This window comes from Pinus tabuliformis, chromosome 5_1, assembly GCF_031772625.1.
Source record: "Pinus tabuliformis cultivar Carrire ecotype Pingquan chromosome 5_1, CPIR1, whole genome shotgun sequence".
Classification (NCBI taxonomy): domain Eukaryota; kingdom Viridiplantae; phylum Streptophyta; class Pinopsida; order Pinales; family Pinaceae; genus Pinus; species Pinus tabuliformis.
The window spans coordinates 299,650,015-299,722,103 of record NC_142305.1 but is presented as its reverse complement, the minus strand read 5'-3'; the positions used below and the strand labels follow the sequence as shown (position 1 = coordinate 299,722,103).

Genomic DNA, 72,089 nt, shown 5'->3' with positions numbered 1-72,089 from the left:
GTTAATTGTTATGACGTATCCTATTTAAAATCTTTACAAAATCTATTATGGAATGTAAAAATACCAAGTTATATCATCTTAATTTTGGACTTGATCAGTATGAATACTTGGTAAATCTAAATTTAAAATAGATCTAGACAGATTTTGATTTTAGGAAATTGAGGCATATGATAAATTAAATGATTTTATATCTATTATGCATTGATGTCTATTAACATTTAGCAAGTATTTAATCTATATAGTTACCTTAATTATTTATAAACATAATATTATACTAAAATTTTAAAATAATTAATGATATTAAAACAACATTTTAAAAATAACTATTATAAATTCACTTTAAATATCTTAAATGCAAAAGATTAAATTTGTTAATATTTAAAATTTGTTAATATAATATAAAAATATCACCAATATATAAAATTTTCAAATATCCATAAAATAATAAATTAAATTAAATTATAAAAAAATTACATATTAAAAAATTTCAACATTCTTTGGTGTTTGATGGTAGAAAATCTACTTCTAAAGATTCATAGATAATATATAATTAAATTATCTACCACATACATATACATACATACAAGTTATCTAACTTCTTAATAACTTTCCCATGAAAATGTAACTCCAAAAGCAAAAAAAACAATTACGCCAACTCTTCCGCTTAACCTAAGAATATGCAAGTCTGCCATCTATATAAATTAACCTAACACTAAATCGTAGGCTCTTTTTTTTTTTAATTGATAAATAGAAGAAGTCTAATATTTTAATTTTCCTTTAAAAAAATTAATTCAAACATAGAATAGGCTGGTGTCGTACATCTGTGACAGTTACGTCGGTTTTGTGTTCACAAAGTTTTGTAATGTGTGGTCGGACTTGCTCAGGCTTTTGGCTATATAACAAGGAATTTCCCTAGTCAAATCAATGAATACTAGAGTGTTTAAAACATTATCTTTTATATTTTGTACGTAATCAACTTATCATTAAAATTTCCCGGACTTCTATGTTCATCCATTCATGTAATGAAACATTTCATGGGCCAATTCTTTAAAAGGGAAGTATTTCTGGCTTATGTGTATTCTGATTTATGAGTTCGACTTTTATAAAAGCATTATTGAAGAGTTCTTTATGTGATCCCATAATTTATATCAAATTTTTATGGTGAATATATATATATATATATAAAAATGAAAGAAACATTATATATCTGGTAACACTTTTGATTTTAGTTAAATCATTTTGGTTTATGGGATTATTATTATTTGACTTGATCTCTAAGATTGGTTTGGAAAATGGAACTACAATAATTTTATTTTTTCAAAATTTTCAAATTTTAAATTTCAGCGACACAAATTTTACATTGATCTGAATCTTAGGTAAAAAGTTATGTCTTTTAGAAGTTTAGCCCATTAAAAAAGGCCAGGTCATCTAGAGGAATCTTTGTGGCACCGATGTGGCCATGCCTGGCCCACATAGTGTCGCGCCACCACCACATGGGCCCACTTGGAATACATCATAGGAGGTTGGATCTGTCAGCACTCGTCCTTCCATGAAACATATATTAACAAATCTCCCAATACTTAAATGCTTGGTATATTGGGACCCCACCTTTCTCTGGAGCTTCTAATGTGTTGAAGCCACCAAAACTATAAAACGTATAAACTTTACTTGACAGGGTTTTGGCACAAAACCGAAGTTCTACCATGGCATGCCAACGTGGACCAACCAGGACTTGCCACGTGGTGTCCTATGCCACGACATTACTGCCACACTGAACTCTGTGAAGTCATACGAACCCCCGGCCTTGGCCTTTTTTTTTTTCAAAAACACAACACTTTAATGCTTAGTTCCCTAGAATCTCGAAGGGGCACACCACTACTATTTCACTTTCTAAGTCACACACCATGTCATATGTTGTAACCAATAAAAACATGCCATGCGTGCAACTACTGACACATGCTTGCCATGTCACATGTCATGTGTCACCTGCCAAACATTCACTTGGCCTATCCAAAGTGTTGAATCCACCTACTACATGTCACAGCCTGGGGCTACCACATCATCATTTGAGCCACATTAGTGTCATTATGTCCTCCCGTGGACTTTCCACGATGTACTGATATCATGATAATCACTCGAAATTAACACTATTCACAAGTGCTAATTTAATTAATCAATCTTAGCACTCAATATTAATAAAGTGTTTTTCCTGAGGAAATTCCTTTGCTTCTCATTTTAATACTTTTTCCCAACTTGTCAACACATTGGTCATAGCACACACTTTTAGCCTCCCTGGAATTGGGATTCTTAGTACTACATTTCAATGAGATCTTGTTCCTCAATGTCACTCCACTCCATGTCATATTTCCCAGGCTAACTTCCCCTAGTACCTTGCTTTCCCCAGATCACCTCCCCAGGATTTCATATCTTAATACAACATCACCTTGGGCTAGTATCTCGTTGGGTCTCCGTCCCTGACACCCTACACCCCGGTACTACATTCTCGTTATGGTAGGTTTTAAGTGGTGTTTAAACACTGGCTACAACACTAATTAACGTGTTAGTTACAAGTATTACCAATTAATTCAATGTGAACCTTTCACAGGATGTTACATAGAACATGTTATCTTAAGGACTCATTCTACCCATATATATGTTGCATCGACCTACTCCACCGGTCCAGTGACCAATAGAAGATCCGCAACTTGAGGATTTTACTATAAAAAAAAGGCGACTGCTCCAAATTCCAAAATCTCTGATTTTTATGGCCCAAACCCCTAAGTCCTAAGCCTCCACACTTTGTGCAATATCCAATAATAGGTATAAGGGCCCCTAATCTAAAATACACTAGTTTCTGAGACAATAAAGAGGCATGGCTCCAAACATTGAATTTCAGATGGTTTATATAACCACACTAATAGAATAATTGTCAATCAATTAAGCCTCAAAGGACCACTATACACTAGTTAATCTCATTTAGAGAACTATGATCATAAATTAATTGAGAAAACACATGCTCGCATAACCATACAAGAGGAATTTCAATTCATCTATTATATATAGAAATCCTCTAAACAAACTAATATATTATATTCATAAGCCATATAATTGTCAAATAAGAGAACATCAACATAGTTTCTTGTATCAATCATGAGCATAGTATTAAACAACACAATCTAGAAATTCATTAACATTCAAAGACATATAAGATCCCATACTAGAAATAGGAAACATTGTTCATAATTCAAACATAGATATAATGTACTTACTTGTATATCTCAAATTGATTCGAAACTGAAAGCGGGACTTCCACTCTCCACCCATTCATAGGTCAGCCATAATACAACTCTTTTGCAACTAACCACCCCCAAGTCAGATCCAATGTGTGAGGGGATACTCACTCAAGAAATTCACACCAAAGTCTTGACTAAATAGTCAAGAGACAGAGTCCACTGTCTAGGTGGTTTATTAATATCCTCTAGAAGTAAGGACCACAATGACCCACTCTTCCTTTGATTTCATTCATAGGGATTCCCCCAAGGTCCAAATCAAGTATTGTTGAGTCTAGGAGTTGGAACCCACTATCCATGTGGTTTATTTGCTATGTTCTAGTAGTAAGCACCACCATGACCCAAAATGCCTTATTGAGGTGGATTATCATCTATGCAGCAAGCACAATAGTGATTTAGTCATTCACTAAGCCTCCCACTAACCACAGAGACTAAGAAAACACATTCTAGTGGTTTGAATCATTGTACAAAGGGACTTTACCCAAAGCCACAGGAATCTAAATCATGTAGAAGGATTTGCAACACAACTACATCATCTTTTTTATCTTCTACAACCATTTTCCAACCACTCCATGCACTCCAAAATTAGTAACAAGTACCCTCAATGCTCCAGAGAGAGAGAGAGAGCAAACAAAAAATAGATAGGAAATTAAAGAGAGAAAAAGAGTTTTGCATTGTGTGTGTGCTTTTCTTCTTCAATTGTGCCCCTCTTCTCAACATCTCCCTTCAAAACTAAGCCTTATTTCTTGATCTGTCTCCCAATCCTCAAAGGAGGATGGATACTGTACTCTACACTCACCACCCCAATCATATCTCATGAATTTTCTGCCTACAGCTACTCCCCAGTCACATCTCCTCAAATCCTATGAAGAGGTAGCTCAAACAACCTATAATTTATAGTTCAACATTAAATTTAAGATAAAGTCTGTCTTTCAAGACACACACTCATAGTTCCCTCAGACATTGGATCCATAAGTCATCTCCTCTTTCGATCAACCATCATAAAAATGGGATCCATAAGTCATCTCCTCTTTCAATCAACCATCATAAAAATTAATTTTGTTTTTACAACATATTGCCTCAATGAGTTATGGCTCCCGCATTAACATTACACAATCATATTTACAAATATGAAAGTAAAATGAAAATCATTACACGATCATATTTACAAATATGAAAGTAAAATGAAAATCTTGTTAGATATTTAATCATATCATATTAGATATATTAAGAAACTTAATTTTTAATATTAACATATGTTCAAATAATAAATATATAATATAAATTTGATCACGAAAAATCGTACTTAAAATTAAACACGAGGAATCACTTATTTGATTCCATCATGTTGAGATATAGTGGGATGTTTAATTTTTAATATTAGTATATTAATTTTTTTTTATTAAATATAAAAATTAATGTGTTGAGAGTGTTTTTTTTCCATTTAAATAAATAATATATAATTCTCTTTTATTATATTTAGAGTCAATATTTAAAAAATCAATTAATTTAAATATAAAAATATTTTATTTTAATTTATTTTGTAAATAAATTTAAAATCCATAACAAACCAAAAATATGTTAAATAAACTTCATGACTATATATTGATATGTGAATAATGTGAAATCCAAATTCAAGTTTCAATATATTATATTAATAAATATTATAATTATTACTTTTTGACGAGTGAATTACAAGTGGAATTATTATGATTATGATAATTGTGTAATTAGTGTGGATAGGTTAATAAAAGTGATCTAATTAAAAATCTGGTAATTTTTTACCTAACATATTTACATTTTTTTAAGTGAATTACTTTCGAATTTAAACAATGAAATTAAATAAAATTTAAATGTGAAAATATTATAATAATAATAATATCTATTTTTAAGGTCACAACCAGACACCAAATTGGTGTACGTGACCCCCTTGTTTGTGGGACAAGGGACCCACTTCCGCGCAGCGATTTGACTGCTAAGTCTATGAAGGCATACATACTCTACCCCCTATGGTTTTGAATTTGTGACCTCTTAAGAGGAAACACATGCTCTTAATCATTAGGCCCAATATTATAATAATAATTTTTTAAATTCAAATATTTAAAGGCTAAATGAGTGATTTAGTAATAGAATTCTTGAATATCTAATTTATTATATCTTAAATTAATGATCTTTTTAAGCATAACTAAAATAATATTTAAATATACATAAGGAATGTAGCAATATATCAGAGAGAAAAAAAAAGGCCTTTAAAGATATAATATGGGTTTGATATAGACCTTGAGAACCAAAATTGTAGATGGTTTTCTCTATACATTTCAAAATTATACATAGCTTTATATGTTCTCCAAAATTTTCCAAACAAAAAATAAAATTTACAGTTTGTTAAATATATGGGCCATGTCATAGAGTGTCTTGCTATAGCATCTTATTTGTCTTATTATACCATTTCATTGTCTACTACCTATTGAGGTCTAGGAGATTAAGATTCTCCATGTCACCGAGTTCCCCTAGAGGGGAGTGTACATGTCTCATTTAGGGACAAGGATAATTAATTCCTCAATATGAGCTTTGATATATCCTAATTCATCTTCAATTCTACTTCTAGTCCATTAGCTACTCCATAGTCATCGTGAGGGAATACTTTTAACTAACTATGGCAAAGTTGGAGCCTTGGGATGGTGGTGTTCACATTATATTCTTCACCCTACATCAATGCAAAAAAACTCCAATAATTGAGCACTGAGAGTGGTATCTTCAATGATGAACTTAGGATTTTTATGGCATGTCATAGGAGGCTATCAAATAGAGAAGAGCCCAAGACTTGGCATAGGGGAAAAGGACTCTCAAATATTTCAAAATGGTGTTGTGAGGACTAGGAAGTTTCTATAGGTTAGCACAAAAAGATGGTGGAAGATATGAACTGAGGGAAGCCTATTTTTGTCTTCATCCAACAAACCCATGATGCCAACTACAAGGAGAATAAAGATGAGATAAACAAAAATTACTACTAATACTACCTTTTGGGAACAAAGCTTTGAAATATTCATCCATGAAATTGTTAGGGGGATGAGACCTCTAGATTCCATGACGTCATATAACACCATAATTATTTGTCTCTCATATAGGGGAGTGAACCTTTCCACTTTTAGGAAATTCTTTCACACAAGAATTATACAACAATCCTAAGTGAACGATAAATGAACCATCATGACCAAATGGTTTTTGATCATGTAAATAGGATAGAAAATGTGGAAATGAGAGGGGAAAAATATTTTCCACCAATTCTACTTGGAGGATAAATAGGAATTTTCCCACCTTGATCTGATATTCCTGTAATACCAGCATTATCCAAGATATTTTCTTCAGTTGATGATAGTAGAATTGCGTGAAAGAGCATGTAAAAATGCCATGTATTCAAATACCTAAATAAAAGGAAACATATTTGATAGCATAAAGAAAATGCAGACAAAAGTTTGATAACGGATTTTGTTGAATGTGGACTCTGTCTCTGGGACCTACTTCAGTAGTGGAGAGGTCGCTTCATTCATCTCATCAAAAATAAAGGCAAGTACATGGAAAATAAATCATTATGCCTCCAATATTGGGAGTGACCTAAAATTTAACTACTTAAAACACAAAAATCATAGCACCAGTAGGTCCGTCTCATTCTCCTTAGACTTTTGACTGTAAACATGACCTACTTCTTAAAGGTGCATTGTTTTTTGGAACTTCATGCCCAAAAATTAATGAAGAATGTGAGTTTATATGATGACCTTTGTGATCTGCTACACAAATGAAAAAATAGACTACACTATTGTTATCCTTGTGAGATTCAGAGAAAAATAAGTATAAACTTGACTATATTTTTTCCCTTGCAACTATGGCCCTTTAGGGAATATTTTCGATTCCTTCTAGATTCTACATAAGAATATTTTGAGAATATTATAGGGAATATTCCCTGGGAATATACCTTTAGTAATTGTGCCCATAATGTTTCGCTTCAAGGTTCCAGCATGCAAAGTCCCCTTTGTCACAATTTCATCTGCTCTTCGGCTCACGACTCTGTCATTCCACTCCTTCACACCAAATGCAATAAGGTTTAAATTAATTGGATTGGCAGAATTTACAAAACCTCCACCTTGTGGTTCGTTGGCAAGCATTGAAATTGGTATGTTAGTGGCCCAATTTCGAATCCCATAGGATCCTCATTATGGAATTTTGTTTGAAACAAACTTTAAAAATACAACGCTTTGTTATGTTGCTATTTTTTTCGATTCATATATATAGTTTGATTAAACTATATATAAATAAAAAATTATAAACCATATAACAAAAAAATCATATGTAACTAGATATTTTTCATGTGTCTCAAGGCCACTTGGCTTCTTTGGAGGTTCCATGTGGCACCATGTGATTGGGCCACGTGGTATGCTCTCATTGGTCTAAAACTGCCTAGTCAACCTACCACCTATATGCCTAATCAATGATTGTTTGCCACATTTTGGGTTTGTCATGTTGCCACATCAGTTTCACAGGCACTGCCACATCATGCCACATGGGGCTCTTTGGATGGTGCCACATGGTGTGCCCTGGTGGTGTCACGTGGTGTGCTCTGGGGTGCCATTTAGCACTTTTTAATTGGCCCATTTGGTAGTCTAAAAATGTAAAAAATACATGACATGTGGCATGCCCTTAGGTTACCATGTCCCCTGCTAATGTCATGTTGATGTCAGCAACATGTCATCATTGACTTTGACTTTTTCCCATTTTTACCAAAAATTATGACTCGCCATAATTTTCGCATACAAACTTTGATTTAGGCATTATTTTCATCCTTGGAAAGATTGTGGAAAACTCTTCAATCTCGTCCTAGTGTCATTGTGATCTAAGAAATTACAGTTTTGGTCCATTAAGGATCCTCCTAGATCATTCCTCCCCACTGAAATATTTTTGGTCCTCCAAAAGTATAAACAATACTGCAATCTTGATTTACATAAAAAATGTCTCTAACATACCATATTTTCCCTTCCTTTACCTTCGTACTTCGAAACTAGCAAAGATGAACCCAACACCTATATCCATATGAAAATTTGTAGCTACCAATACACATCCAACGTGCAAGAACATCCTTTCCAAGAGTTTATAACAAACTCATCGTTAAGTTTTACAACAAAACCCATACCCATTGCTATCCAACTAAAGGTCAAAATATCACTATATTGCATATACAAGTGATGTTATACATTCATCACTTTTGAAAACATTCTTTCAACATGTGATTTACAACGGTGGCCATTCTCAAATACTTAAAAAGGCTACCCATCTCTTACCTTATTAGGTTAATGAGATTTCTTCCTATAGATGGATTCCTTGTTGAGCTGCTTCATTGATTGGTTCCTTCACAGGTGCCTTCATATGCTCCTCATCCTTCTTTGTTCATAGATTTGGATGGAGCTTCTAACATGTGCCTCTCTGATTTCCACCATTATTGCAATGGTTGCAATGTTTTATCTTCCCCTAGACTCTCTTGACCTTCTTTTGTGTCTTCTTCTTGGGTGACATAATTTCCCCAAATGACTGCCTTTGGTGCGATTATAGCGAGGCAATATTGACTTATCTCATCCAATGAAATGCTCACATTCATTTAGAAATGACCTACAATAATGATTGCTAGAATGGTGTGATGTATCCTCATCTTATATTGATTTAGACTCCCTTGCTTCTACGACTTTGGAGTGTCTTTCAAATGCACCAAACTAATCATCATAATGAGAACATGAAACTTAACAATCACTGACACTACTTACCTTAGTTGTCAATTCCAAAGTGGGTGAGGATGGCATTGTTAAGCCTCCATTACACTTCAAATTTTTCAAGGCCTCTTTTGTGGCTTGTAATTGAAGTTACAATCGTTGCTTCTCCTCTTCTATATTTTGTAGCAGTCTCCTCAATTCAGTATTTTATGCTTGAATTCTCTGGTGATGTTGATTTGAATAATGAGAATAAGATGAAGAAGAAGAACATTCACTTGAATATGGAGATGGAGGTTAAGGAGGGTCTCCTCCATTTCCCTAATTTATCAAAGCATGGTCCTTTTCTTTCTCTTTGTTCTTCCTTTCTTGCTTTAAAAATATCTTCTCATAATCTTCAAATAATTTATCTACCATGTCCGCCATCCTGTAGAAATCTTAATGGGAAGCTTTTCCATTCTTGATTTTCCTTCTTTGTGTTGCATGTCTAATCACTAGGTTAAAAGAGTTAAGTTTTCCTTCACCTTTTCGAGCTTGGCCCTAGTTGTCATTCACACTCACAATTCCCATGAACAAGAAGATCATTATACCAAAATTAATTTGATATTCCTTTGATACAATCAGTATCCAAGATATTTTTTGTAGTTGATGTTAGAATAATTGCATGAAAGAGCATGTAAGAAAACAATTTAAGAAAATACCTAAAGAATAGGAAACATAAAGGATACCATCGAGACAATGCACACAAAAAATTGATAACGGAGTTCATCCAGTATGGACTACATATCCAAACCCTCCTTCTATAGTGGGGAGGTTTATTCATTCATCTCATAAAAAATAAAGGAAAGTACATATAAAATACATCAATATACCTTCAATCCTTGGAGTGACTTGGAATTTGATTGCTCAAAACACAACAATCACAACACCAATAAGTTTGTCGCATCCTCATGAGAATTTTGACTCTAAACATGGCCTACCTCTAAAAGGTGCATTACTATCTAAAACTTTGTGCCCAACAATTAATAAAGAATGTGGGTTTATGCCATGACCCCTGAGATCTACTACTCAAATTAAAAAATAGGCTGCACTATTGTGCTCCTTGTGAAATTTTGAGCAAAATGAATATAAACTTGACTATATTATGTCGCATGCAAATCTGGCCCCTCAGAGAATATTTTAGATTCCTTGTAGATTCTGCTTCAAATTTTTTTGAGAATATTCTAGGGCATATTGCCTAATAATATACCCTTTTTTTTCCAAAGAAAAAAACTAACTTTTTATAATCATAATAAAAAGTTACATATACATGCCGCAACTTCCTTTTGCTGTATGATAGAGCATCATAATACCTGCTGGAAGGCTATTCTACCTTCCTTTAATTGAGTGTTATGGGTCATTCTGAGCGTAAGTAGAGCCTCCTCTAGAGAGGAAAACAGCTCCCTTCCTCAGCGTTATCAAAAAGAGTCAACAGTTTAATGTTTATGGTAACAAAAACATTTACTGGCATCTTTCCCCGGGTTTCCTCTATCGAGGAAAACAACCCAAGACGAAAAAGAATGCACAACACTATCATAAAAGACTAGAACAGATTTCAATAAGCAGACTTTCCAGCTATAAACAAAAAGAACCTAGAATGACCAGCTCTACTATGTGCATAAGCATGCAAACTACACATAAGGAGGCTGGTCCGAGAGGTGAGTGCCTCCATTGTTTTCCTCCACTATTCTCCAGCTGCCCATATCTTGTTGTAGACCTTCTTTAGAAAGCTTGTCTGCAACGTCGTTGCGTTCCCTGTAGATGTGATGAATAGAGAAGGCATTAAAAGATAGTTTTAAATGCTGAATATCTTCTAATAAAGGATACAATATGTAATTTTGACATCTGCTTTGATCATTTGCCCATTTGATAACATTTGATGAATCCCCAAAAATCTGAACTGTGAAGATGTTCCTGTGAATCAGCCAACATAGGAGAAGCTTAAGAGCATATAATTCTGCATAGTTATTCGAGCCACTGCCTAATCCTACAGAAGCTTTTAGAGAATGTCTTTCGGTTATATGGATGATTAGACCTGCTCCAACTTTGTTATTTTGAGAGGCTCCATCAAAGTAAGCCCATGGCACTCCTTCCTTGATTTGTTCTTCTCTAATCTGCCTGGGCATCCTTTCTTCCTCTGAATCTGGTATATTTGAGTAAATTGAATTACTCTGAATGGCAATTGATTCCACCGAAGTTTCCTTGTCCTGAAAGATGACTCTGTTTCTTGCAATCCAAATGCCCCAACAAATAATAGGAGGCAGATTTCTTAATTTCCAAGTTTGATTTGAGTGCCACCATTTGTGCCAAGCTGCAGATATATTATCCCCTTCCCAGGCTATCGGTAAATGAATTACCTTCTCAACCTCCCTCCATACTTTGTTAACTACAGGACAACCAATAAAAAGGTGTGTTATGGTTTCAGAGTCATTTTTGCACATAGCGCATCTTCCTGGCCCTGATTTAAATCTGGATTGCAGAATGTCCCATGTAGGGACTTTCCCTTTTAAGATACACCAGAAGAACAGTTTTGCTTTGGCAGGGCACTTTAACTTCCATATTGACTTTGCCCACCATTCGGGATCACCCCAGCCTTTTTTTGTCATGAGGAACTTGTATCCAAATTTTGGAGAGTAGATTCCAGAATCAGCGTGAGCCCATACCAGCTGGTCTGGTTTGTCTTTAAACCTTACATTTGATCTGGAGAGTTCTTGAATGTAAACCTTCCAATTATTCCACCAATGGGGATGAAGGTCCAATTCCTCTCCTGATTTCCAAGCTTGTCCCCATATGGTTGAGTGACCGATTTTTTCTGCCTGATTTAGGAAAAGGATTCCTTTGGACTTGAGATGCCTAATCATATACCCTTAGGAACCACAGGCACTGGGTTTTGCTTCAAGGTTCTGGCATTCAGGGTTCCCTCTATCACAATTCCATGGACTCTCTCACTGATGACTCCATCATTCCGCTCCTTCATGTCAAATACAATATAATGGTTTAAATTAATTAGGCTAGTGAAATTTACAAAACCCCCACCCTATGGTTCATTGGAAAGCATTGAAATTGGTATGTTAGTGGCCCGGGTTCAAATCCCCATTATGGCATTTTGTTTCAAACAAAATGTAAAAAAGTACAATGGTTTTTTTTCCAATTCATATACATATTTTGGTTAAACTACATATAAATAAAAAATTGTAAACCATATAACAACAAAAACCATAAGTAAATGGAGATATGGCGTGCATCTCAAGGCCACTTGTCCTCTTTGGAGGTATCACGTGGCATCATGTGATTGGACCACATGGCATGCTCTCATTGGTCGAAAATTTCCTAGTCAACCTACCACTTGTGTGCTCAATCAGTAATACTCTCCCATGTATCAGGTCTGTCATGCAGCCACATCACTTTCACAATCACTGCGACATCATGACACATGGTGCTCTTTAGATGTTTCCATGTGGCATTCCTAGTTGTCCTACATGGTGCACCTAGGGGGCCACATAGCACATTTTAATTGGCCCATTTGGAAGTCTAAAAATGCTAAAAACAGGTGACATGTGACACACCTTGTAACAACCCTCGTGAAAATTCCATGTAAAAGTATATAAGGCCATGGTGATGGGACACATATTCCAAGTTGAATGGTGGGCAGGACATCCTAGTGGATGTTCATTTGGTTTTTTATGGTTAAGGAAATTGGAAAAGGCAATGGTTAAGGCATTAAAGAGGAAAAAGGTATTTTGGCACATTTATTTATGAAAATAATGGAAATTAGGGGAAAAAGGAGGTGAAAGGTCACAGGTTGCATGTGAGGAGGAAAATGAAGGAAAATAATGGAAATCAGGAGAAATGGAGGTGAAAGGTCACAGGCTTCATGTGAGGAGGAAAATGAAGGAAAACAATGGAAAATGAAGAAAATAGAGGCCTCATACATAAAAAGGTTTCTAAGGATTAGTTGGCAAGCTTCTTCCTTTCAGTGTGAACCTTTTGCCAGTTCAGTTTTGGAGCTCTCTCATTATTCTTTCTCCCTCTCTCTCATACCCTTGGATACTTAGAGTTCTTGGAGCACTCTTGGTGGGTGTGGCATACTTGGATTCTTGGAGCAAGAAGGCAAATGAAGAGCAAGAAAGTGCAAGAAGGCATCAACATCAGAAGCTACATAGGTACTGAGTTGCATATATGATTTCTTCACTAGTTTTGGGCATGCATGACATATGCATGTGCTTTCTTGGTTGTGATCTGTCATTGGTGTGGAGGATTTCCTGGATCAACAGTGGATTGCCTAGCCTTGCCATTTTCTAGATAGCCATGGTGGTTGTGGTTTTACTTTCATTGTTTTGTTTTGGTTGGTTCTCATGTTTCCTTAGCTTCGGTTCAGTTATTAGTCTTGGAAGCCCTGGTTGAACAAAAGCTCTAGAAGCCTTATAATAGCTTGGGTTGTGTTACTAGTCCTGGAAGCCATGGTTGGAAAAATTCTCTGGAAGCCCTTGGTGGGTTGAGTTAGTAGTCCTAGAAACCTTGGTTGGAAAAACGCTCTGGAAGACTTGTATAAGTTGTGGGTTGAGTTACTAGTTCTAGAAACCTTAGTTGGAAAAATGCTCTCGAAGCCATGGAAGGCTTGGATGGAGACAAATATGATGATGGTTTTTTGGTGATGTACGTCTGTGAGGTGGAATCATTGTTTGATTGGTTGAGGTGAATGGCCTCTAGAATCCCTGGATGAGTTTTGATTAATGTGTTCTATGAGATCCCACATTCATGCTTGCAATATGGCATTGGGGTGAATGGCTGAAGAGATATTTGTCTCAGCTAGTCTACGATCATGTGGAACATGGTAGTCCCATCTCTGGTTGGTTCATTGCATTCATTAATGAGAAATCCATTCCCTTGATTTTCATGTATAAAGGTATTGATGTATTTATAGATTTGATGGATAATATGTTTATTGTATTTTTGTTCCTATTATGTTGGTTATATGCACATTTTATGATAGCAACTATGTATGGCTCTCACAGTTTTTTACTTTTATGTGAATGGATAATGTGTCGATGAATTAATGGAGGGTAATGCAACAAATGGCTCATAGCAATTATCAGATAAGTATGAGACCCCTACACTTAATAATGTTATTTACAACTATCGATTACATATCAATGATATGTTTGACGAAATGCCTGTCATGGCTAATGGGGTTCTGGTTATGATCTTGTTCAGTATATTTCTTTTTTGATTCCATTTCCTTAAAGTCACCAAGGAGGTTGAATCTTATCCATAGTGGCCTCTCGTCGCATGTTTACCCCGTCTAGTTGATTGCTTGGGTAGATATGGGAGGAGGGTGTTATAGAGTGGTATCAGAGCATGGTTCAAACACTTGGACTGGATGGGCTCTATCATAGGTGAAATGAAGAACAAAGGTTTAAATTTTAGACCTTTCTTTCATATATTTTATAACTTTTCTTCTATGGCATATTAAAAGTTGAAAAATTGTCCATATTGAAGGTAAATCCCATTGATAATGTGGTCAAAATTTTAGATATTGGTTCACAATACTTTAGGAATTATGATCTAAGGAAGATGACCTTTTTGAATGCACCTTTAAATAGGTCGTGTTGGAATTTCTACAATAACTTATATTTTGTAGGCTTTCATATGATGCAAAATTTTCCACATTGAGGGGACATACCACTGACTATGTGGTAGAAATTTCAGATATTGGGTTGCAGTATTTTAGATGATATAAGTAGAGGGACTTGAGCCTTATGAATGCTCCTAAAATCAGGCCTCAAACAAGTCACACTGATATTTTTTTAATAATTTTCTTCTAGGCACTCTCAGGAGCTGAAATTTTTTCCACAATGAGGGGAAATCCCATTGATATTGTGATAAAAATTTAGACATTTATTCGCTATATTTTAGGAGATATGACTAGTGGAAGTCGAGATTTCTGGATACTCCTAGAATTGTGCACCAAATAGGATTGTGTTGGTATTTTTGTTATAACTTTTCATCTATGAAATCTCAGAAGTTGAAACTTGAACCATAGTGAGGGAAAATACCACTGATCATATGGTTCAGTTTCCATAACTTGTACTACTACAATTTAGGATATATGCATTGAATCATTCGCTATATTAGTTTGCATGCAAAGTGTTTGATGAAATGCTTAAATGGTTCAATGATTAATTGCATAAAAACTGTTTGAAATGCCCCAATGAGTATGTTGTTTGTGGTTGGGGATAGTATTGATATGTAATAGTATTTTTGTAGTTGATATATTCTGACTTGTATGAAAATAGTTTGTTATATTAGTTTGCATGTAAAGTGTTTGAAGAAATGCTTACATGCAAATGTAATAGTATAATAGTTGTTTGAAGAAAATGTAAAAGTATGGTAATTGTTTGAAGAAAATGTTATTTTTTTGGATGGGATAGTATTGTAGTATGATAATATGGATGTAGCTGATCTATGCCTATTTGCATGCAAATAATTTGAAGAGTTGCATGTAAGGAATTTGAAAGGTTGCATGCAAGGAATTTGAAAAGTTGCATGTAAGGAAATGGAAAAGTGGCATGTTTTTAGTTATTATGTTACAAGTGGAATAAGTGCAATGTTTTGACTTAATCTCATACAAAATGTATGAGAAATAAAAATCAATTTATTTTCAAGTGTGGTTAAATTTAATAGAGCTTTGGAGATCCCATTTCCATAATTGGACATTGGAGATCGGGCCATTATAGTAGCTTCCTCCTTCTACCTTAGTGTGGACCATGGATAGTAAGGGGGTATGTTTATAGGTTGTTTGAATGCTTGATTAAGTGCGTGATATGTGTTTGTGCTTATAAAATTGTATGAAGGAATGCTCTTGTTTTAATATGGTTGTACTAACACAATATGTGTTGAGACAACTGATATGCACTTGCATGCAAGTGGGTGCTAGTTTTAGTATTATGACTATGATTGTGAGTTGATTGCTAACTGTGACATGGTGGTTAGTATTGGTGAAGGATGATTTAAAATTAATAGACACGATGTCTTGATTTTTGGAACATGTGATTGACATGTGTGAGCAGTTGCAGGGAAACGTGTTTGGTATTATCTTGACAAGGTAATAGTTGATTTGTTTATATAACTAACATCTTGGTGAATGTGATAGCACATAATAAGACTCAATTGTAGTAAGGTGAAAAGGTAAAATAAAGGAATTGGGTGAGAATTCCTTTGGCTATGTTTGGAAACCACAATGCCAAATGAATGAGTTCTTTGCATGAATAAAAAAAGTTTTCTTAACCTTAATTTTGACTAACATTATGTGGATGTGTTATATTTATGAATATTCATTTGATAGGTTGTTGTATTAAGGTTGATATTTGAGATAAGAGGCTGAGTTCTAATATTGTAAAGGCATGAATAAAATCATGAGTTAATGTTGCACGATGTAGGGAATAAAATGACAAAAGAGATTGTCATAGATCTTGAAGAAAGCTCGAGTTGAGCTTTCACTCATGAATCCTTGGAAATATTGGGAAATCATGGGAGTTGAGTCATGGTGTTTTTCGGAATTCTTGTACTTACAGTGTTTTATGATTTGTTTATGCTTGATTTGTGGTTTTGATTATGTATGGTTCATGGGCATGACACTTTGTTTTTGGTGTTGTATTGTTGTTGGTTTTCTATGATCTTCTTATTGTTTGTTTCTTGACTTGCCTTTTATTGTTTTGAGTCTTAGGAATTGGTTAGGAAAGAGGAAAGTTAATGGAGCTCAGGGAGATCTTAATGGTACCCAAAAGGTAATGCAAGACCCAGATGAATCTCAGTGCATGAGTAAGCGCAGCGGAAGGTAAGACTATTACAATTGGATTAGGTTGGTTTGGTCCATTGGTGTAAATGGACAGTGGCAGTATAGTCATGAGAAAGGTAAATTAAATGGATCTGAGGCATCAGATGCCTTGGCTGTGTTGGGAATTATTGTTCTCAATATCATGCATGTTGTGAATGAATAAAGGAAGTTCTCTTAACCTTGACCTTGATATCCGGTAATTATATTATGATCATGATTATGTTGTTGTTTATATATGTATACATGTTTGTATGTATGTCATATTTGACAGGGTGATCATGAATCATGATTATTTTATGTTGATGTTTATATGTACATATGTATCTATTTATCTATGTATGAAATTGACTGACGAGATCATTATTGTTTTATGGTGTATGTATGTGTACATGTATCTATGTCATTGTCTGATAGAGTCATTAGGAATCATTCTTGTGGAGGAATGATTTATTATACAGGTGAATGGCATGAAGAGGTTCTTGGTCTCATGAGGAATCAAGTGGAAGAGTAGTCATGACAAATATATGAGGTCAATGTCATGTGAATATGAATTTATATGCTTGTATTATGCCTATGTTTATGTTATGACAAGTAATGTTGAAGGATACACCAATGGAATGAAAGCAACGTGGTCTGCGGCATGCTAAGATAAGCATGGATAAGACACAGGAAGCAAGGTTTCTTGGTAAGGACAATGTGGTTTTGGATGTGTGGTACTACTATTGTGCATATACTATATATGTTGTACATGTTTCATATATGATGTGTGCACATGCGGTGTTGTGTATATATAGTGTGTGTACATGTTGTTTATGCAGTGTTATGTATAGGATGGTACAAATAATGTTGTATGAATGTTACATATTCAATACTGGGTATAGATGGTGCTATGTACATGTTGGATATGTGGTATTGTGTACATATTGTACTGTGTGCATGATGGATATGCAGTGTTGTGTGCATATGGTGCTATACACATGTTGGATATGCAGTGTTATGTAGAGATGATGCTATGTATGCATTGGATATGCAGTGTTATGTACAAGTGGTGTTATGTGCATGTGGTACATTGGTACTATATAAATATGGTGTGGTGTGCATGATTGTATAAGTGGTGCCATGTGTGTGTGGTGTTGTGTACATGTTGTACAAGTGGCGTTGTGTGCATGTTGCTATGTACATGTTGTGCATGTGGAGCTATGTACATGTGGTGCCGCGTACATGTCATGCATGTGGTACTATGTACATGTGGTATTGTGTACACGTTGTACAGTGGTGTAGTATACATGCGGTGTTGTGTACACATTTTGCAGGTGGTGCCATGTACATGTGATGTTGTGCACACATTGTGTGGGTGGTGCAGTGTACAGGTGGTACTGTGTACATGTTGTACATATGGTACTGGTGCACGTGTGGTACTGTGTGCATGTCATACATGCTATTTTGAGGGCAGGTGGTACTATGCATGTGCATTGTGTAGGTGCATGTATTGTGTTATGCAATGGGTGTAGGAGTATGAGTTGTGTCGTACATCGGGTATATATGTATGAGTTTTGTTGTATATTGGGTGTATGTGTATGCATTTGTGGCATCACACATTGTGTGCAAATGCATGTCTTGTGATTTTTATTGTGTATGTATACGTACGTACACTAGGTGTAGGCATATGTGTTGTATGTCATGTATAGGTGAAAGTGTTGCATGGTGTTGTATGGCATGTATGGTTGTATGTGTGTGATGCACACTATGTGTATGTGCACCTGGTGGAGGAGAAGGCATAGGTTGTTTGCTGGGTGTCGCAACCGATCCGGTCTGTATATAGAAATAACAAAGGAAGAAGTAAGGATCGATGAAGGATAAGTCTTAGTATATTATTTTAGTTTTATTATGCATGTGAATTATGATTCTCGTTTATGATGGTTATGTGTGATTTAGGATTTTGATGTTTATGTTTTGAGCTAACCAGATGCGATATTTTTTTACATGTTTTGGTCAAATATGTTAGTTTGACTTGTTGTGATAGGAAGCGAACATGATTGGAAATGTACCTTATTTACATGCTACCAATGAGGCATGATGTGAGTTATTTCAATTTATTTTGAATCTAATGGAAGTTATGTGCTTGGTACAGGAAGCACTAAAATGCCTGGTTGGGTGGCTAAAATCAATTGCAAGAATTGGCATCAACAACGAAAGAATTTGGAACATGTAGTAGCATGCTGGTAAAGTATTCAGGAGCAGGGCCATTATGGGACACTCATACCCAATAGTGTCCATTGATTTCCATGAGAATGTTATGATCGGTATGATGGTTTTAAGGCAGGGATATGCGTTGGTTTTTGTATCTTCCGATGTGAGTAAGCCTTGCCAAGGGATGGAATGCCCAAGATGGGGGTGCCATCGGAACTTGGAAGGTAAGTGACTGCATGGAAGGGGTGACCGGATTCTCGAGGGACTGTGTAGTATAGAAGGGAAGGTCATAGATGGATTTGTTTTTATCATTAGAATTTCTAGATGGAATCATATGCACATTGGGACTGCACCCTGGAATAATGAGCTCGTAACTGTTCGTTGAGAGAAAAAGTGGTGCAAGATTACAGCGCTGGACATTGGATGTAGATTTGACTTTGTAGTGGATTCTGGACTTCCTCGGAAGGAGGTGAATCTTGGTATTACTTTGAGGGTGGAGATGTGAGCCTATGGATTCCCTTGTTGATTGATACGGGCATGTATCTTTATTTGTTGGTTAAGAAAATGTGTATATGTGTATATCATTGTAAATACCGTAATGAGTTGTGTTATAAAGCTCCAATATGCGGTATGATTTTTAGTTGTTCATGTTGTCATGATGTTTTACTTTTAAGTGGGGCATTCATTGTAAATATTGCAACGAGTTGTGTTATAAATATCCATGGGCAGTATGTTTTGTTTTCAGCACTCATGTTTGTTATAAGTGTCATTGAACATTGAGGACTATGTTCCCCCAAGGGGGAGGGTTTTGTAATAGCCCTAGTGAAAATTCCATGTAAAATATATATAAGGCCACAGTGATGGGACGCGTATGCCAAGCTGAATGGTGAGCTGGACATCCTAGTGGGTGTTAATTTGGTTTTTTATGGTTAAGGAAATTGGCAAATGCAATGGCTAAGGCATTAAAGAGGCAAAAAGGTATTTTGGCACTTTTATTTATGAAAATTATGGAAATTAGGAGCAAAAGGAGGTGAAAGGTCAGAGGTTGCATGTGAGGAGGAAATAGAAGGAAAATAATGGAAATTAGGAGAAAAGGAGGTGAAAGCTCACAGGTTGCATGTGAGGAGGAAAATGAAGAAAATAGAGGCCTCATACATAAAAAGGCTTCTACGTATTAGTTGGAAAGCTTCTTCCTTTCAGTGTGAACCTTTTGTCAGTTCGATTTTGGAGCTCTCTCATTATTTTCCCTCTCTCTCATACTCTTGGAGACTTAGAGTTTTCTTGGAAAACTCTTGGTGGGTGTGGCAAACTTGGATTCTTGGAGAAAGAAGGCAAAGGAAGAGAAGTAAATTGCAAGAAGGCATCAACTTCAACAACTACATCATATTTTCTTGTAGGTACAGAGTTGCATGTATGATTTCTTCACTAGTTTTGGGCATGCATGACATATGCATGTGGTTTCTTGGTTGTGATCTGTCATTGGCATGGAGGATTGTTTGGATCGACAGTGGATTTACTAGCCTTACCATTTCTTGGATACCCATTGTGATTGTGGGTTTAATTTCATTGTTTTGTTTGGGTTGGTTCTCATGTTTCCTTAGCTTGGGTTGAGTTATTAGTCCTGGAAGCTCTAGTTGAACAAATGCTCTAGATGCCCTATAAGAACTTGGGTTAATTTACTAATCTTAGAAGCCCTAGTTGGAAAAATGCTCTAGAAGCCCTTGGTGGGTTGAGTTACTAGTCCTGGAAGCCTTGGTTGGACAAACGCTCTTGAAGCCCTTTATATGTTGTGGATTGAGTTACTAGTTTTGGAAGCCTTGCTTGGAAAAATGCTCTAGAAGCCCTAGAAGGCTTGGATGGAGACCAATCTGATGATGGTTTTTTGGTGATGTTTGACTGTGAGGTGGAATCACTATTTGATGGGTTGAGGTGGATGGCCTTTGAAAGCCCTGGATGATTTTTGATTGATGTGTTCTATGAGATCCCACATTCATGCTTGGAATATGGCATGGGTGTGAATGGTTGAAGAGATATTTGGCTCAACCAATCTACAGTTGGGTGGAATGTGGTAGTCCCATCTCTGGTTGGTTCATTGCATTCATTAATGATAAATCCATTCCATTGATTTTCATGTGTAAAGGTACTGATATATTTATGGATTTGATGGTTGATATGTTTATTGTATTTATATTCCTATTATGTTGGTTATATGCACATTTTATGATAGCAACTATGTATGGCTCTCAACATGTTTTTACTTGTATGTGAATGGATAATGTGTCTATGAATTAATGGAGGATAATGCAACAAATGGCATGAGGGAACAATGGTTCATAGCAATTCTCAGATAAGTATGAGATCCCTACACTTAATTATGTTATTTACACCTGTAGATTACATATCGATGATATGTTTGACGAAATGTCTATCATGGCTAATGGGGTTTGGGTTATTATCTTGTTCAGTTTATTGCTTTTTTGATTTCATTTCCTTAAAATCACCAAGGGGGTTTAATCTTATCCATAGTGGCCTCTCATCTCATGTTTACCCCGGTTGGCTAGTTGCTTGGGTAGATATGGGAGGAGGGTGTTACACACGTCGGGCTACCATGTCCCTTGTATACATTATTAAGGCGGACAAATGATGTCATCATTGACTTTGACGTTTTCCCATTTTGACCAAAAACTTTGACAGACCATAAATTTTGCATACGGACTTGGATTGAGGCATCGTTTTCACTGTTGGAAAGCTTGCAACAAGCTCTTTGATCTTGTTCTAGTTTCATTGTGATCCATGGACTTTGATTTTTGAGCCATTAGGTATCCTACTAGATCACACCAATAGCCACACGATAGCAACATTTTCCACCTTTTTCATGATTCTTGGGGCTTATTATGGCTATTCTTGGATTTATTCTCAACGAGTTTATGAGATTAGACATTTTTTATCTTTACTAGAAGGTCTCCCTTTCCTCATCAACCCCTTGATTTTCCAATTAGTTTGCCTCCATATTTTTATCTCGTAATATTCAGAAGGATTCAAAATGTTCTAGCTTATGAAACAAACCTTTGATCCTTAGTAGAAGAGTCTTTCGTTTCAAATTATCAAGAGAGGAATATCTTTCCAACTAAGAGATATGAATTAAGGAGTCTCCAACTGCAATTAAAATAGTTATTTTTAGAGATACCTTGAAAAAGACCTTGATAGATTGTAGGCTTATTCATGATTATTTGAGGCTAAACTCAATCCCCAAGAGTATAAAGTTTCTTGAAATTCCCTGGTAGATTATAGGATTATTCATGATTATTTGAGGCTAAATTCAATCCCCAAGAGTATAAAGTTTCTCAATTTCATTTGGGGTAATAGATAACAGTAGGCCCCCTTCCTACCACTCCTAGATTAGATTTCAAAGCCCCATGAAAGAGGATAAATAGATGATTTTGATCTATGATCCATTCAACAAATTCCTCATATGAAAGCCTAAGCTTCCCAATTTATTTTTTCTCCACTTTAAATTTGATTTCTTTCTCAGAGATTGAAGCTTTGAGTCCATATTTATTCCACCTCATATACTTCCTAGAGGGAAGAGGAGTAGGATATATTGGACTTTAATGCTTCAGACAAAAATATGAAATATTTAATCATGACCTTCATGGGGATTGAAATTTATTTTAGAATATAACTTTGTTCTAGGAAACTAGATTTTCCAACAAACAAACTTGGGAAGGCCCCACCATATATATTTTTTAAAAGGTTTCAGCTGAAAGGAGCCAACATAATTATTCTCCCATTAATAAAAAAATTGAGTGATTCTTAGTGGCCAGGAAATCCAATGTGTAATATGTTTTAAAGAAAGTCCCTATATTTTATTAGAGAACATATATTTCAAGAATAAATGATTAATATTTGCCTCATTTTCTTGGTACCAGACACATATGGAAGGTCCAACAATTCCTATTTTGTGAATTATTTTTGTGATGAATGTTTTTTGTGAGCTAGCATCCAACAAAAAATGTTAACCTTAGGGAGACTATTAGGATTCCATATATGAGACTACAATGTAGCATTGGGATGGGTTCCTTTAGGGAAAGGACCAAACCTCTTTGGTATTTGGTCTTCTGTTGATGAGGATATGGGGATGCGTCAAGAAAATGAAAGTTCTATCTCACACACAAAATATGAAAGAGGAGGGGGGATCCTTCCCCAAGACTATCCTTTCCAATATCTGCCATTTATCCATCCATATTTCAAAAAAAAGTAAAATTACACTATTTTAATAGCTAATTTTAGAGAGGAAGAAATTGTTCACTATAATCAAGGGGGAATTTCCAAAATGGATGAAGACCATGTGTTAATTTCATGGACATTACTAGGTATCAAGGAGAGTTTAGATTTGATTAACAAAAGGAAGTAGAGATTAGCTTCAAAATATGGGAACATCCCTTGATTTGGATCATCATTTCTAAGCAAATTCTTCTTTCATTATGAAAATTTTTCTTCACTAAGAATTGCTTCCACCAACCATTTTTTCTTCACATAAATATCCAAGACAATTTCCTCCCCATTGTTAGATTCATTAGCGAGACATATTTTATTCCTAAACTCCCATTTTCTTGCATTTTACACCACAACCTAGTTGATTGGATGAAATATTTTTGGATTTTATTTCCCCCCTTGCTAAACAAATTTCCTTAACTCTATGATAAAAGAATCTATGATTCATTTAGGGGGAAACAAGATAGCGAATTGAAAGAGAGGGAGATCAGAGAGAATTGATTTAATTGGGACAACTCTTCCTTTCATATTCAATTAATGTGCTTCCAATAGGGATGACAAAAGGGATTTAGAGAGATGGGGATTTCCAAATATATTATGGAGTACCACATATCTAAGATCAGGAATCCCAATGAACAAGATATGAGTCTTATTAAAATAGGATTGATATTTCATAATTAAATAAACTCTTCATCTCATTTATTAGCCCACATGAAGCTACAATAAAAATTTTGAGAACTAATTTGAAATGATTTTCAATGGGAAAAAAAATCTCCCCCCAAAAAAAGAGTGTCATCTACAAACTAAGAATTGTTTATACTCTTTAAGCCTTGCATGAATCTGATACCCAGTAGGGCCCTAGATATCATTTCTTTGTTAATATTCCTACTCAAAGATTTTTCCATAATAATATATAGCAAAGGAAAGAGGGGGAACCCTTGTCTTAAACCATTGGTGGCCTTGAAAAGTCACATTGATCCTCTATTAACTAAGTGGGACCTCAATGGTTCTTCAGTGCAGGATACTATCCATTTAATGAATTTTTTGTTAAAACTAAATTCCCTAAGCATAAATAAGAGAAAGGAGTGCCTCACTTGACTGAAGGCATTAACCATATCTAGTTTGATAACCATACCTTTATATTTCCTACTTTTTCTTAAGTGAATGGATTCTTGAACCAAAATGATATTATCCAATATTTGTCTTTTTCTTACAAAACTCCCTGGATTTTAAATATTATTTTAGGAAGTAAAATCCTAAGGCAAGAAGCAATAATTTCTTAAACATTTTTATAAGAAACATTGCATATAAAAATCGGCCAGAACCTAGAGAAGGAAGAAGGATTAACCTCTTTTAAAACCAAAGAAAGGAAGGTGGATTTGATCCCTCCTCCATAATTGTAGTGATGATACACGAAATTAGCCATCCTCAATAAGTAAAATTTGATGATTTTCCAGTAGAGTTAAAAGAAGTGGGTTCATTACAGAAATTTTGAGGTCTAAAATGAGCCTCCTAAAGAATAATATAAAATAATAGTGGAAATAATAAAATAAGATTAGATTCCCTCATCAATTTTTGGAGGGAAAAAAGAATAAACTACTTTTTCAACTCATATTTACAACTTATCTCCTTATGATTTAACTCAAATTTTGAGTGGGAGCACTCATTGGATGCGAAATTTATTTTTGCATCCAAGGAGTACCCATGTTGTATACTATCGATGGACCCTACTACATGAAAAATGTAATTCCAATCACATATTTTCATGTATTACAAATTTTTCTTATAGTAGGGTCCATCGAAAGTATGCAACATGGGTACTCCTTGGATGTAAAATTAAATTCCAAATCCAATGAGTGCTCCCACTCGAAATTTGAGTAAAATCATAGGGATATAAGTTTAAAATATCAGTTAGAAAAATAGTTTTTTTTTTTAACATTTTTTACATTTTTTCTCCAAAAATGGTGAATCATCCCCCATGGTTTACATGATCAGATTGAATTCTATTGGTTCTTATAAAGTTTATTTTTGTTTTACATTTTTGTTTTGAGGCAAATTTTTTAGCTCAAAATTTCTCTAATGGATGACATTAAGGTTAAAATGGTTGTGCCAATTTTGACAGCCTAAAAATCGACAATTCCAAGATATATGGTCAAAATTCTCTTCCTTAACCCCAACATAGGGAGATAAGTCCCTTTTTAAATCCATTTTTAAAATTAAGTGGGAGGAGCCACAAGGTAATATAAAAAACCACTGGATTCAAGCCCTTTTCAGATATAGCTACCAGAGCCAAGAACGTTATATATATAAACATGCACAACCCCAAACGGTAGATAGAAGAATTGTAGCCTTAACTTCCACTATATTATAAGTGTGTGGGAAGAATTATTAATATAAATTCCTTACCTTTGTAGGATCTCCTTTGTAATATTCATTAGTGTTCTCCCTTTATACTATTTTTTCCCTTGACGCTTATATGCTTTTCTCTCGCTTTACTTGATATCACCAAGCATCAAGACCTGGGTCCAATCCTTTTAACTTTAACATGCAACTTTCATCAATAGGACACGTCCTCCCAGGCTTACATCATCATGATATGTCCCAATAATGTGCAAAGCTCTACCTCCTAGGAGACAGACTCAAGGGAATGAGAATTATTCTTGTCAACTCTCGATCTTAGATCTCGTCAGTTGCCATCCCTGGACCTTTTCAAAGAATGTAAACCTTTTACCTCTGAGCGAATTCATCACTCCTTTGTGGCCCACTTGTCAGTCTCTCTCCAATAAACAAACCTCCACATCATATCGACACCTTGTGTATTGGTTGACTTCCACATCATCCTAATTACCATCATTTCAACCTTTTCCAATAGTGCACAAGGACTTAATCTCTGGGATATAGAACCCAAGGAACGGGAAACATTTTGTCTCTATGTTTCACAATCTGTCGACCAACTATAAGCCATGTCACCCTGGCGCTTTTCTCATTGGTTGACTTCCATGTCCTTCTCACACCTGGTCATCCCGACTCTTCCTTGTGCATTCCTCTTTTGATATTCCAGGAAAGACCTTTTGCGACATGTCACTCAGGCGTTATCTCTTGACGAAATTGTTCTGACAAAATTTTTGGTTTTGTTCCCCAACCTATGTTAGTTGATGCACTCTCATCAAAGGTTAATTAAACTAAGTTTTTTTCCTTCTCCACTATATTTTGTGCTCATCTTCTATGTTACGAATATAAATTATACAAATAAATAAATGTAAAAATAAATAATCAAGTAATGATTATGTTAAATAGTCACTAGTTAAGTGAAAAGGCACGTCTAAAAATACATGCCCAATTCTGAAAGGACACTTGCCTAGTATATAAGCGGGTCCTCATTGTAACATTCAAAATCACTTGTACATTTTTATATATAATAAATTATTATTACAAATACCTATTGTATATTTTTACATTAAAGTCAACAAGCCTACAATTTTGTTACTACATTCTAGTACATGCTGACACTTTCTACTCGGGCCATCATGCTTCTAATCTCCGCCTTTCATCTATAATATTCACTTAAGTCCAAAACCTGCTACAAAGGGGACATTCTAACAAGGCCTTTAACACCACTTCTCGCACTCCTTATCTGTCTGTCTTCAAGATTTTCGACTCCACTACTTTCGCTATGTCACTCTAATCTTTTCTGCAAATTACTCTATCACAATTTTACCATCTCTATCACTTCTACAATAGACTTTCACTACTTTCAATCCTTCTCTAAATCTGGATAATTGATCACAATGTTTATAAATAATCTTATCTGTTCCAACTATAAAGATAAGGGTTTGGATTTTTTTCAAAAATGTTATGACCTCTCTGCATTGATTCTATGAACACTCATTATGAACACTCAAACATAGTGTTTCCTCTATTATATACAAATAGTTTAGAAAGGCCTTTATGCCTTCTTAGGACTGATTTACAATGAATTGGTCCCTTCAAACCCTTTTGGTCCACTTGGTCTCACTCCTCTACTCTCAACCTCCACACTTCTACATATCCAATACATTGTTTTTGTTACATAATTATACAAATAGGATTTTGAACTAAATTTTGGTTTAGATCCACAATTTCTTCAAGAAATCCCCATTTCTACATCATCTAGATCCACACATCTCTCAAAATATCTAACTAACCCTCATACCTCTATAAATTTCTCAAATATTCTTGAGATATCTCATGAAGAGTAGATTTGGTTACTATATTCCCCACTCTCATTACTTATGTACAATTCTTCTGAAAACATAGAAAAATGCATTTAAACTAAATAGTTAAATCAAATTTAGGGAACCAACTCCCTTGGTAAATGAAACCCCTATGTCTAGTCAGAAAGAGTTTTGACTTGGAGGTTAGATGATCCGCATCAACTAAGAATCCATATGGGTTAGGATCTTTATTTGGATTAAAAGATCTAAGGGATAACTAGATTTCCTCTAGCATTATTGGAATTATAAGTTTCTCATTGTCCTCTTGAGAAACTAGTAGAGAGTTTTTTTCTTACATTTCCTCCTTAACTTGAGGGTGTGAGGAACCTTTATTAGAATACATATTTTTATAATGCTTGAAATTTTTAATTTATTTCCCTTCCACTAGTATTTATTTGATATTATTTTTCCATAGCCTCATTTTTTCTTGCTTATTGAAAGCCTTTTTGTTTTTTCCCAAACTTTGAGCCATAAGCTCCTATAATTTAGAATCTACATTTCTTATTCTAATTTCAAGGCAATGGTAAATTCCAAGTTATTTTTTTCTTCCAGGAGAATCTCCAAAGAGAGGGAATCTTGCTCCATTCTTTAATGGATTGTTTTCAAATATTTTTTTGAGATAAATTCTCTCCACATCTCTGACTTTGTATCTTTTGCCCAATATTTTTGGGCTATTTTAGTGGCTTTAATCTTCTCCTCCTTGACATAGATAGGGGAACTAATGACCCAAATTCTCCAACATTTAGAGATAATATCAGTGAGACCCTCTTAGGATATCCAAAGAGGATTAAATTGAAATTGGAGAAAGAGAAGTGGTCTAAACTTACCAAGCAAAATACCTAGAGGAGAAAGAGAAGTGTTGGACTAGGAAATCAAAACTTAAAAGGAACCTATCCAACTTTGCCATCATATTCCTCAGACCAACTCTTTGACTATTCCACATAAATTTACTCTTTGTTACCTTGGTGTATAAAAAATCCATTTGCACCATTAGATATTCTATGAGTTCTTTGGATGGGTATCTAACTTGAGAACATATTTTCTTCTTCCATGGAGAAAAATAATATTAAAATTTCCTCCAAAAATGAGATTGGAGGATTGAGTCAAATCACCCAAACTATGGAGAGAATTCCAACATGATAATTTATCTTAATAAGTTATTGACATATAAACATTAACGACAATGAACACCTTTTGCGTGGGAAAATGTAGGAGGTTGAGAGCAACCCAAACTAGAGATTTTCATTATTGAAGCTTGTCAAGGATATGAGGGATCTCAAAGGGTATAGACTCCTCCTGAAGCACCTCTTGAACCTAATGTTGGGGCTTCACAATTTATCCATGTCCTTCTTCCCTTAAGAAAAGAGTTATCCTCATTCACTTTAGTCTCCTGGAGTAGAACAATTACGATTTTTTCTTCTATAAGTACAACTTTAAACTATGATATTATTTTTTCATTCCCAAAGTCCCCTATAGTTCAAGGATACCACTTTCATAATTTACTTATGGATCTATAACACGCCCCATGGGATGAGATCCATTCCCATATGTTTCTTTTCACTTCTAGTGACTTTTGTTAGTTCTTTCTTGATTGATATTTAGGTTCCCAACTCTAGATCCTTATCAACTTACTCAGAATGAATATCTCTATTTGATTTCCTTACTTATTTTCTATGAGTTATTTACATGAGAATATCATGGGTTTTATCATTTCCATATTACTCCTCATATGCTAAGATGGTACTAAGAGGATTGATGGAGGCCTTTGGGGAAATAAGAGATTCTCCTTCCTCTAAATATTTCTCTTCTAGAAATTGCATTGGGATTGGGACATCTTCAAGGGCAGCATAACCCCTTATTCTTCTTGTTCTCTTACAAAAGTGGCATTTTCATGAGTCTTCTATATTATTATGAGTTTATTTTTTTTATTTTTTTTCACATGTGGTTCACGGATACCCATGGTCAATGGGCAGCCGCTACGTCCACGGTAAGAACTGGGTAGCTCATACCCCGAAGGGGAGCACACCCCTCGACCTATGCTGACCTGACCCCAAGAGCTTATTATGAGTTTATTATATGTTCTCTAGTCTATTTAGGACTTGAAACTAGTTGCTGAAAGAAATATTTTGAAAAACCTACAAATTTGAAGAGAAGCAATCCCATGAAGGGCGATGGGGAGGGAGAAATTCGTTGGGGCCATTCTAGAGGAGTTCAGGGGTCTATTGATGGATTTGGCCATAGTATACTTCCTTGAGGAAGGGCCAATTATCCAAATATAGATGTATTTCTCCTAGAAGACCATTTTCCAAGTCCACTTCAATAAAAATATAGGAAAGGGAAAACATATTGTTGGGAGTTAAACTTGCATGTTTTTACTTACCTTTTTATCCTATTTTCCTTCACATTTTCACTCCTAACTAAGTCATTTCATATCCTAAATCGTGTAGGTATACCTCTAATCATGTATTTATGAACTAAATAATCATTGAAGCATAGTTTAGGGGATTATGACCAAAGTGCTTGCTAAAATTCATTTTATGTGTAGATTTCCAAGTCAAATGACTAAGTTTACACATCGAGCTAGCAGAGCTATTATCAAACTACAATTGTAACGACAGAAACAATCCAAACTTACTCTTTTTATCTTTTGTATTCAATTTTCGGCTTATTACAACATTCATGTAAATCGCAAGAAACATTTACCTTAATTTTAGGCACTGTTTTTGTATAAGAAAGGATAGAGAGTTTGAAACAGGGGGTTGGAGACAAGAGGGTTGAGCTTTGTAACAGAGACTTTTACATTCATGAAATTTATAGATTTCCAATCTTTCTTTGAGTTCATGAGTTCATCACAACCATGATCAAGGAGTTGGGCCCACTCTCTTGATCAGTTGTTGTTGCGATAATGAGTGTTTAGTTTCTTTCCCATGTATGTATTTCTTTCTCTCGTTGTGATGGTTTAATATAAATGTTGTGAATCGAATTGTTTTTACAATTAATTATTACTATCATTTCCATTGTTGTTATAGATTATTTATTGTTGTCATTTCCATTTGTTGTTACAGTCATTTATTCTTTGTTGATGAATTCTCGGTCGATTCTGGGATGCATAATTGTTACCTGCATATATTTTGCGCGTTAGCCTTGAAATAATCAGTAAATCCTGGATTGATAATTAATGTGGGAAGGGTTGAATAGTTTTATTCACACATGGACACAAACATTTTGGCATCGTTTCCAAGGAGGCTATCAAAGTTACAAGAGCACAATGGGTGTTGGTTGTTGGATCAATCTCATCTCTTGGGGAGAGAAGTTTTCTTACACTGCTCTAGGTTTAGAGCTTTATTATTTTTGGTTTTTTTTTGTATTTGTTTTGATTGATTTTTTAGGGGCCGCTCTCTCACCCTGGGGAAGGAAGTTTTCTTACCTTACTCTAGGTCCCGAGCTTAAGATTTATTTTTTTATTCTGTTTTCCTTTTCCTTTTCCTTTTCTCTTAAAACCTTTCTCTCGTCCTGGAGAGCAAAGTTGTCTTACCCTACTCCAGGCCTTGAGTCTAGAATTTTCTTGACTGATTTTTTTTTCTAAGAATCACTCTCTCTCCTTGGGGAAGGAAGTTTTCTTACCTTCCTCTAGGCCCCGAGCTTATGGTTTGTTTTACATTTTCTTTTGTTTTCTTTTCTGTTCCAAACCATTCTCTCACCCTGGGAAGGGAAGGTCTCTTACTGTACTCTAGGCCCTGAGCTGTGAGAACTTTTAATGCTTTAATTGCATGAATGAAGATCTGAATAAAAGGGGTGGAGGAGGACCCCAAAGAAAGGAAGGAAGAATTTAGGTAGGAACACCTACATCCAATAAATCATTATGAAAGCCTAAGTTGAATCATCTTCATGAGCCGTTGTTAGAGAGTCCAACCAATGAGTAGGCAAAGTTGTTCATTTACAAGGTTGGAATCAATCAAGTATTCTCCCTCTCTACCCAACTCTAAGATGAGGAGTGTGCATAATGTACTTATTATTGTAAAAACTGCAAATATTGGATTATCTTGCAGTTCAAGGGTTTGAAGTGGTTGCGTAAACCTACAAATCTTTAAAAGAACTATTTGTTTTTCAATTAAACCCTTGTGGTTAAGGATCTACAAAAGAGGAAGCCCTTATGTATATTTTTAAGGGGTTGTAGTGACACTAGTCTTGTGGTGAATATGTATATATGATGCTAATGGTCCCGATATTTGTACATTCATGTATATAATGTATATATTTGCCTATCACTTTACATTGTATAAACATGATAAATATTTTGTGGTTACCCTAATTTACATGTTGAAGTTGCACTTGCATGATTATGGGAAACGCTTCTCATTTATCCTTATGTACATGGGGAAGATCATAATTACACTATGCGCACAAATATAATAATGAATAGTGTCTAACTAAATAAAAACCTTAACCATTGACCCAACTTCCATTGATGAGGCTTCAACCAATAGTCAGTCTATTAAACAACCAATATTACCCTTCAGAGTGAGGATACCCCTTTCAACGACAGAAGGAGAAGAAGTAGAGAGTTGAGCAACATAGAAAATAGAAGTACCCCTTTCAACAGTAGAAGAAGAGGAAGTAGTAAGCAGAGGGTCAGAAAATGAAATCAACCCAAGTGCACTTGTAGAAGGAAAATTAGGGGGATTTGCTTCATCTGTGATCAGGGAAGTGTTTTTAAGCGACCTCAATCACCAGTTGTCATACAGCAGGAACCTGTTGAAATTTCGAGTGACTATTGGAGGGTATTCATGGCATGCCCAACCTTCTCGATCGAATTTCCAATTGAAGACATTAGAGGTGATGCGTCGATGAAACCCATTCCACTGACTGCTTTTCCTAACTTCCATGGGATTTCCTTAGAAGATCTAGATACATTTATGTTCAAATTTGGTATTTTATGTAGGGGATACGACTACGTGGTTGATGCTCATAAATTGAAAATATTCCCTACTACTCTAAAGGTGATCGCTCTGTGATGGATTATGGGTCTGGGTGGAAAATTTATCTCCTCATGGGAGGAGATGAATAAAGATTTCTTGGAGAAGTACTATGATTATTGTAAATCTTGGGATATAAAGGAAGAAATTTTTAAATTTATGCACAAGGAGGATGAGAATATGGAGGATTATGTGGAACGTTTCAAATATACCCTACAGAGATCTGACCATAGCGACCTGGATAAGGATATCTTGAAAATGATTTTTCTCCGGGCCCTAAGGGAGGACTCTCTGGAACTTTTGAATATAGTGGAAAGGGTGAAATATCTAAGGATGAATTTGAATCTATTTGCAAGTTATGCATTGAGTGTTCATGAGGGGTTGTAAGGAATAAGAAAGGGATTCAAACTTCCAAGACATCCAACGAAGGAATTATAAAGGTAGAAATCGGGAACTTACTGGATAACTTGAAAACTGACATCCTAAGTACACTTTCCTCTCAGATGGACATGTTACATGAAAAACAAAAGAAAATGCAATTAGAAAGGACCATGGCCATATTCTGCCCTAAGTGCAGGAAGAAACATCCATTAAAGGAATGTCCATTAAATACTGTGGAGACATGTGCAATATGTGAATAAGCTCACTCCACTAGTTCATGTCCATCTCTTCCTCGGCTAAAGGCAGTATTCCAGGGAACAAGTGAAGGAGTAGAACAACTATGCTTTATGGGTTCCAAGAAACCATGGAAGCCACAACCACCAAGCTCAAATCAAGGTATGTCTCAGGACCTTTCTCAGTATTTTAGCAATTTAAATATGGGCCCTCAGTCAGTACCTTTTCCACAATCATGGCTTCAATTTTACCAATATCTGCCCTGGGAGGCTTGGTTCCCTCAGTCTAGTTCAAACCCTTCATGGTTTCAGAATTGGCGAGGGCCTTCCCCTCCTCCTGGTCAATTTACTTGACTTATCCAACAACAACAACTACAACTACCTTCCAGTATTCCCTCCAGTACTCCTCCTCACCCTCAGCCTCCTATCCAACCTAATCCAAATCCTAATAATAAGGGTGCTCAATAGACTGACACACTCAACCTTCCTTCATATAACATTTCTACTGCAGAATGTAATGAGATAAATATGCGATCTGGTCAGGTGGTGAATGCTCAGACTTCACCAATTATCGTTGAACATATTGGTGATGAAGATCTAGAACCAGAATCCCAAGTAGCCGAGAATGAGTCAAATCAGAATTTTGTCAAACACCCCCCTCCTCGTTCGGGTGTTACTCAGGGCTGCCCAACTGATTTGCCTTATCCTGAGAGATTAGCCTTGAGTAAACAGAATCCTCAACTAGAATTTGACCTTTTAGGGGAACTGCAAAACCTATTTTTCAAAATTCCCTTACTCCAAGCTATGAGGGATGTGCCTATTTATGCTAAGACAATTAGAGAATATTGTTCCAAGAAACCTAGAAAGAAAAAAAAAGATCTACTTACCATTCATGTTATGGGGAAGCTATCAGACATTATGTTGGGAAAATCTGTGCCTATGAAATATGGAGATCCAGGGAACCCAATTCTGATAGTGCAGATTAATGGGGTTGACATCCCAAATGTACTGGTAGATTTGGGGGCTGCAATTAATGTTATCACATCTGAAACTATGCTCACATTAGGTCTACGAAATCTAAAACCAACTCCTACTATCTTGGAATTAGCATATAGATCTACAGTAAGGCCGATAGGAAAATTGGAAGACATAACAATTTCAGTAGACTCATGGTGTTATCTCGTTGATCTTCTGGTATTACATACACAATCCCCAGTTGGTGGTCACCCTTTGATTTTAGGAAGACCTTGGCTAGCAACTACAGATGCCTATATCGGATGTCGGTCAAGAAATATGGTGATATCTAATGGGGAAGATACAAAGAACCTTATTCTTTACCCCCCTGCAGAACCAAGTTCATCAGGTAAAACAACATTTAAACAAAATTCCCCGCCTTTAGAAGGAACTAAAGCCGAAAGAGAGGAAACCATACTAGTCCTTACTATTAGCCAAGCCCTCTGTTTTAAAAATGAAATAGAAGATGATACTAATAATAATTTTATCAGTAACCCCCATGTCGTTTATGATACAACTTGTCAATTTCTAGAATTTGTTATGAGCTGCGAAATGCAGGAAACTATTGAATCAAGAATTGAAGACAGATATATTCCTGTAATTTCACCCTATGATAGTATCCCTATAGAAATTGATCTAGGAAGACATTGAATATTAACCAGAATCTTTCACCATCCCAGACCGAAAAAACTCCTGAAATTCTTGCATGAACATAAGGAAGGATTCACATGGGATTATACAGATATGAAGGGTATCCCTGCTGATTTATGCACTCAGCATATATACATTAAAGAAGATTGTCGACCTGTGAGACATCCTGAAAGATGAATGAACCCCGCTCTCAAAAATATTGTCAAGGAAGAACTTCAGAAGTTTCTAGATGTAGGATTTATTTACCCTATCTCGGATAGTCAATGGGTGTCTCCGCTAGTTATTGTTCCTAAAAAGAATGGTAAGTGGTGGATTTGGTGGACTGTAGTGAGTTCAACAAAGCAAGCTTGAAGGATTTTTTTCCCTTACTCTTCATTGGCCAAATCCTTGATACCTTAGCTGGGAAGAAGGTTTTTTCCTTCTTGGATGGGTTTAGTGGGTATAACCAAATCCAAATAGCTCCTGGAGATCAAGGTAAAACCACTTTTACATGCCCTTGGGGGGCTTTCGCATACCGGGTCCTTCCATTTGGTCTTTGTAATTCCCCTACTACCTTCTAGAAGGAAATATTAGGGATGTTCTTTGATCTAGTCAATGACAATGTCGAGATATATATGGATGATTTTACACCATATAGGGGATCATCTGAGGAAGGGTTGGAAAGCTTGGAGAAGATGCTTAAACGATGCATACAAATGATTGTTTCTCTAAGTAAATTTAAGTGTCATATGATGAGAGAAGAGGGTATGTTGTTGGGACACTTGCTTTCAGCTATTGGAATTCAATTTGATATGGCCAAGGTAGAGGTAATTGTTGGGCGCGGGATCCCCTAAGGGAAGTTTTGGGGCTTAGAGCCCAGATTTTAGTCAAAAGTTGTAACCCCTATGTAAAGACTCCAGATTTTGTGGGCGCGAAGAATGTAGTTTGTAAAAGAGTCATAGGGTTGTTTGCCCTCAATTTTGTAATGTAATGTCGGTTATAGAGATCTACCCATGGTCCATGGACCATGGGATTGTATAAATAGAGCAAGGCTCTAAGTAATAAATAGATCATGGAATAATGAGGATAAGGATGAAGGATTGAGTTGTATCTGAAGTGTAAAGTCTAGTTTTGGGTCGTAGAGTAGGAGAAGGCTCTGGCACTGAGTGTGCAGAGGCCTAGTAGTCCACAGTTGAGTGTGTAGGGTGAATCGAGCCTATAATGGTTGGAGCATTAATAAAGAGAAGTTTCATATCCATTCTGCGTATTTATTTCCTGTTTTATGAATCTGTTACACTGAATATACATTGTAATTTTAATGCTTATATGATGCGCGAATATGTAAGAATGTGTTGAATAAGTGAATGCAAGATAGAATATTTGTTTACACAAAGTTAACTAAGATATTTAAGAAGATAAGTAAGATATGCGGTGTAATTTGGGGAAATAGCACAGGACGCTGCCATAGCAGCGCGAAAGCATCTTAGCCCCTGGTTAGGGTTGCGTAAAAGGCGATTATAACAGATCGCAAAGGTATTGAAGGTCAGGACAGTGCGCGAAGTGACCTGCGTGAAGGTAGGCACAGTTTGACTAAATCGACACCTTAGACATCTCAAAGGTGTGGAAACTTGGTTCCAGCATCCCCCCATACTGCTTCGGGTGAGACTTCAATCCGTCCTTTGTGGGTTGATGCCGAAAGGGCCAGTAGTGTAGGGATTTGTTTGGTTAATTAACTTCAAACCTGGGTCAGGCCCCCTCAAGCCAACAAATGGTTCCATTGCCAGGACCGAAATTTGCATAGAGATGTCTGAATTCATATCACTGGAATCCAACTAAGAAGGAAATTGAAGGCTGGTTGGACAAAAGAATTCACGAGTTCGCAGTGTAGGAGAAAAGGAACCCATGACTATAAAAAAAAGAGTGGTTAGACTGTTACCTGTACACAGAGATCCACAAAATCTTCTTCGCGTATTTCCCTACTGAGTTGTACGAGTGGATCGCGAAGCTAGCAGATAGCCAAGGAAGGTGGAAACTCGACAATCCTATTGTGTGGACCCCAGAGTTAGTGCAAAGGTTGGAAGCATCAAAAGATAATATCGTGCGCTGTTGATCATTGGTTTGATTAGATTATAGGAGGATTCATTACTAAGTTCACGGTTGACACCTCAGTCAGTTATAGCGAGGCAGAGTGACGCTTTCTCAAGGGACTGCAAGGTAAGTACATAAAGTCTTTGAATACTTGGATTAAAATGTTATTTTGTGAAAAGAGGGTTATATAGTTACCTTGGTGTTCAGGGCTACGCGAAGTGGAAAAGCTTACAAGAACCAAGAAAGTAAGTGATCCGAAACTAGCCCCTTGATTTCACCTCTGCGAGGGGACGAGGAAGAACTTGAGAAGGTCTCACCACGAAGTGCGATCCATTTGATAAGGTAAAGAATTCCATGAATACCACCTCTACCCACACTACCACTAGCTTCACCAGCATCACCTCCATCTTCACCCGTACCACCTCCTCCACCACTGCGATTCAATATGGCAAGCACAGTGAAGTTGCTTGTGTTCAAGGGTTTGGGAAATGAGGATCCAGACCAATTCTGGTTCGTGGTAAGGGCTGTATGGGAAGTTCAAGAGTTACAAATGAAAATATAAAGAAAGTGACACTGGTTAGCACCCTACAGGACCGCGCATTGACCAGGTATATTAAGCACTCCAATGATAATCCAAATGCAAGAATCGCGAATATCCAAGTAGCGCTAAACAGAGAATTTAGCACACTGAAGTCTGAAGCATAGTCAATCATTGGATTCAAAGAGATCACGATGCTACCAGGCAAGACTGCTTAGGAGCTGGATTAGAGGCTGAAATGTATGATTCACGAAGCTAATATGAATCTGACGGATGGACAACATCGTGAATGGTTTGTAGCTTCGCTAACACCACATCTGAGGAGTGCGCTATCACAACAAAAATTAATGACTCAGGCAGAGGCTTTAGAGATCGCGATGAGGCTGTGTGAGACCCCAAAGCAGGATCCTAACTTGGGAGTTCAACAAATCCACATGCAACTAAAGAATTTATACTTTGAGATGTAGAGTCTGAAACAGGACAGGACAACTCGACCAGAAGTGCGTGAAGAGGTGTGGTGTGTAAAATACAAGGGTCAGGGTCATGATAAGGACCATTGCCCGGTTTTCGGAAATTAGCTTGCAGGAGGAGGACTAATGTTGTTAAGGCTGGAAGCACAATCAGGACCCAGCACGGCTACTGCTTTGTGGTGCGCAATTTGTCAAATAGCTAGGAAACATGCCATGAACAATTGTCACTTGTTATAGTAGTATACACAAAATTCACAACAGTTGTTCTGCAACTTTTGTAGGTCAGTGGGACACGATGAGCGCACTTGTAGAACCTATGAGCTAATGATGGATAGAACTCCCACCTACAGAGTTCAGGCTGAAACGCGGCCCCATGACTAGAATGCGGGAATGGCGCGAACAGGATTTCAGGGGTGCAGACGAGGCTGAGGCAGAGGAGGACCTAGAAGAGGTCGTGGACAGTTGATATGCTACAATTGCGGAGGGCCAGGACATTATGCCCATGATTTTACAAATCCAACGTGCCCGTCATGTTTGTACTACAACTTGTTTGATCATGATACAAAATATTGTCCTACACTGATAGCTAGGATACGCGGGGATACGCGACAAAGGAGCGTTATCACCTCCCCCGACTCAGAACCTGTAGATGATGAGGTCTAAGCTGCGCGAGGAAGATATGAATGTAAACGTTGTGCTCCAAAGTGGAATTGCGATGGGAGATGACAAAGGCAAACAACCAGAAGATAGTACTTGGGTTCATGAAGCTCCAGTGAAAGAAGTGGAGTTTGATTTGGAGCGCACTTGGGAAACCTTCGTGGAAGCTAAGAAGAGCTTTGTTGATGCCTCCACTTTAGGAAGCAAATATAGACCGGAGCCAGAGATGGACCCATCCATGCTCACAACATTCTTGGAGACATCTGTGAAGTTACTACATGACAGTAAAGCTATAAAAGGGTTATAGGAACTCATTAACAGATGCGTTGGGACCGCACCAGGAGAATCACGTGTAGTCAAGAAGATCGGAAAACAAAAGACAAGAACGGGAAGAGAAATGAGACTAACCGTGCAGATCAAAGAATATGAGATGGATCAAGTTATCTTGGATTTAGGATTAGATGCGAATGTTCTACCAAAGCAGACATGGGAGCGAATGGGGAGACCTACGCTATAGTGGTCTCCTATTCAACTGTGAATGGCGAACCAACATAAAATAATACCCATGGGGTGATTGTAGGGAATAACCATGGACATTGAGGGAGAAAGCGTGCTAGCAGACTTTGAAGTGATAAATATTGTTGATGACAGCAATCCCTACCCCGCGCTCTTAGGAATTGATTGGGCCACTGACATGAATGGGGTGATTAATCTGGAAAAGCGAAAAATGATTTTTGAAAAGAAGTCACTACGCGTAATTATACCCCTAGACCCTACTGAAGGATCACGTTATACGGAGCCGATGCGCGACTATGAAAGTGATGATGATTTGGACTGCGTCTATAAGATAACAATGCGAAACCAAGACTAGGCGAATCCCACCGCGGATGGGTGGATTGCGTGGCAGCACGAAATCTCCTGTACTTTGGATTCAGATGAGGAAATATAGGCGATGGCAGAATCGGTTACACAAGGTAACTACACTAAATTGGAATATGATGACAAGGTCACTGCTCTGCGTATCAACAGAAGTAAGAGACCTGCTTACTTATGATGGCCTAAGTGAGGTAGATACCTTCTTGAATAAATTTGAAAGGGAGGCACTGGAAAAGCAATGCTTCTAGGCCTTGGATTGGGTACTGCATGCTACGCCCATGAGGTGGTGGGGTACACACAAAGGGAGCTTTGACGACTGACGCAAATGTAGGAGAATGATGTGCATGCGGTTTGGGAAGCCTAGGGTGTGATTGACACACAAATACAATGGATTGGATGATCCGCGCATGAGTCTGGCCATGTGGACGCAGGCATATGGAAAACAACCTATGCGGATGCACATGAACTCTGCATTGAAAGGTATGATCAATAAACATGTGTTGGGGGGGGTAAATGTGAAAATGGCTCTTAATGTTGGGGAGACATTACATAGGGAGAAAAATTGTGCAGAAGGTTATCCATGCAAAAACATTCAACAAGGTATGAAACGCGCTGAACAAGGTATGCAATGCACAACGAAGTGATTGGGACCTGCGCATACCCGCAGTATTATGGGATTATAGGACGACATGAAAGAACTGACGGGACAGACACCTTTTAGGCTTGTCTATGGAGTGGAAGCTATAATGCCTATGGAATACATCATGCCTAGTCTACGCATAGCGGTGCTCACAGGTATGACGGATCGCGGATCCCTGGACAAGAGACTCTCGCAGTTGGAGGAGCTCAAAGAAGAACGATTTTTGGTTGGATTTCACTAGCAACTCCAAAAGCAACGTGAAAGGCCTTGGCACGATCGACATATTAAGTTGTGCACCTTCAAGGTGAATTATTTGGTGTTGTTGTATGATAGTAAGTTCGATAAATTCCCAAGGAAACTCAGAGTGCATTGGCTGGGACCATATGTTATTAAGGAGATCACAGATGGTGGCATGGTGCATTTGGTAAAGTTAAATGGAGAACTCTTCCCAGAAAAAGTCAATGGCAGTCATTTGAAGACATACACAAGTGGCCCGACCATCTGACTAGCCGACATAAGCACAGTATTAGCACTCCAGGCAGCTGAAAGGAGGCGTGGAACTTTAAACCACTCTGCCCAGGAGCCGCGCAATGTCAGGTCTGTGCGTAGTAGCGAAGTGTCGTAGGGTCTGCAACAGTGCGAGGGTAGATGAACTACTGTGCATGTCAGCTGGAAAGTGACCATTACAGTCACTATTCACGATGTGATGCTTGGTTTGAGACCAAATGGAGCGGGTGGTAGGCATTTAAGGCAAACTTTATGGGCTAGATTCTTGAAAATATGCTACCAACTGAGCATTAATGGACCAAATGTGCGAGGAACGGTAGAATTCAAATTCAAAAGGCATTATAAATTGCAAATGGTTTTCCAACAAATAGCACTTCGCAATTTGAGAACTGAGCTGTTGCACACCCAAACATTCATGAACCCAGACTTGTTCATTTTGTTGAAGGTGAATTCGTTGTTTGAGAACTTACCCGAACCATTGAGAGAATTGTGGAATAGCACTATGGTCGCACCTGAGGAAGCCATGGATACCAGAGCAATGACCATTGAGGAGGCCGCGTAGGCCATGACGGTAGGAGAAGCCCCAGAAAGTGTCAGGATAGTCACAAAAATCCCTAAATTTCCATGCATGCTGAGACCCAAGAAAGATAAGCAACCTATGGTACCGGTGCACATGTCCCCTAGGAATCCGTTAAGGACTAGGCTTACCATGGAAAAAAAGGGGAAGGCAATCAATTTGGAAGCCAATGAGGAGGAATACTTTAAAGAAATCTTGGTAGAGGAGGAGGAGGATGTAGAGACGGAGGTAGAAACCTAGGGTACAGACCCTCTGACCAGGCTGCCTGCATATGTTCCTCCGCAGAAGGGAAAAGCAAGGGTGCCCAAAGATCTCAATGAGAGCAAAAGCTCTCTGTAGACTCCGCTGCTCCCCGACGACATCATTTTCGATGGAGCACACTTGGGGAAAGTGAATGCACTAAAATTTGAAGACTGGGATCTCGCGGACCATGAGAGGTACCCACATTTGTGAACCACACAGCTCATGCACCAGAAGAAAGACGCACCAATGGGAGTTATAGAGTTGGAGATGTGTAAGTGGCTGAGAGGTGTAGAAAAGGCAGGAATATTAAACCTACTCTGGGTGCTGCATTACCATTGCACCTAGTGACTATTTTTGTCATCATGCAGCTGCTCTACCTGGTGCATGATGGGTTCTTGTGGCTAGAGGAGCCCATCCCCATCATGGACCACTTAATTCACAAAATTATCCGGCTCCCTTGCAAAGGGGAGAACCCAGCAAACATCTCAGAGGGTAAAAGTGATGATTTGGCCATTGCAAAGGCCATGAAGAAGAAGTTCAAGCTGAAGAAGAAGAAGAGAGGATACACGATTTCCAGCATCAAAAACATTGCATTTAAAGTCATGACATAGATATTGACTAGAAATGTTATGCGGAAGAGTCGCGCAGATGAGGTGCCCGCATCAGTGGTTGCACTTGCCACGTAATGCATAGAAGGGGTCTATTTTAACTGGACAAACTACTTGTGCGGCGAGTTCCTTGAGAATTGTTGCGAGGCATAGGAGCAGGGGAAGACTTTTGATTATGCGTGGTTGTTGTTGTCCATCGTGTTGGTGGCATGGGAATTTCTTGAGGACAGCTAGTTCCCAACAATTATGCAGGACCTTTCGGAGGTAGCGAAGTACGCTTCGCTGTGGGCAACTAGAGATGCGCAGAGGATCAGGGACAGTAAGATATTCTGGGTGTTCATGGAGATGAACATCAAAATGGGGATTAATCGCAAGCCGCGGTTATCGCCCATAGTCTATAACAGTCTACAGAGCTTCGTGGAGTTCAAGGCAGATTTCCACCACGTGTACATTAGGGTGAGGAAGGACCCCGCGAAGACTTGGCACGAGCTCCCTTATTTGGTGACAGATGATGTCATATTTGTCGTCCTTGAGTGGTGGCCATAAAGGTGGCGTTTTCTATCTGGCCCCATGGTGGAAGTAGAGAAGTCTACTGCACAGAGGAAAATGGATGAAGAAAAACTGCGGATGGCACAGTTAGCAAAGAAGCGAAGGAATGAAGTAGCAGCAACTAAGGACTAGGAGGCACGCGACACTACGAAGGCGGCGGAAGATTAGCAAAAGGTAGTAGAGGAGGAGCGTGAAGGCCAGAAGTTGCCTTTGCTCAAACAAGAAACAGATATAGAGCAAGGTGGCACAGACCTATAGACAGCGTCCAAACAGCTAAAACAATAGCACCCATGAGAGTAGGTAGGGCTGTGAAAGAAGTCGAAGGCTTCGAAAACTTCTTTCAACCCAATCACCCTCACTGAGGAGGATCTGCATGACATTAGGGAGACGGTGAGAGATGTCACCACAGAGGCCCTCCAATAGTTTTTGCGGAGGAAAACCAGATGGTGTTAAAGGCCCTCCGGGCACAGATACAGGAGTTGCAGGTGCGCACTCCATAGGCTAGCACTCTGTCAACCAACCTCGCTGTAGGCATGTCAGCGCTTGAGGAAATGTTGCGCGTCAGAATGAACAACACTATAGTGTTACCAGAGGGAGCACTTGTTACAAAAAATGAGGCCAATAGGCCTATGTTCAGTGGGATGAAGGGGATCGAGATAAATATGGTTGCGCTCCCTCGGGAGACACTCTACATTTTGCAAGATGGAGTTACTGCAGAATTGCGAGCCAGAGAGGGTCGCACACTCTAGGTCATGAGCTCGCAGTGCATCAAAATTGAATAGTTGAGCTCGCAGCATGACAAGGTAGTGGCACATAACCGACAGATAGTGCAGGTGGTCAAGGAAGCCTACCAGATGGTCCCAGAGCTGGCCATCCAAATAAAGGAACCAGCGGGGGCGTGCATCCGGAAACTAGTAGCAAGGGTGCGCGAGGAAAAGGAAGAGATGGCTAAGGTTTAGTTGGAGTTGAACCTTCATATAGCCAAACTACAATTGAAGGCACAACCTTCAAATCTACCAAAGGTTAAGGAACAACGCACAAGCGGAATTACAACAACAATAACGGAGGTCAACAGTGTAGTGAAAGATTGCACAAAGTTGTTCGAAGAGTTGTTTGAGGTTCTCACCACTCTGTAGGAGGACTTGAACATACAATGCCTAGAAACAGAGGGGCATGAGATACATCATAAATATGATGAAGTAAAAGGGACCGAGCAGACGATTTCCCTTAAACAGAGGTTCATGCAGATGCAACAGGAAAAAGTGCTCAAGGATCAGGTGGATGCTGCTCGACATAAGGAAATAGTTTTGAAGGTGCGGTTACATCTGTGGATTGATGAGGCATATGTCATTACAGCCTCTATTGAAGCAAAGCTCGCGCAGATGCAAGGATCATAAGAATAGGTTTAGGAAAGCAGTTCAGCTACAACAGTCTCTAAACAGTGTGTTTAGGAGGTACAATAGGTAGTTGCTTAGTGCATTGCTGATCTTGCAGCGATCCTGGCATAGTTGGGAGGTCTTCGTGCAACGATCTCCATACCAATAGAGTGACTCGAGGGTGAGTCACAATGTTTGTGTTGGGGGCTTGTTGGCCGCGAGATCCCCCAAGGGAAGTTTTGGGGCTTAGAGCCCAGATTTTGGTCAAAAGTTGTAACCCTGATGTAAAGACTCCACATTTTGTGGGTGCGGAGCATGCAGTTTGTAAAAAAGTCATAGGGTTGTCCGCCCTCAATTTTGTAATGTAATTTCAGCTGTAGATATCTACCCATGGTTTTCAGGCCATGGGATTGTATAATAAGGAGGCTCTAAACAACAAATAGATCATGGAATAATGAGGATAAGGATGAAGGATTGAGTCATATATGAAGTGTATATTCTAGTTTTGGGTCATAGAGTAGGACAAGGCTCTGCAGCTAAGCGCGCGGAGGCCTAGTAGTTCGTAGCTGAGTGTGTAGACCCCTATAGCTGAGTGTGCAAGGGAAGTTGAGCCTGTAACATTTTAATCATTAAGAAAGAGAAGTTTCATATCCATTCTACGTATTTATTTCCTATTTTATGCATCTATTACATTGAATATACATTGCACTTTTAATGCTTACATGATGTGCAAATATGTATGAATGTGTTGAATAAGTGAATTCAAGATAGAATATATGTTTATGCAAAGTTAACTAAGATGTTTAAGAAGATAAGTAAGATACACGGTGTAATTTGGGGAAATAGTGCAGGACGCTTCCATAGCAGCGTGAAATCATCTCAGCCCTTGGTTAGGTCTGTGCAAAAAGCGATTATAACATATTTCAAAGGTATTGAAGGTCAGGATAGTGCATGAAGTGACTTGCGCGAAGGTATGCACAGTTGGACTAAATCGGCACCTCAGACATCTCAAGGGTGCGGAAACTTGGTTCCAGCATCCCCCCCATACTACTTTGGGTGAGACTTCAGTTCGCGCTCTGCGGGATGATGGCGAAAGGGCCAGTAGTGTCGGGATTTGTTTGGCTAATTAACTCCAAACCTAGGTCAGGCCCCCTCAAGCCAACAGTAATATTGCATTTTCCTATACCAAAGACACTGACGTAGGTACATAGTTTTATTGGTTGCTTTAGCTATTATAGATGGTTTGTCGAAAATATTTCTAGAATAGCATTCCCACTTTTTCAGCTGTTAACTAAAGATGTAGAATTTTTGTGGAAAGATGAGTGGGAAGAGGCTTTTGCAAAAATCAAGTAACTAATCTGCCAAGTCTTGTTTCACATCCACATTGATGCCTATCGAACAAAAACAGGGGTAGTTTGTGGACAACAAGAGGACAAGAACCCTTATGCGGTATACTATGTCAGCAATAATTTGACACCTACTGAATTAAACTATGCAATAACAAAAAAGGACTTTTTGGCTGTTATTTATGTTGTTAATAAATTTCGGCATTACATTACTAGATATCCTACTTTTGTGCATATTGACCATGCAACAGCCAAGTACTTGATGAATAAACCTGTAACTCCTGGGTGTGTCACAAGGTGATTATTATTACTTAAAGAATTTTATATCACCATCATAGATAAACCAGGAAAGGATAATGTAGTTGTTGACTTCTTGTCTAGATTAGATACTAATGATGGAGGTACACCTGTAGAAGATAATTTTCTGGATGAATATCGTTTTGCAATTTCTACTCACACTCTGTGGTATGCATATATTTCTAATTATCTTGCTACAGCGAAGGTACCCAAGCATTTGTCATACATGTTGGAAATAATACTGAGAGGGGGCGTGAATCAGTATTTACAAATCAATAAATTTTTCGTTTCCATAATCAGATTTATATACACTATTTCAGTGAAGGGAACTCGCATGTGCACGCAACTATTCTTAAGGCAACCAGCGTATATCCAGTGAAATTATGATTCAGTTAATTCATCAGATGTTGATCTTTAATCAGTGCATCAGTACATTATTAAACATTAAATAGTAACCATGTGCAGTAATAACAGAATAAACCATCACACATAAGCAACACATATGAACACCAAGATTTAAGGTGGAAACCTAATGTGGGTGAAAACCACCTGCTGTTATCGTCTATGTCTTCTTTTAATAATAAGAAAATCTATTTACAATCTTGTACTAGTGCAGACTCATACTAGTATGCAGGCACCCACCTGCAGAAGGCTGCAACCTTCTCTCGTTTTCCAGCTTCTACTAGAAGGGAGTTGCAACACCCTAGCTTTTGTACTAGCTGATATGTTTACTAGTACATAGGCGCTAGCCTATAGAAAACTACAACCTTCTCTATTCTTTCAGGGACCACGTTTCATAAATTTTCACACTCGATACTCCTGGTATACAACAACACTATATGTAGGCCATGTTTCATCGAATTTTCATACTGGACTCATCAACAATATTGAATCTTAGAATCAATCACCATAACCATCAAATACATTTGCATCAACCAATCACTGAAACTTAATCATCAATATCTGAATCAACCACAATTGAATCAATCATTGAAAACCCATCACCATTGAAGCAAATCACAATCAATCAATCTGAACATTCAGACCACTATCACTAGAACACAGTCACCAGAACACAAAGCAGAACCCAGAACTCTCCATCAACAACCAGAACCAACTGCAACTTCAAAAATCATATTTCATAATGTATACACTACTTTGATGTGCCAAACCGGTGTGTATACGCACTTTTATCAAATCCAACCAGTGTAGAGATCTGCAAATATTAACTCATAACTTTGTAGCTTTTCCAGACTTCATCAATCTATGATATAACTAAAACAATCAATCACTGACACCTCTGAACCTCTGACAGAAATAAATCAACCATTCATTCAAACTTAATCAAATTCATCCAATCAATTGGAACAGACAAATCACTGTAACTAGTACAGAGATATGAACCCAGAACACTGCATCAATAACCAGAACAAATTGTAACCTCAAAATTCATGTGTCAGAATGTATACGCTCCTTTAATGAAGCAAACCTGTGTGTATACGCTACTTCCTTTTGCCCAACCTGCGTATACCTCTAAAGATACTAAATCATAAAACCTCTAAACCAAAAACTGTACCAATCAGTGACATTCTGAAGATCTACTGTCATATTACAGAGTTCTAAACAGATAGCAACAAGGATCACCCTTCCTTCTCAATCAATCAATCAATCAGACTCAATTTCCTTATACATTCAGTTCTACTTTCAGATCTAAGAAGACATCATTGACAAACAACAGTAATATAGCAGTAAAACAACAGTATTGATATGATAGATTAGTCATCCCTGAACATCAAGATTTTCTTTTGCATACACTACTTGGAAGAGCTGAACTAGTGTGTATACGCACCTTCACCAAAGCGAACCAGTGTATAGATATACAAATACTTACTTATAACTTCGTTACAATTCCAGACTTCATACATACCTAGATCATCATATATAAAGGATAAAACATGCATTAGCAATCAGATCTAGCCTATCCATTGTCAGATCACATAATGATAAGTGATTGCGATCTTGATCCATCATTAGATCTCATCCATCATCAACCACATAGGTGCATCCTTAGTTTAGATCAAGCAAAGCATCAGAACCCATAACCTACATATTTGATCTAACACTTCATTAGATATTCAATACTTGCACACCTTGGCCTAATGATCTTCTCCTCCTTATAGTTTTAGGCCTTTCTCAATACCTTGGACCAGAACCACTTAGGACCAATACCTTGGACCAAATACCTAGGGTCAATTCCTCAGACCAAATACCTCGGACCAAATACCCTGGATCAATACCTTGGACCAAAATACCTTGGACTAAATACCTCATACCAAAACCTTAGTTTTCCAACATGTATGCTCTTTTCCTCCTTTGAAAGTGCGTGTATACGTATACGCTTCTTTTGTTCTATTAACCCGCATGTATACAATGCTTGGACAAGGTCAACTAGCATATACTTCTTAAACTACTCTCTTTCTTCAATCTCTGTAGTCTGATCTGTAATCCTTTACTGTTAACTTGCTGCACAGTGAACTGTCATCTGAGTGAGTTTCCATCAAGGGCAACACCTGTATCATAATTCCATTGTACATTTCTTCTAAACTGATTCCTTTGAACTTCCCTGCATTTTGTCACATCTGTAAACACAACTGCCATGCATTCTGTCACATCTTATATTTCTTCTGTAGATTCATCTAGTTACCATATACAAGTGAGTTGTTCTGCTACAAGTGGGTTGCCATCAAGTACAACACATGCATCATAACGCTAACAATCTCCCTCTTTGGACTTGATGACAACCATGTTGGTGTTGATTACTGCAAGCTATAGAAACTGTTAGAGATAACAAGCAACACCAAAATACTCTCCCCCTTTGACATCAAGGGCAAAGGGCAGGCCAAGTTATTCTCCCCCTTTGATATCAAGGGTACATATCTAAATAGCTGAATATGAACATTGATCATGCTCCCCCTAGGCACATGCTGAATTTTCTGATTAAACTCCCCCTTTGTACATGCTGAGATGCACTATACCATCCATGCTCCCCCTGAGCACATGCAGAGTCTGCAAAAATATTTTCCAAAATAATAACATGACTCTATAACTCAACTATGTGAGTTTGACCTTCCTATCACCAATGACTCATACATACATCAATCTCCCAACCAAGTGGGGATATACCAAATTTGACTCATCCACCCAACCAAGTGGGGATATACCAATTGTTTATACATGACTGAAATATAGCAATTATTACATCATCCTTCCCATGCATAGTGGGGGTACAAATTACATCATATGACCAAAAAGGACTCATCAAAAGACTATGACAGACAGAGACATATTATTACATCATGGGCCTTTATATGACCTTTTCATCGAGTGATATACATGATATTTATAACAAAGACCAAATATCTAAATAAGACCATGATAGTCATCAGCAACTATCATACATCATATATGATCTGCACCATGAGTATGTGTCAGCAACATCCAGACCCGCAACCTGTATATGTCCATTATCAGTTCTGAAGATATGACAAAGTAAATAACATCAACCTATGACAAATTATGCCACATATAGATATCCACTCATCCTCTTGATCTCATCAAGATCAACTTGCTTAGTTTCCTTAGCAGAAAGAGCCTTATCATAACCTTCCATGAATCAACTAATCATATGTCATATCTCCAAGAAGTAACACAAAAACATTCACATCATATCATATGTATGTGAAAATAACATAGTCATCATCTATGATCATAACATGATCATCAAAAACAACATGATCTTTCCACAAAAACCCTCAATATATCAACCATGTATCATCACTAGGGAACATCTCACATCTGATAAGCATCAACCATGATAATCAACACATGTGAGTATCAACCTATCATCATGAGGTAAGAATTCATCATCATTATGTAACTAAGTAAGCCATGTATCCGAATATCCATGTCTTCAAATATCTATGTCTTCATGAGACCTCCAATAACACCATTCTCTTGACCAACCAACAATATTTGTCAATATGCAACTTTAAGTAACCATCCATGTATCCAACATAATGTGTATCCATCAACTATGTATCTAGAAAACCATGAGCTCATGGTCATTTGTCAAGCTTTCTTGATACCATCAACAAAGACAATCCTCAACCATGTGAGAGCCAAGAACTATAGGAATCCTGCATCATAACTGCACCATATGAACTTTATGCATCTTTGAAGGCATGATGACAGCAACATAAAAGAAATGAATGACTCATCATCAAATAATGAAGTTGTGTACTCAAGCTTTGTACTTCTCCTTCTCCTTATAAAGATCACCATGTAATCAACATATATCCACTGTATGCATCATCAAAAATCATCCACAATCACCCATAAGTCTGATCTGAATAACAAATATGTAACCCCAAGCAATACAAGTATCATCATCATAGGCAAATTATAACCGCAACATAGCATGATGTATCATTTAAACACTTTAGCCACATAAGCATCATCACCATTGATAAGAATCATTAGGTACCATAATGCCAACAATGCAATATTAGAAGAATACATATTCTCCCCCTGAACCTGTGCCACCTATTCACTATCAGATCTAATCATTGCATATATCAGTAAGAATCATCAAGGCATCATCATCAATCAGATATACATCAACTTTTTAACAACTTATGAGGACCAACACATTTCCACATATCATCAGTAGATTGTAACCATCATCAAACAGATCAGATAATTGATTGAACCATATCAGACCCTTTTTCCTGAGTCTGTCCCACTGCTTTTTCCTTAAACCAACATATACACGACTGTGCAGCTTCAAACTCCCATATATACATGACTTATCTTCATGAAACTTGCGTATGAGATTTAGAACACTAAAGTTTCACACTTTTAGCTCCCCCTAAGTTTGTTATGTCTATATACTATGCCATGCCACATTTTTCTAACTGTACTTCCTTCTTCTTCCATATCTTCGAGTGCGATGATGTTTTCTCCTTTTGGTATGGTGCCCGAAATTTTCTCCTACATTTCTTTGCTATATGTACAAACTTATTACATGCATAAAATCTTACATGTTTCATATTCCTACTATAGCAGCCAATGGCTTTGTGACCAAACATATTGCAAGAAAAACAATATCCCTTGAAGTACCTGGAAGCTAATGATCTTTCTGTGTGATGGTTATTAGCTTGAACCATTCTACTTCTGCATCTTGATGCAAAATGTCCAAAATTATGAGATATAAAACATTCAACATTATTCATAAGAGGAAAGAACTGATTATCACTTCCATAGTTGGGAATAAATGATTTTCTTTGAAGACTCTCTTTCCTTGGTTGTTTATGGGGTTGACGTCTTATCTCCTTGTTGAGAATTTCAGATTTTGCACTAGAGTTCTTTGCTTCAATTTGTGAGCTAGATTCTCCTTCAACAATTTCACAAAAACCAAGACCATATTTGATGGTAGGAGACCTTTGACTACTAAGAATATCATCCAAAATCTTAGTACTCTCTTGAAATCGTAAAATTTTATCCTTCTCTTCTAATTTACCTTTTAGGATATTTACCTCAACCTGATATTTCTCTTCCTTTTCAAGATACTGCTTCTTCATGATTTCTTCAGCTTTTCTTCCTTCTTCCACTTGTTTCCTTAATTTGAGAACTTTGTTTTCTTGTTCTTCAAGTGCTTGGAGTAGTTCTTCATTCTGCTTATTTGATTTTTCAAGATCTTCTTTTAGAGAGAGGATCTTAGCTTTAAGACTTTCATAGTAACTGGATCTATCTTCAAGTTTCTTGATTGTTGTACTCTTTTCACTTATTTCATTTCTTAATGATGTCACTTCATCCTCCAGCTTTTGACATTGATCTTCCTTTTCTTTTTACTGCTTCCTTACCTTGTTTCCTTCCTCCAACTGATATTTTAATCTGGTAACTTCTTCTTTGTAGGAAAATTCCCTTTTATCAATTAGATCTTCTTGATCTCTAGTTATATCTATGAGCCTTTTAAATTTTGCTTCTATTTAATTTCTTTCTCTTTCACCCATAAGATAAAATTCAGTTGTTTCTCTATCACTTACATTATCTTCAAATGAACAAAGAAATGTATCACCAGAGGACAACAAATTCATACTTGATAGTTATTTTGCTTGTTCATCTTCATTCTGAGGTGATTCTGAATCTGAAGAGTTGCTTCCACATAATCCCTAATCGTCTCTCCCACTGTCATAGTTCCTTTGGGATGCCTTCTTCTTTTGAGGTGCTTTCTTCTTTAGCTTCTTTCCCATTGTTTCTACAGATCTCCTTTAAACGATCAAGATTCTGCGAAAGGACTTGCTTTGATACCAATTGTTGGAAATAATACTGAGAGGGGGGGTGAATCAGTATTTACAAATCAATAACCTTTTCATTTCCATAATCAGATTTATATACGCTACTTCAGTGAAGGGAACTCGCGTGTGCACGCAACTATTCTTAAGGCAACCAGCATATATCCAATGAACTTATGATTCAGTTAATTCATCATATGTTGATCTTTAATCAATGCATCAGTACATTATTAAACAACAAACAATAACCATGTGCAGTAATAACAGAATAAACCATCACACATAAGCAACACACATGAACACCAAGATTTAAGGTGGAAACCCAATGTGGGTGAAAACCACCTGCTGCTGTCATCTCTGTCTTCTTTTAATAATAAGAAAATCTGTTTACAATCTTGTACTAGTGCAGACTCATACCAATACGCAGGCACCCACCTGCAGAAGGCTACAACCTTCTCTCATTTTCTAGCTTCTAATGGAAGGGAGATGCAACCCCATAGCTCTTTTACTGGCCAATATGTTTACCAGTACGTAGGCACCACAACAACACTATATGTAGGCCACATTTCATCCAATTTTCATACTGGACCCATCAACAATATTGAAGCTTAGAATCAATCACCATAACCATCAAATACATCTGCATCAATCAATCACTGAAACTCAATCACCTATATCTGAATCAACCACAACTAAATCAATCATTGAAAACCCATCATCACTGAAGCAAATCAAAATCAATAAATCTAAACAATCAAACCACTGTCACTAGAACATAGTCACCAAAACACAAAGCAGAACCCAGAACTCTGCATCAACAACTAGAACCAACTGAAACTTCAAACATCATATTTCATAATGTATACACTACTTTGATGTGCTGAATTGGCGTGTATACGTTCTTTTATTAAATCCAACCAGCGTACAGATATGCAAATATTAACTCATAACTTTGCAGCTTTTCCAGACTTCATCAATCTCTGATATAACTGAAACAATCAATCACTAACACCTCTGAACCTCTGACACAACTGAATCAACCATTCATTCAAAATTAATCAAATGGAATAGACAGATCACTGTAACCAGTACACAGATATGAACCCAGAACACTGCATCAACAACCAGAACAAACTATAACCTCAAAATGCATGTGTCAGAATGTATACGCTCCTTTAATGAAGCAAACCTGCGTGTATACGCTACTTCCTTTTGTCCAACCTGTGTATACCTCTAAAGATACTAAATCATAAAACCTCTAAACCACAAACTGTACCAATTAGTGACATTTTGAAGATCTACTGTCATATTACAGAGTTCTAAATAGATAGCAACAAGGATCACCCTTCCTTCTCAATCAATTAATCAATCAGACTCAATTTCCTTATACATTCAGTTCTACTTTCAGATCTAAGAAGACATCATTGACAAACAACAGTAATATAGTAGTAAAATAGCAGTATTGATCTGATAGATCAGTCATCCCTGAACATCAAGCTTTTCTTTTGCATACGCTACTTGGAAGAGCCGAACTAGCATGTATACACACCTTCACCAAAGCGAACCAACATATAGATCTAAAAATACTTACTTATAACTTCGCTGCAATTCCAGACTTCAGACATACCCAGATCATCATATATAAAGGATAAAACTTGCGTTAGCAATTAGATCTAGCCTATCCATTGTCAGATCACATAATGATAAGTCATTATGATCTTGATCCATTATTAGATCTCATTCATCATCAACCACATAGGTGCATCCTTAGTTCAGATCAAGGAAAGCATCAGAAACCCATAACCTGCATATTTGATCTAACACTTCCTCAGATATTCAATACTTGCACACCTTGGCCTAATGATATTCTCCTCCTTATATAGTTTTAGGCATTTCTCACTACCTTAGACCAGAACCACTTAGGACCAATACCTTGGACCAAATACCTAGGGTCAATTCCTCGGACCAAATACCTCAGACCAAATACCTTGGATCAATACCTTGGACCAAAATACCTTGGACTAAATACCTTGGACCAAAACCTTAGTTTTCCAACATGTATGCTCTTTTCCTCCTTTGAAATTGCGTGTATACATATACGCTCCTTTTGTTCTGTTAACCTGTGTGTATACACTACTTGGACAAGGTGAACCAACGTATACTTCTTAAAGTACTCTCTTTATTCAATCTCTGGAGTCTGATCTGTAATCCTTTGTTGTTAACCTATTGCACTATGAACTGTCATCTGAGTGAGTTGCTATCAAGGGAAACACCTATATCATAATGCCATTGTACATTACTTTCAAACTGATTCCTTTGAACTGCCCTGCATTTTATCACATCTGTAAATACAACTGCCATGCATTCTGTCACATCTGATATCTCTTCTGTAGATTCATCTAGTTACCATATACAAGTGAGTTGTTCTGCTACAAGTGGGTTTCCATCAAGTACAACACATGCATCATAATGCCAACAATATAGGGAGAAACAGAAGATCATTCATCATAGTACCTGTTATTCATGGATAGCAAGATATTTGTTTTATATAGGAATCGACCAACAGATTCAACATTGTGTAGCCGAAGATGACATATATGATATCATGAAGGATGCTCATGATAGCCCCTGTGGGGGACATTTTGTAAAAAAATGGACCAGACATAAGGTATTACAGATGGGATATTATTGGCCCTCCATCTTTCAGGATGCGAGAAATTGTGTCTGAAGATTTGATAGCTTCCAGCGGATGGGTCAACTTGGTCGATCAGATGAAATTTCGTTATAGCCTCAAGTGGTCCTTGAACCTTTTGAGAAATGGGATATTGATTTTGTTTGCCCATTTAATCTGTCTTCACATCAAAAAGTTTATATTTTAGTCTGCACATATTATATGACAAAGTGGGTTGAGGCCAGGGTTGTGGCGAAGGCCACGGAACAGGTTGTCTCAGACTTTTTGTTTGAAGAGACTGTTGCTCGATATGACACCCTGAGAGAGATAGTTTCAGATGGGGAAACACAATTTACATCACATATGATAGCAATACTTACGAACAAGTATGGGATCAAGCACATAATAACATCTCCATACCACCCTCAGGTGAACGGTCAAGTGGAAAACACGAACAAGGTATTAGAAAACATTCTCACAAAGACTGTGGAAAAGCATCACCGAGATTGGGTTGAAAAACTTCCTCAAGCTCTTTGGGCATACAAAACATCATGGCAGGATACAACAGGGTTTTCACTGTTTGAGCTTGTCTATGGTAAATCTCCATTGTTTCCAATATAATTTGAGATCAATATGCTTAAAACGGCTCTCAAAGTAGGATTGGACCTTTTGGAAGCTCAAAAACACTGACTGGAACAACTCAATGAAATAGATGAAATTCGTTTAATGGTTGTCCAGAGAACTACTGTGATTCAGTAGCAGAGAAAAAAATGGCATGATAAATTTATTAAGAATAAGGTGTTTCATAAAGGGGATTGGTCATTACTGTATGATTCTTTTTTTAAGGAATTTAAGGGAAAGATTTTCTCTCATTGGATGGGGCCTTACAAGATTGATGATGTATTTGATAATGGAACTATCAAACTGTTGATGCCCCGAAATTCGTTGCAACAACATCGGGGAAACCACCCGGTCTGGAACTTAGTGCAGCTCCTTTTCCATTTGGAATAGTGGCTCCGACTGGGGATAATGGGACCAGTTTCCCAAAGATTATAAATAAACGGGATAGATGAATGATTTACGATATGAAGTGATAATAAACAAATAACTAAACTATAAGAGAAATATAATAACTATAAGCTAATCCCGGGACTTATCGATTTAGAGAATGCAGCGTTTGATAATCTATGCTTAATGGCAGGCATATAGATGTCACTAACAGTAAGCATAAATGTTTAAATCATTTAAGATTGCTCTGCATAAGTAGTTATGCAGAGCGATAATAGCGAATTACTGCACTCAGTCATTTATATCATTGTTACACGCATGAGTAAAAGAGATAACAAATCACAAAACATTCAATAGTGATATGAAATGCAGACTTGCTGTTATATCACATACATGTAATCAATAATAGCAAAATAATAACACAGCAATTCATATAATAGAAAAGAGAACAGATACAGATAATAGTACCATGCAAGCTGTTTGATCAATCCAATATATTAATCGCTATGTCGCGGTCCTTCCTTCAAACCAGAAAGCATTCCAAGCAAACGACAATAGTGCACAATTTACTTAAAACAGCCTTCCAAGTAAAATTAAGAACCAGTGGTCGAGTTTCAAAAAGAATATAGACTGAAGCACAATAGTGCAAACTTCAGCCTTTAAGTCTTTTACAAAATTTTACGACCCTTTCCAAAACAATGAAAGGGTCTATAAATACTATGCTAATCTAAATATCTAAATATCTAAAACTGAAAACTAATAAATCGGCATTAACAAATATCATCTTGCATTTTGGTGATTCGGCAGTCGGCGGCGATGCTTCAGTCAGAGGTCTCTTTGCCTTTACTCCTTCGCTGACATATCGCCAGCATTGGCTCTACTTCTGGTGGAGTATTGAGGCGTGAAGTCAGCTGTGCATCATATGTGGCATCTTGGATATCGGCAATCAGGTATCGGAGAGCATCTGTTAGGCAGTTAAGAGCCGACCTTTGAGAATGTGGTTTAATCAGGAAAAGCCAGTATGCGTCGGCGGTCAAGGTATTTACTCCAGCAATTAACCGCCCTTGTTTCTCCAGATCAGGGTAATTCCTGTGCTCCAGCATGTTTGCGGTTGTTATGTTTCCAGGTGTGCATTGTGAAATCATGTTTGCCAGGTACAATGTATCATTAACTAGATTGATCATGTTGTTGGCAATCATTTTGCATCTGGAGGTTGCTCTTTCTGCCTTCATCACCTGTGTGTTCCATTCCATGAAGAGTATGTCCTTGTATGTTACAGAGATTCGGGACAAATTTGCCGCTTGCCCTTCTGGAGTGTCTTGCCATTCAATATACTCTGTTATATCGTCTTCACCCTGATCCAAGTTACTCCTGACTTTCTCGATTTGTTCACATACTGCTGTAGATGTTTCACAAAGTGATTCAGCTTCAACAAGTTGTTGGCACAAGAGCTTGATTTGAGATATCAATGCGCTGTTTATTCGAGTTGCCTCTGTTCTGAAATCATCAATACTCTGGGCACCTTTGATACCTTCAAGCTGTGCTGATAGCTGAATTATTTGCTCGTCTTTAGATTTCATCAACAGCTCATTCGATGCCTTCAACTGGGATAATGCCTCTGACAATTCTTGTGCTTTCTGAATGTCAGAGTGGTCTATCCTCAGTTTTTCAATTTGCTGGGTTAACAAATGATTCTCTTGTTGTTGGGCCAGCAATTGTTCTTCTACCTGCGCTGCCTTATTCCTTGCCTCTATCACTTCTGCTTGCAATGCGTATACCTCATGCTCTTTAGTCTTCAAAAGAAGACTTACTTCGGATGCTTTGTCAATAGTAGCCGCTGAATAAGCTCCCGCAAATTGCGATAGCTTGGTCAGATCTTCAGAGGGATCTAATTCTCCCTTCCAGACGACATTGCCCGTGACTGTTTGCTCAGGTGAAATAGAAGGTTGATCAAGCCTTCGTCTTTTCCTAGAGCGCCTTACAACGGCTCTATGCTTTGGGCTGTAGAAAATGTCTAGGGGAGGAATTTCCTCCACCTGAAGATCAATTTGATCGGATGGGTCTTGAGTGATTACTTCTACATTCTGTACCATGGGTGGGCCGCTGGTTCCTTCTAGAACTGGAGAAGAAGTAGTGTCGGGAACATTATTTGTTTTGGAGGCGTCTGAGTCTTTGGAGGCTTCCTTACCACTTATAATGGAATCGAATTGGTTCCATTCTTTAATCAATTCAGGATCAACAGAGATTTGCTTACTCTGTTCTTTCTCTTGTTCAATCCTCTGCTGTTCCTCGAATGCCTCCCGCTGTTGCTCCTCTTGTGCTCTTCGCTGCTGTTCCTCCAATTCCCTTTTCTGCCTATCTTCCAGTTCTTTCTTTGCTTTCTCTTCTTCTTCTCTTTTCCTCTATTCTTCTAGCTCCCTTTGCTTTCTTTGCTCTTGTTCAATTTGTGCTTTTTGATGCCTTTCTATCTGTTCTCTTCTATGCCTTTCTGCCTGCAGCTTATTTTGCCTTTCCTCCTGTTCTTTAATTGTAACGGGAGGTGAATTTATTTCCAGCTGATCAGGCTCGCTTGAGGATGATGTTGGGGTTGTGGATAATAAATCTAGAGGCAAAGTTTGCAACCTTTGCTTTCTAAGTTTATTAAATTCAGCTAACTCCACATCTTCATATCTCATTGCAGCAAGTTGTTTGACTTGGCTTATTGAATCGGCACTCATGAACAGGTCGTCAAACTGGTCTTCTTGATGAACAACCTTTGTCAGCTTGGCCTGTTCCAAGGCAATGAAAGCGGTCTTTTTTGGGTCATAGAGTCTATTTGGAATAGAAGCTAGAGATATCATTTGGAGTTTTGCTGCTTCCTTTTCTGCATGCTTGTAATTTAGCAGCGTATAAACTCCAATTCTTAAAGGAAAAGAGGGCCATCCTCTCTTCTTCTCCTCTTTTAGAGTTTGTGTGACACCCTCAGACATGATCTGATAGGAGATTTCTCGGGCTAACAATTTATCTGGGATGTACAGGGGGAGGACATGTGGCCTAGCCTTGCTTCCAAAAACTCTAATATAGGAAAAATGTTCTTTGCCGAACCAATGGGCTACGGCTGGTAGGTCAAAAGAAGCTTCATAGGAAATTCTAGGGATAGGTCTGTCAAAAATAGAATAGTGAACGGGAACCATAAAACCATTGCAAATTTGATACAAATGGTCTTTGTGGGAGGGTTTCCACAATTTCCGATGATACAAATGAATAGGTGTTGGGTCATGGGTTGTCCATCTCCAACCAAGGACAGGAAATTCAGAATTAAAACAAAGGGTATCCATAATGTAGGCAGAGTAATAGAAGGGTGGGATTTTTCTCTCGGTGACTCTGGTTTTGGCCCTAAACTCACAAATAGCTATGACCAACTTATCAGACAGAATAGTGGCCCAATCCATAATTATACTATTGACGGCCGCTTCCATTAAGGGAACCATATCAACATGGATATTTGCAGAGTCATGAAATCCCCACAATCTACACATCATAATCCCAGCATAGCAATAAGGTGAAGCCAAAGAAGCATTGGAGTACTTACCCGACATATCATGCTTGTGTTTTGCTGGATTTTGCCTCCAATCTCGGAGGGGTTCGGATGGTGATTCATTCTCTTTCGCGAACTTTTCCACAAAAGCTCTATTATAGACTTGCTCGGGTTTGGGCAAATGATATATCCGTCTCAAGTCGTCAGGCTTGAAGGAACCGAAAATCCTTCCATCCTTAGTATGGAAGGTTCTATTAGTGAGAGTAATTTCTTCAATTGCCCAACGTATCACATCAGTATAAGGCAAGACTTGTTCTCTGGCTGCTATTTTGTGCAGAAAGGAGTCAGCCAAATCTTTAAGAGTTGCCTCAGACTTTCTTAGTTCATCCACACTAGCCTCCGTTACTGTCTTTTCTGGTTGTTCTGCTTCTAGCAAATTGTATGTACCTTGCCATGTAGTGCCAGGAAGACCATTTAATGTAGTATCTGAGATTAAGCCTTTCTTTGAAACTATAGCAGCTTGGCCTAAGACAGGTGTCGCAGTAGAATCTGCCACCTTCTTGAACTTCTTTCCCATCATATTCAGACTTCTCTCGGTTGAATTCTACACAAATGCAAGAGAAATCGTAACAAGGAAATAACAATGACAATCCATAACGGGATAGATATATTATTTGAAGCGTGGTGAGATTATTTCTAAAAGTGGCTGCGGATCTAATGATTTGAGAAGGCACTGCAGATGCAATGATGGTGATTTTACAGCCTGCAGCTCCATAAATGACCATTACTTAAGTTATTAAACCGAATGACCCCTTAAAGCGTGCAATAGATTTCTTCAAAGGTCTAATCGTAATTGCTCGTTAATTCGAAGGGGCAAAGCTTTAAATACGCATGCATTACCTTATCCCTTTAATTAACGACATTTTGAAACCTGTGCTTTTGTCAAATCGGATTTAAATATAACTTTAATGCTTTGAAATAATCACCTTTTAGGAATTCAGGTCATCATTAAGGGTCATCGCATCGCATCGGGAGTGTGAGTGACATTATCATTTGGGAAAGATCTTAGCGAATGCCGATTGCGACATTGTATCATATTAGCGCGCGAACATAATCCCTAAATGTATATCCATTGATTTACCGACTACCGATAGCGATATCTTATCGCATCGGGAAAAGATCTGAATGTCTTATGAAAATGTGTGGGATTCTGCCAACTACCGATAGCGATATCGCATCGGGTCGAGGCTTGTAAGACTTTTCATAAGAGGCAGCGCCGATATTTGATCACCGATATCGTGTCGCATCGGGTAAAAGGCATGAGCTTTTTCTGTGTGTGCATTGGCTATCGCCGATGGCCGATAGCGATATCGCATCGGAAAGAACCAAGGTAGCAAATGATCTTGCGATTGCTTTTTCGGACTTAACCAAAAATTGCTTATTATTTGTTCAAAAAGGCTTTTATCCAGAATTTCCTTTGATTATCATACCTTTTTCGAACAAATTCGTTAATGCCAATTAAAAATTTTAAAAGGGACCCATTTCATATGTTAACATTTTTATGATAAAAATGTTATGAAATGGGGGGTTGTTGTAGGGCACAACAATTGGCGATTCGCTGGTAGAACCAGTTATCTCTGGACTAATAAATATACTTACGCATTTTCAAATAGAATCTTTATAAAGAAAGGAAACTTCTAATATAACTAGATGTCTATTGATTCTGAGTAAAACAGGTTTCTTCATTTGACTTCCTCTTTTTATAAATGCACTTTGAGTTTTAAAACAAGTCTTCATTGGTTCATAAAGGTAAAATAGAAAACTTTTCCATATCAGCTTTAAAATAAACTCCTCTGTCACAGGTAGAGCCTCTGCTGCCAGCAAACGTCCATAGTCTCGGCAGGGTTACCTTTTAACCATGTTGTTGTCCATTGTTCCATTCACTTAAGAGTGTGACTAAACAGAATGAATTCAAAAGATATTTTCGTATTTTTTGAATTTCATTTTTTCCTTTGCTTAAGATAAAAGCCATTGTCCTGGTTTGGTGGCCAGATAATGACAATGCCACTCACGGGTAGTAATCAAACTGAACAAGCTGGCTCGTGATGAGACCCCTTGTCTTGAAATTTCAAGCCATTACCCTGTTTGATATGCAGTTTTGGTAATGTCAGTTAAATTATTTTCCTATGAACATGGTAAGCAGGCTTGTAATAAGACCTCTTATCTTTAATCTTTTATATTTTAGAATTACACTCTGAGCAATCATAAACTTTTGGTGAATGGGATGGACAACTATCTTCTTAAGAGTAAATGGATGACAGGTTTAAGAGTTAAAGATGCTGAAGATGAATTAGCTCCTATTTTCATATGGATAACCTTTGGAGACTAATTTCGAAAACTCAAGATGACTCATAGAACTTCGTTCAGAGTGAAGTTTACAAAGGTTAGACTGTGATGTTCAGAATAAAAAGATATCTAATTTCCTAGAAATGATCTCTCTTGGTTTAAGATGCTATTATCAAAATTAAATACTAATAGTGTCATGGCGAGACAAATTTTAATTACAGCGAAAGGTCAATGGAAAATGTCCCACATCCTTATTTCTACAAATCCTACAAACTATATAAAAACTATCAAACTACAAAGAGAAGGGGTTACCTCCTCAATTAAAGAATTTCTTCAAGATTAGACCATTGACAGGGAGAGAATCCCTCACCCCTGATAGATTTTGTAGTAAAAAAGTGGAATGGCCTACTTTTTCACAGATCTGAAATGGTCCAAGCCACAGTTTTTGAAATTTGGAATGTTTACCTTTATCTTCATGGGCTTTGTCCCATTTGAGGACTAGATCTCCGACTTGGAATTGTCTAGGGCTAGATGAGGCTAGATCAAAAGCTGCTTTAATGACTTGCTGATGTTTTGCATGTGTAACCTTGGCTTTTTCCCTTTCTTCTTCAAGTTTGAGAATTTGATCATATCTAAACTGGATAGAGGAAGAAGGAGTTTCGTCAATAAATTGCACTAGGGCTAGAGATGGAAGAAGAAGATTGGTTGGTACGATTGCTTCCTTTCCGTAGAAAAGATTAAACGGAGAGGTCCCTATGGAAGCTTTCTGTGTTATCCTATCCGCCCATAATGCAAATACCAAGGATTTATGCCAGTTCTTATGATTCTCTTCGATTGTTCGCTTAATGATTTTGATTAGATTTTGATTAGTTGATTCTGCTAGGCCATTGCCCTGAGGGTAGTAGTTAGCAGAATACTTTAATTTAAACCCTCTTTTGATAGCGAAATCAATCATTGCATTGCCTGAGAAGTAAGAAGCGTTATCAAAGACAAGAGCGTTCGAAACACCAAACCTGGTAATGATGAACTGATCTATAAATTCAATGATCGCCTCAGAGTTTGTTGTCTTTAACGGAACTGCTTCTACCCACTTTGTAAAGTAATCAGTTGCTGTAAGGATATATTTGTGCTGCTTGGAAGAAGAAGGATTAATTTCCCCAATGATGTCCAATCCCCATTGTTCGAAAGGCTGTTCAATGTTGATTGGTTGCAAAGGGAAAGCTGGTTTTTGTTGTCTTCCACTGGCAGTTTGGCATTTGATGCATTTCCTTACATATTCGTGAGCGTCTTTAAACAAGGTAGGCCAATAGTATCCAGCATGAATGACTTTATGAGCTGTTGTATCAGCTCCGAAATGTCCTCCTGCTGGTCCGTCGTGTAGCTCCTGCAAAACCTTTTGAGCCTCAGGTTTCTCAAGGCATCTTAATAAGACAGAATCATAGTTTCTTCTGAAGAGCACATCATCAATAAGGGAAAAACTCTTAGCTTTCAATCTAATGGCTCTTTTGTTCTTGTAGGACAAATTGGTAGGTGCATAACCATTCTTTAAATAAAAGATCAAATCTGCATATTGAGATTCGGAATCGGGAATACTTAGCTGATTAACTTCTTGGGTTTGCTTTGTATCACTTGATTCCGGAATGTTTGATGCTCCTGCTAATATCCTGCAAAAACCTTGACCTTTAACAAACTTTGCTGGCTTTATTTCTAGATCATATTCTTGGAGAGCTGTGACCCAATTTGCCCTCTTTTCACCCAATTCCTTTTGGATTAATAGTTGCCTAACTGTTGAGAAAGGAACTATCACTTTAGTATGGGTTTTTAAAAGAAAGGATCGATAATGTTTGACTGCTTTAAAGACAGCAAAAGCTTGTTTCTCAATATCGGAATAATTCAATTCGGCGCCTTGAAAGTTTGAACTAAAGAATGAGATGGGCGCTTCCAAATTGTCATCATTCAACTGGGTGAGCACTGCTGCGTAAGATAAGTCGGATGCAATGGTATATAATGTAAAATGATTAGAAAGATTTGGAGTATTCAGAGCTGGGACATTGATTATTGATTGCTTAATGTCATTAAAAGCTTGCTTTTCTTCTAATCCCCATCTGAAGGTTGAATTCTTTTTAATCATCGTTTGTAGTGGTATTACAATCTGTGAAAAATCTGGAACAAATCGTTTAACGAAATTAATCTGTCCTAGAAACGACTGCATCGATTTTTTGTTGTGTGGAAAAGGAATTTCAGAAATTTCCTTAATTCGATCAGGATCTACATAAATGCCATCCTTAGATACAATAAACCCTAAGATCTTACCTTGGTTAAGAGCAAAGAAAGATTTTTTTGGGTTAAGAGAGATACCATATGTTTTGCATCGTTGAAAAATCTGATTTAAATCATGCAAGTGATTATATCTCTTTTTAGAATACACAGTAATATCATCGAGGTAGACGACTACTGTCCAGTTAATTAACCCTCTAAAGGCTGTATCCATAGCTCTTTGGAATGTTGCTCCTGCATTTATGAGTCCAAAAGGCATCTTTTGGTATGCGTAAGTCCCCCATTTTGTTCTGAATGTAGTTTTTAATTGGTCATCAGGATGAACCAACACTTGATTATATCCTGAGAAACCATCGAGAAAGGACATCAATTCAGATCCTGCCACCGATTGGAGGATTTTCTCCATGGTAGGTAGTGGGAAAATATCTTTTAAGCTTGCCTTATTCGAGTTTCTGAAATCAATACAGATTCGGATGTCGCCGTTTTTCTTCCTGACTGGTACCATATTGGAGACCCAGTTTGAGTGTCGAACAGGGAAGATAATCTTAGCTTTTAAGAGCTTATTAAGTTCCGACTTTATCTGGCTCTCCAAATTAGGATGTATTTTTCTTAACTTCTGCAGGATAGGTTTTTGATCGGGAAGCATAGGAATAGTGTGTTGTATGATAGATGTATCATATGTCTTGAGGTCGTCATACTTCCAAGCAAAAACTTGTTTGTTTTTCCTTAAGAGTTTGATGAATGCTTCCTTTTCTTCTATAGAAAGTCCTAATCCTAAGTTGATATTTTGAGGAGCTTGAGCTGTTCCCAAATTAATCAATTCAAACCTAAGAGTAGAGCTTTGGAGTTTTGCATTTATTACAGGTTTGAACCTATCTTTAATGTCATAAAGGTCTTCGAGCTTTACTACAGGTTTAGGAATCACGTTATCTTGAGATGTTTCTTTCATTTGAGAATCATGCTCATTTTCTTCAATGATTTGATTGTCATAAGACTTTTCAGAGGTTAAGAATTGCAAGATATCATTGTCATGGTTGAAAACCCTCCAGTTGGTGATGTTATCGGGAACTGAAGGTCTAAAAATTAATTCTATAGAAAATCTATCAAGACTATAGTCTTCGGAAGGGAGGAGTTTGGAAGCTACGTTGGCTTGAAAGGCAATGAATTGTATTCCTTACCTGCTTAACAATAATCTCACTATCGCCGAATACCTTAATATATTGGACTTTAAGGTCAATTGCCTTATATAATCCTTGCACTAGAGCTTCGTATTCGACCATGTTATTGGTGCATTCAAATTCTAATCTACAGGAAAGCATTGTCTTTTCGCCTTGCGGACTAACCAAGATGCAACCTGCTCCTGAGCCCTCGCTGGACTTAGAGCCATCAAAATACAAAGACCAAAATAAAGGAGAATTAACAAAAATATTTACATCCTTTTGATTTGCACTGAAGCATTTCGATAAATTGGTTTGTGAAAAATTTTCTACTTGAGATGTACAATGGTTAACTGAAAAAGGGGAAGATTGGGCAACAAAGTTGCCAAAGAATGATTCTGAGGAATAATTTCCCAAAATGTTGTTGTTGAAGGCTACAGGCTGGTTTTCTTGTTCGAAATCGGTTACTGTGTGGGTCATGTGTTTCTCACGGTCGATCCTTATTTGATTTGGCTTACCCTTGTAGGGGAGCCACATATGTGACCAATCCATGGAAATGTATCCATGAAGTTTCTCAGACCAATCCCTGCTCAAAATTAAGCCATAGAATTCAGGTATGTCAGCTATCAAAATATCTATTCTTTGTACTATTCTGGGATCAGCAGACAACCTGATAGTCACGGAATTAATTTCTCCTATAACCTGTACTTTAGTTCTGTCTAACTGTACAATATGAATCGCGGACTTCTGGGGTTCTATGTTTAGTTTAGAACAAACTGAAGCTGGCATAATATTAGATGAAGCCCCTGAATCAATTAAACAGTTATGCAGATTTCGATTATAGATTTCATAGGTGAGCAAGAAAGGTGGTGTGTGAGAATTGGATCTATCTCCGATCAGAACCGAATCGGTAGCTTCGACCATATCTGGAGGGGGTTGTCCTGAATCATTAGCAGCTTTTGAACTGGGAAGAGGAGAAGAGGGGACAGCGTTAAATTCTCTTAGGAGCAATTTCTGCTGATGTTTTAATTTACTTAGTTCAAACATGGTTATGTTTGCCTTAGTCTTTTTCATATCATCAACAATATTATACTCCATGGAGTCAGATACCACTAATGTCTTAGATGTCGAAGGAGAATTAGAAATTGGAGAGTGGTTTTGAGGGGCTGCTACCGGAGACTTTTTTGGAAGAAATTTTTCTTTTGGTGTGGCAGCACCTGCACTCCTCTTTTTTGTAGTTGTTTGAGTAGGTTCAGAAGCGATTTTACTCCTTGTGGTAACAGGAAATGCTTCCTCTTGATTCTCAGTGTCAGAGTTTGGGAGTATAAAATCCCACATGCCATGGCATTCAACTACTTCTTCTTCTTCATCCGTTTGTGAGGTTGATTCCTCTTCTTCTTCTTCCTGTTCAGAGTCTGCATTAGATATAACATTGGGTGGCTTTGTTTCAGTTTTCTTGAAAGTTCTAAATGGTCTTTTGTTCGAAGTTTCGGCCACCTGTTTTTTAATCTCAACCATTTCATTAGACAATGTTTTAAGGACCTTTTGTAAACCTTCCATGTCGTATGGGTCCTTTGGGGTCTTTTTCTTAGAATCTTCTTTAAATGAAACTTTTTTGGATTTTCTATCTTCTAAGGCTGCTTTCTTTTCTAAAGCATTAATACGCTTTTCAACGGCAAGTGCTTCTTTCATATTTTCAGCTAAGGTAGGTTTGCCAGCCCTGTCAACAAAAATGGCTATGTTGGAAGGGAGGGCAGTAATATACCATTCGCTCCTGATTTGTTCACTTGGTTTCGAAGCGGTGGGGATTTTATTTAGGAGTTTGTTGAATCGAGCATTAAACTCCTTTATTGGTTCCCTATGCTCTATTCTCAAATTGGAGAGGTCATTTATTAAAGTCGCCAGAGACCTGTCATCTCCATATTTGGTAAGGAACTGCTCTTGGCATGTGGTCCAGCTGGTAATAGAACCAGAAGGTAAAGAGAAGTACCAGGATCCTGCCGATCCTTGCAGGGTATAAGGGAAAAGCCTAACAACAACATCTTGTTCTGTCACTCCTTTTAAATTAACTGCTAACATGAAATTGTTAATATGTTCTTCAGCTTGTGTTCCGTTATCTGGATTGAATTTAGGCAACCATTTTTCGGGAGCATCAGGTAGATCATGTAATGGTCCGGGCATATTGACTTCACCTGGCGTAGTCCATGGATCTTCCATTATGCTGGCGATAATAGTTGTTACTACTGTTGAGATTCCAGATGACTGAGGAGAAGAAGTTGTTGAAGAGTGAGTAGTTTGAGATGCTGTAGCACTTATTCCCTGATGAACAACAGTGTGTAACGGAGGAGTGGATGGTTGACTTCGCAGAGGAGGAGTGGAGATGGAGGATATGGAAGAAAGATCTTCACTATCAGATACTTCAGTAATCTTCTTAGCCTTTTTCCTTTTTGGTAAAGGAAACTCAGTAGGTTCAATACCGAGTTTTTCACTTTGAAGTCTGGTGAGTGGATGGGATAAGTTTAACTGCGAAGTCACACTGCTTTGTGATACTTCAGATTTCTGAGGTGAAATCGAGAAGCTCTAAAGTTTATGGATAAGAGACTGAACTTCAGGAGATTCAAGACTTAAATGTTCTGAAATATGATGGGTATGAGCAGTGGTGGTTGATTCCTCTTTTTCTCGATCGTGTGCTGGAGAACCAGCATGTGATTGAGAAGGGGAAGAGGATTTGGAGGGGGAATTACTCTTAGAATGGTTTGCAGACTTGGACCTACTTGCCATTCACAGTCGATGGCCCTCCTTCTAGCACCAAAAATGTTGATGCCCCGAAATTCGTTGCAACAACATCGGGGAAACCACCCGGTCCGGAACTTAGTGCAGCTCCTTTTCCGTTTGGAATAGTGGCTCCGACTGGGGATAATGGGACCAATTTCCCAAAGATTATAAATAAACGGGATAGATGAATGATTTACGATATGAAGTGATAATAAACAAATAACTAAACTATAAGAGAAATATAATAACTATAAGCTAATCCCGGGACTTATCGATTCAGAAAATGCAGCGTTTGATAATCTATGCTTAATGGCAGGCATATAGATGTCACTAACAGTAAGCATAAATGTTTAAATCATTTAAGATTGCTCTGCATAAGTAGTTATGCAGAGCGATAATAGCGAATTACTGCACTCAGTCATTTATATCATTGTTACACGCATGAGTAAAAGAGATAACAAATCACAAAACATTCAATAGTGATATGAAATGCAGACTTGCTGTTATATCACATACATGTAATCAATAATAGCAAAATAATAACACAGCAATTCATATAATAGAAAAGAGAACAGATACAGATAATAGTACCATGCAAGCTGTTTGATCAATCCAATATATTAATCGCTATGTCGCGGTCCTTCCTTCAAACCAGAAAGCATTCCAAGCAAACGACAATAGTGCACAATTTACTTAAAACAGCCTTCCAAGTAAAATTAAGAACCAGTGGTCGAGTTTCAAAAAGAATATAGACTGAAGCACAATAGTGCAAACTTCAGCCTTTAAGTCTTTTACAAAATTTTACGACCCTTTCCAAAACAATGAAAGGGTCTATAAATACTATGCTAATCTAAATATCTAAATATCTAAAACTGAAAACTAATAAATCGGCATTAACAAATATCATCTTGCATTTTGGTGATTCGGCAATCGGCGGTGATGCTTCAGTCAGAGGTCTTTTTGCCTTTACTCCTTCGCTGACATATCGCCAGCATTGGCTCTACTTCTGGTGGAGTATTGAGGCGTGAAGTCAGCTGTGCATCATATGTGGCATCTTGGATATCGGCAATCAGGTATCGGAGAGCATCTATTAGGCAGTTAAGAGCCGACCTTTGAGAATGTGGTTTAATCAGGAAAAGCCAGTATGCGTCGGTGGTCAAGGTATTTACTCCAGCAATTAACCACCCTTGTTTCTCCAGATCAGGGTCATTCCTGTGCTCCAGCATGTTTGCGGTTGTTATGTTTCCAGGTGTGCATTGTGAAATCATGTTTGCCAGGTACAATGTATCATTAACTAGATTGATCATGTTGTTGGCAATCATTTTGCATCTGGAGGTTGCTCTTTCTGCCTTCATCACCTGTGTGTTCCATTCCATGAAGAGTATGTCCTTGTATGTTACACAGATTCGGGACAAATTTGCCGCTTGCCCTTCTGGAGTGTCTTGCCATTCAATATACTCTGTTATATCGTCTTCAGCCTGATCCAAGTTACTCCTGGCTTTCTCGATTTGTTCACATACTGCTGTAGATGTTTCACAAAGTGATTTAGCTTCAACAAGTTGTTGGCACAAGAGCCTGATTTGAGATATCAATGCGCTGTTTATTCGAGTTGCCTCTGTTCTGAAATCATCAATACTCTGGGCACCTTTGATACCTTCAAGCTGTGCTGATAGCTGAATTATTTGCTCGTCTTTAGATTTCATCAACAACTCATTCGATGCCTTCAACTGGGATAATGCCTCTGACAATTCTTGTGCTTTCTGAATGTCAGAGTGGTCTATCCTCAGTTTTTCAATTTGCTGGGTTAACAAATGATTCTCTTGTTGTTGGGCCAGCAATTGTTCTTCTACCTGCGCTGCCTTATTCCTTGCCTCTATCACTTCTGCTTGCAATGCGTATACCTCATGCTCTTTAGTCTTCAAAAGAAGACTTACTTCGGATGCTTTGTCAATAGTAGCCGCTGAATAAGCTCCCGCAAATTGCGATAGCTTGGTCAGATCTTCAGAGGGATCTAATTCTCCCTTCCAGACGACATTGCCTGTGACTGTTTGCTCAGGTGAAATAGAAGGTTGATCAAGCCTTCGTCTTTTCCTAGAGCGCCTTACAACGGCTCTATGCTTTGGGCTGTAGAAAATGTCTAGGGGAGGAATTTCCTCCACCTGAAGATCAATTTGATCGGATGGGTCTTGAGTGATTACTTCTACATTCTGTACCATGGGTGGGCCGCTGGTTCCTTCTAGAACCGGAGAAGAAGTAGTGTCGGGAACATTATTTGTTTTGGAGGCGTCTGAGTCTTCGGAGGCTTCCTTACCACTTATAATGGAATCGAATTGGTTCCATTCTTTAATCAATTCAGGATCAACAGAGATTTGCTTACTCTGTTCTTTCTCTTGTTCAATCCTCTGCTGTTCCTCGAATGCCTCCCACTGTTGCTCCTCTTGTGCTCTTCGCTGCTGTTCCTCCAATTCCCTTTTCTGCCTATCTTCCAGTTCTTTCTTTGCTTTCTCTTCTTCTTCTCTTTTCCTCTGTTCTTCTAGCTCCCTTTGCTTTCTTTGCTCTTGTTCAATTTGTGCTTTTTGCTGCCTTTCTATCTGTTCTCTTCTATGCCTTTCTGCCTGCAGCTTATTTTGCCTTTCCTCCTGTTCTTTAATTGTAACGGGAGGTGAATTTATTTCCAGCTGATCAGGCTCGCTTGAGGATGATGTTGGGGTTGTGGATAATAAATCTAGAGGCAAAGTTTGCAACCTTTGCTTTCTAAGTTTATTAAATTCAGTTAACTCCACATCTTCATATCTCATTGCAGCAAGTTGTTTGACTTGGCTTATTGAATCGGCACTCATGAACAGGTCGTCAAACTGGTCTTCTTGATGAACAACCTTTGTCAGCTTGGCCTGTTCCAAGGCAATGAAAGCGGTCTTTTTTGGGTCATAGAGTCTATTTGGAATAGAAGCTAGAGATATCATTTGGAGTTTTGCTGCTTCCTTTTCTGCATGCTTGTAATTTAGCAGCGTATAAACTCCAATTCTTAAAGGAAAAGAGGGCCATCCTCTCTTCTTCTCCTCTTTTAGAGTTTGTGTGACACCCTCAGACATGATCTGATAGGAGATTTCTCGGGCTAACAATTTATCTGGGATGTACAGGGGGAGGACATGTGGCCTAGCCTTGCTTCCAAAAACTCTAATATAGGAAAAATGTTCTTCGCCGAACCAATGGGCTACGGCTGGTAGGTCAAAAGAAGCTTCATAGGAAATTCTAGGGATAGGTCTGTCAAAAATAGAATAGTGAACGGGAACCATAAAACCATTGCAAATTTGATACAAATGGTCTTTGTGGGAGGGTTTCCACAATTTCCGATGATACAAATGAATAGGTGTTGGGTCATGGGTTGTCCATCTCCAACCAAGGACAGGAAATTCAGAATTAAAACAAAGGGTATCCATAATGTAGGCAGAGTAATAGAAGGGTGGGATTTTTCTCTCGGTGACTCTGATTTTGGCCCTAAACTCACGAATAGCTATGACCAACTTATCAGACAGAATAGTGGCCCAATCCATAATTATACTATTGACGGCCGCTTCCATTAAGGGAACCATATCAACATGGATATTTGAAGAGTCATGAAATCCCCACAATCTACACATCATAATCCCAGCATAGCAATAAGGTGAAGCCAAAGAAGCATTGGAGTACTTACCCGACATATCATGCTTGTGTTTTGCTGGATTTTGCCTCCAATCTCGGAGGGGTTCGGATGGTGATTCATTCTCTTTCGCGAACTTTTCCACAAAAGCTCTATTATAGACTTGCTCGGGTTTGGGCAAATGATACATCCGTCTCAAGTCGTCAGGCTTGAAGGAACCGAAAATCCTTCCATCCTTAGTATGGAAGGTTCTATCAGTGAGAGTAATTTCTTCAATTGCCCAACGTATCACATCAGTATAAGGCAAGACTTGTTCTCTGGCTGCTATTCTGTGCAGAAAGGAGTCAGCCAAATCTTTAAGAGTTGCCTCAGACTTTCTTAGTTCATCCACACTAGCCTCCGTTACTGTCTTTTCTGGTTGTTCTGCTTCTAGAAAATTGTATGTACCTTGCCATGTAGTGCCAGGAAGACCAGTGCATGTAGTATCTAAGATTAAGCCTTTCTTTGAAACTATAGCAGCTTGGCCTGAGACAGGTGTCGCAGTAGAATCTGCCACCTTCTTGAACTTCTTTCCCATCATATTCAGACTTCTCTCGGTTGAATTCTACACAAATGCAAGAGAAATCGTAACAAGGAAATAACAATGACAATCCATAACGGGATAGATATATTATTTGAAGCGTGGTGAGATTATTTCTAAAA

General features: G+C 37.7%; 1 protein-coding gene across 1 annotated transcript; it reads left to right on the top strand.

Moving 5' to 3' along the window:
• The first annotated feature begins 33,755 nt into the window (after window positions 1-33,755).
• On the top strand, window positions 33,756-55,288 carry LOC149164545 (uncharacterized). Its single transcript, XM_089429521.1, has 2 exons — window positions 33,756-34,590; window positions 54,876-55,288. The coding sequence occupies exons 1-2, from the start codon at window positions 33,756-33,758 to the stop codon at window positions 55,286-55,288; spliced, it is 1,248 nt and encodes a 415-aa protein (XP_089285647.1).
• Window positions 55,289-72,089: the final 16,801 nt, after the last annotated feature.

What these genes read in the sequence shown, in the direction of transcription:
- LOC149164545 (XM_089429521.1), top strand. Translation starts at nt 33,756, where the DNA reads ATGCGATCTGGTCAGGTGGTGAATGCTCAGACTTCACCAATTATCGTT. An exon ending in TGCAGAACCAAGTTCATCAG is followed by an intron (nt 34,591 to 54,875) that starts GTAAAACAACAT and finishes TTTATATTTTAG; the next exon opens with TCTGCACATATTATATGACA.